The sequence below is a fragment of the Nuphar pumila genome, chromosome 8, assembly GCF_984573655.1.
Source record: "Nuphar pumila chromosome 8, dmNupPumi1.hap1.1, whole genome shotgun sequence".
NCBI classification, from domain to species: domain Eukaryota; kingdom Viridiplantae; phylum Streptophyta; class Magnoliopsida; order Nymphaeales; family Nymphaeaceae; genus Nuphar; species Nuphar pumila.
This window is the reverse complement of record NC_143256.1, coordinates 16927947-17000035: the sequence shown is the minus strand read 5'-3', so window position 1 is coordinate 17000035 and position 72089 is coordinate 16927947. Positions and strand designations below refer to the sequence as shown.

The 72089-nt window shown below is 37.7% G+C and overlaps 1 protein-coding gene across 1 annotated transcript; it reads right to left on the bottom strand.

The window, feature by feature from the left end:
• Nucleotides 1–43108: 43108 nt before the first annotated feature.
• On the bottom strand, nucleotides 43109–65137 carry LOC149829686 (actin-interacting protein 1-2-like). The gene is made up of 4 exons (XM_090015249.1): nucleotides 65102–65137; nucleotides 59870–60292; nucleotides 46534–46941; nucleotides 43109–43366 (listed from the first exon to the last, which is right to left on the bottom strand). Exons 1-4 carry the CDS (start codon nucleotides 65135–65137, stop codon nucleotides 43109–43111), a joined length of 1125 nt encoding a protein of 374 aa, XP_089871375.1.
• Nucleotides 65138–72089: the final 6952 nt, after the last annotated feature.

Here is a 72089-nt window from a genome sequence, read left to right as displayed (position 1 = left end):
GGTAAAGTCAGTCCCCAAGTCAAAGGGACTTCCTGATTTTCTCAATCAAATCATTAAGCCCAAGCCGGGGAATTCAAGTCAGAAGCCTCTGACCGCTTTGTCCAATGTTTCCATTCTTGATTTGGCCAAGAGTTCCTGCAAGCATCAGCAAGTACTGGATGATCTGCTCAGAAAGATCAAAGTTAAGCCCAGTACCACTCCTGAAGACATGGCACAAATTGTGAATTCAGCTATGACTAATGCGCCAATCACTTTCTCGGATGAGGACCTTCCAAAGCCTCATTCCTTTCACAATAATGCTCTTTACATCGTCGTTCGGGTAAGGGGAATGACAGTACCCCATGTACTAGTTGATGGAGGCAGCAGCCTCAACATATGTCCCGAAATGACCGCAAAGGCGCTAGGCATTAAGGAAGAAGAATACATTCCAGATCCTATCACCATCTATGGGTTTGACAACCATGGTCAAACAGCTAAAGGCAAGATATTCCTGGAAGTGTTTATCAATTATTCGGTACATTCCGTGCTTTTTCATGTGGTCAATGTGCCACCCACCTACAATTTGCTGCTCGGAAGGACATGGATTCATAATGCAAATGCAGTACCTTCCACCTTACATCAATGCGTAAAATGGTCAAAAGGTGGAATGATTACAACTGTGCTCGGAGAGGACCCAGAAGAAAGGCTCCCACAGCCTATGATACCTCGACCATCATTTACTGCAGATATTCCTAGCATCAGAGAGAATGAAGAAATCAGTCTCAAAGAAAGTCAGGAGATATTCCAGGCAACATCAGAATTATCCTTGCACACTGTAGCCATGACCCGATGGAAAGGTCCCAAGTTCTTCAAAGTTGGAGGTCGTGTCAGCTACGACACTGTCAAAGATCATCCATTGTTTCCACAATTCATGAAAGCAAGAAAGGGATTTGATTTACTTCTGAAGCATGGTTATCAACCCTTTAAAGGACTGGGCAAAAATGAAGATGGTCGTGTCGAGCCAATAATCCAAAAGCATCGTCCCCACAGGGCAGGATTAGGGTTTTTCGGCGGAAACTCACCAAAGAAGACTGTTTTTGTTAGAGGGGCACATTGAGAATCGTTGTTGCATTTCCTTCTATTCCTTTCAAAATAAATGTCTCCATGTCTTTTATCAATTCAAATCAATAAAATGTCAATTTTCTCTGTTTATCTGGGTGCCATCTGCCTCTTTTGTCTCTAAATTCTCATTTTACAACTCAATGTCATTTTATGCATAATTCTTTTTGAGGGTTTGTCGTATGATGGACGATTTTTCCTGAATCCCATTTCTTATCCAAAATTTCAGAAATGTCTTCCCGAGCAATCAAGAAACTCGTTATCAATCCAAAGGTTTTCCAGAAATCGGCAGCAATTCACCGAGTCAAAGCAAGCACAGGAGACAGCAAGGTTGCAAAGCAGTTAGATGATTATGCAGAATTTGACCCGTCTCTTCAGGAATTACCAGAATTCACCTCAGTTCAGAAGCAAGATGAACCATCTGCTCTAGTACAAGATCCTACTGAAGATGTCAATATCGGCTCAGAGGAATATCCCAAGATTCTCAAGATCGGTATCAGTCTAAGTCCGGAAGAGAAAGAAAGACTTACAAATTTTCTCAAGCAGCATGAAGAAGTGTTCGCATGGACATATGAAGATATGCCGGGTTTAGATCCCAAATTGGTCGAACATCGACTCGTCTTGAAGCCGGATGCTAAGCCAGTCAAGCAGAAGTTGAGAAAAATGGATCCTAGAATAGAGCAACAAGTCAAAGAAGGACTTGAAGATCTGCTCAAAGCAGGATTTATCCGACCTATTGACTATCCAGATTGGTTAGCCAATATCGTCGTTGTCCCAAAGAAAAGCGGCAAAGTCAGGATTTGTATAGACTTCAGAGATCTCAATAAGGCAACTCCGAAAGATGACTATCCACTGCCAAGCATTGATCTTTTGATTGACAGCACAGCAGGACACGCCATGTTCTCCTTCATGGATGGATATTCCGGCTACAACCAGATTAAGTTGGCCGCCCGCGACCAATCTAAAACTTCCTTTACTACGCCTTGGGGCACTTTCTGCTATACGGTTATGCCTTTTGGGCTCAAGAATGCTGGAGCAACATATCAACGGGCAATGGCTGTTATATTTCATGATCAAATGCGCAAAATCATGGATGCGTATGTTGATGATATTCTCGTGAAATCTAAAGAGGGAGAAGATCACCTCGAAGCCCTTGATCAAGTCTTTAAGAGACTCATTCTTTACAAGTTAAGGCTTAACCCGCAAAAGTGTGTCTTTGGAGTCGAATCAGGCAAACTGTTGGGTTTTCTGGTCAGTAAAAAGGGAATTGAAGTTGACCCGGCCAAAGCCAAGGCTATCATTGATATGCCACCCCCGAAAAATCTCAAAGAGTTGCGTAGCCTTCAGGGATGCATGCAATCAATCCGGCGATTTATTTCCAACTTGGCGATGAGATGTGAACCTTTTAACCACTTGCTCAGAAAAGGAGTGAAATTCGAATGGGGACCAGAATGTCAGCAATCGTTCGATAGAATCAAGAAGTATCTTCTCAATCCTCCAATCCTGAAGCCGCCAGAATTGGGAAAACCTCTTCTGTTATACATCTCAGTCAATCAAGTCGCATGTGGCGGATTCTTGGCACAATACAAAGAAGGCAGCCTGATAGAGCACGCCATTTATTATGTGAGTAAGACTTTCATAGACTATGAAAAGAAATACTCTCATATAGAGAAGACCTGCCTAGCTCTGGTATGGATGTGTCAGAAGCTAAGACACTACCTGTTGGCATCAGAAGTCAAAATCTTGTCTAAACTCAATCCTCTCAAATACATCTTGGAGCAACCTTTTCTCAGCGGACGAGTCGCAAAATGGCAAGTCTTACTGATGCAGTATGACTTAGAATATGTCTCGCAGCAATCAATCAAAGGCCAAGCAATTGCAGATCAATTGGCAGATTTTCCTCTAGTAGAAGAGGTGAAAGCCGAAGATGATTTCCCTGATGAGCACATTTGCAATATTCAGCAATTTCCAGTGTGGAATTTATTTTTCGATGGTTCTAAGAATATGGCCGGAATAGGCATCGGAATTTTATTAATCACTCCTGAGAAGGAGATGATTCCATTTTCCCTCAAGTTAGATTTTCAATGCACTCATAATATGGCTGAATATGAAGCCCTAATCCAAGGTCTAAAGATTCTACTAGACTTCAATGTCAAGAGAGTACATGCCTACGGTGACTCATTACTTGTTGTCAATCAAGTTCGAGCCGAATGGCAGGTCAAAGATCAGAAGTTGTTTCCCTATCAAAAGATTGTTTCAGCTCTTGTCAGCAAGTTCGAAGAATTTCAGTTATTCCACATCAAGAGAGATTTTAATCAAGTAGCCGATAGTCTCGCCAGTTTAGGCTCCATTATGGCATTCAAAAATGGAGAATCTTGTCGCTCTTTTGAAATTGGCAGACTTGACCAACCTGCTTTCATTCCAGCGGAACAAGTAAACCAAGCTGAGCAAAGGAAAAAGCCTTGGTATTACAACATCAAAACTTTCATAGAAACTGGCGAATTTCCTCCAGAACTCTCAAAGAAAGAGCAACGAGCAATCCAGCGTATGTCTACTCGATATTTTATTTTGGCCAATGTCCTCTATCGTCGTGGATTCAGTTCAGAGTATTCCAGATGTTTAGACGAAGATGAAGCCAAAGAAGTCGTGCGAGAAGCACACGAAGGCATTTGTGGTGGCCACGTCGGTTACCAAACCCTTGTCAAGCAAATCATCAGAGCAGGTTACTACTGGAAGACTATGCAACAAGACTGTTATCATTATGTGAAGAAGTGTGTGCAATGCCAGATACACGCACCTTCCATCCATGCTCCGGCAACTTATTTACAGTCTGTTGTCTCTCCATGGCCATTTTCTATGTGGGCCTTCGATGTCGTAGGTCCCATCACTCCTTCAGCTTCAAATGGCCATAAATATTTCCTTGCTGCAACAGAATATTTCACCAAGTGGGTAGAAGCTATCACTCTTCGCACAGTAGAAGGCCGACACGTGGTCTCTTTTATTCACAAGAACATCCTTTGCCGTTTCGGCATCCCACATGACATTGTGTCAGACAATGGCAGTCATTTCAAGAATGAAAAGATGAAAACATTCTGCTCAAAATTCAAGATCTATCACCATTTTTCCGCTCCATATTATCCTCAAGGGAATGGTCAGGCAGAGGCCACCAACAAGATTTTAATTCGTATTTTGGAGCGAACTGTGGAAACAGGCCGTGACTGGCATGAGAAAATCCATGACGCACTATGGGCCTATCGGACCACCATTCGTACACCAACGAATGCTACCCCATCAGAGCTGGTCTATGGAACAGAAGTAGTGTTGCCGCTACACGTTCAAAAGCCCGCTTTGAAATTTGCATCGCTTCTGCAATTACCCCTTGATCAATACCAGCAGCAGCGACTGGTACAGTTAGACTTACTCGACGAGAGAAGGTTAAAAGCAGCAGAGCATGCTCAATCTTATCGCCAGAGAGTAGCCAGGCAATATGCGAAGTCGGTCATCGAAAGAAGATTCAAAGTCAATGAGTTAGTGCTTCGATCCACAGCTTATCTCAAGCATCATCCTGGCGGTAAATGGTCGCCAAATTGGGAAGGCCCATATGTCGTCAAAGAAGCATTACCCCGCAACTCATATCGGCTCATCAACGCCGATGGAGTAGAATTGCCAGATCCTATTAATGCTCGACACTTGAAAAAGTTTTATACTTGAAACATTTATTCTCCTCTTGTAATCCTTCCTGTTTCCTTCAAATAATGATCCAACTTTCTTTCCCAGTTACACTGGGGCATTTTAAAATTTTGTTCTATATGCAGGCAGGATAAACAAATTCCTCATTTCATGCACATGTGCATTCATAGGCATCAATTCATATTCATTTGCATTCAACTGCATGAACAACAATCCAGTCAGTATTGGGATTTCAACAAACAGTCCCATCACAATTCCTAACGATTCAAAATCAAAAGGTCATCACCAATACTGAACCAAAAACCCAGCGCTCGGACTGGTATTATTCCAAAATCCAGTACTCAAACTGGCACATTTTCAAAATCCCAATTTTTCAGAAAACCGAGTTCCGACTCGGGTTTTATTTCAAATCATTTTCATTGGTTGATCCGGGCTCCGACTCGTGATCTCTGTATTTCATTCGAGCTTTGACTCGAATTCATTATTCTCATTTGTTTATCCAAGTTATTTCGATCATCAGAGTCTGTCAGTTGCTCAAAATTCGATGTTTTGCCCTCTAAATTCCAATTTAAATATTCAAATCAGGCAATTCTCCAATTTCGACCTCTGGGTCACCCAATTTCCAATTCTCAATTTCAATTACCAATCTCAATTTCGACCTTCGGGTCTATCAATTTCCAATTTTCGACCTTCGGGTCAATCAATTTCCAATTTTCGACCTTCGGGTCAATCAATTTCCAAATTTCGACCTTCGGGTCAATCAATTTCCAATCTTTGACCTTCATTTCCAAATTTCGACCTTCGGGTCACACAATTTCGACTTTTAGGTCACTCAATTCTCAATTTCGACCTTCAGGTCACATAATTTTGACCTTTCGGTCAACCAATTCTCAATTTCGACCTTTGTGGTCAAATCAATTCTCAATTTCGACCGTCAGGTCATCCAATTTCGACCTTCGGGTCATTCAATTTTCAACAACCAATTTTCCAATTTCCAATTTCGACCTTTGGGTCAATCAATCTCAATATCCAATTTCAATCATTTTCTCTTGCGAGAGACCCTTTTTAGGGAGAGTTCGAGGGAGCTCGTTCTTTTCGCATGCTATCCAATTCGTTCACTTAGCCCTTTTTCAGGGAGAGTTTGAAGGGACTCGCGTCTTTGTGAACCGTTTGCAAAACAATTTCCAATTTCACACGAGAAACCCTTTTTAAGGGAGAGGCTCGACGGAGACTCGCTTTTCTTGTGACCCCCCAATTTCATACTAGGCCATTTTCGTCATGAAAGACCCTCTTTGCAGGGAGAGTATGAAGGGACTCATTTCTTTCATGACCCAATTTTCAGACCTCACCATTATCGGCCCCCTTTCCATAAGAGAAGCCTAATATTAGGGAGCTTTGACGAAAGCTCAATTTCTCTTCGAAAGTTCGTTTTGCAAACACCTCCTCTTTAGGGAAGAGAGGAGTATTTTCCATTTCCCATTCAGGTAAGGGCTAAGCCTGAGTCTCTCTTTTTGGGGAAAAAGAGAGGAGAATTTTCGTCACGGATGCGTTGAGCCGGATTTCAAATACTCACTTTCACCAAGGATTTCAAGAAAATTTTGTCAATTTGTCAATCAAATTATTTGTTGATTTCAGAATCTTTATTGCACAAATCTTTATCTCAATCTACCTTCAGCATTACTTCTAAAAAAAAAGTGAAGCTTTTGCGAAAAGGGATTCAAACTTCAAATTCTTTCTATCGGCCAGCCAAAAGGATGAAGGATAAATCCTCGATATGGTCAGCAAAGAAAATTCAATGTTTTGCAAAGCCATGGATGATCGATATTGATCGCAGTCAATGGCGCATCTTTAAAGGCTATTCTTGTAAAGACGAGGCAGTTGAAATATCCTGAGTGCTAAAAAAGAGAGCATTTACCCAAGCCTTGTCTCCTCAGAATCATCTAAGCTGCAATTAAGTATCCGCAAAAGGGATCTCTCACCTGTCGTCAAGATGAAGGCGAATTAGGCGAGTAGACCCCCGGGGCCAAAGAAGATTCGAAACATCTCCAAGATGACGGAGTTTGTGACGGATCCTTCCAGGGAAGGTCCAAAGCACTGTCAAGATGAAGGCAGATGCGATGAACCTCTCGACAATCCCTAAAAGATATTTAATTTCAGCTATCATCCAAAGATCTCTAGCCAAGAAGCCAATATCGTCAAAGAAGGATCGAAACATCTCCAAGATGAAGGAGCTTGTGACGTACCTTCCCAAAAGAGAGAAAGAGAGGAAAAAGAAAGAGAGAGAAAGTAAGAACATCTCCAAAATGAAGGAGAATGTAGCCAAAACCCAAAAGAGCCCAAAAGAGTGCAGAAAGATTATCATGAGAGAAGCCCTCAGGATATCAAACTGCCAAGTCTATCAAAAATCCTTTTTAAATTTGTGAAATTCTACTATCAATACTCTTTCATCAACTGCTTTCATAATATCAAATTCTCTTTCCTGTTCATATCAAGGAAATTGATAACTTCCTTGAAGAAGGTCAATTGCAAGCAATTTGGATTTACAATCTCGATTCTACGAAGTGAACCTTGTTTGGAGGTAATACTTTGGGTAGAAAAGAAAGAATATCTTTGCAACAATGTGCAACATTTTCAAAAAATTTCGAATCAACAGCAAAATTTCCAACATTTTGACAATATTTTCTAGTCATCCTGACGTGAAGCGAGAGCTTGATGTTCGTTTTCGATGCATCCTGACACCAATTTTAATCCCTCTGAAGGACTTGATTCCTTCCCTTCTTTGAGAGCATGAACTCTCAGATTGCACACTTCCCTGTGTCCCCACTGTCCCATCATAGACAGTCCCATTTCGGTTCGAGGTCGAACCAACAATCATTTGTCGCAAAAGGTAATTTCAAAAGCTATTTAGTCTCAGCAAAGAGACGCCCAAGATCAACCCCTTTTCCAAGCTTTAGGGACCCCATTTTCCTTTCTTTTGCAAAACCCCTGTTGGATTTATTGTGCAAAATCTGAAGGTTCCATCATACCAATCCATTTTCCGCCCGATCAGGATAAGGGTATAAACCTGAGCCTCCTTCAATGAGGTATTCCATTTTTCCACCCGATCAGGATAAGGGTATAAACCTGAGCCTCATTCAAGGAGGTATTCCATTTTCTGCCCGATCAGGTTAAGGGTACAAACCTGAATCTCATTTTAATGAGATAATTTCATTCCCCCCAATCAGGTCAAGGGTCAAAACCTGAGCTTCGTTCCATGCGAGGTATTTCTGTCCCATCCAGGTTAAGGGTAAAAACCTGAACTTCGCTCTCTCAGAGCAAATCTATTTTCTCTTTATTCTCCATTTCATATCTATCATTTTCCTCGGGCTTAATTTCATCATACCCAGTCAGATCCTTCTAACTGGGGCATTTTTTTTATATATAGCCCAAATTTGGTGTGTTTTCTTTGCCACTAAGCTCGACCCTAAGCCGGCTTAGTAGCAAAGAGGGGCATCTGTAAACACCCCAAATTTTCACTCACTTTCTTGACATTGCCCTCAATCGGCACATTTCAGTTCTCCAGAAGCAATAAAGGGCAAAATGGTCATTTTCCAAGATGGAACCTTGCAGAAAGTCCTAAATTTTACTCTTGAGACTCAAAATTTCCATATTTAGGTTCAGAGACATCTTCAAATTGCAAAAATTCAAAATCTTGTTTTATGGACAAAAAGCTAAAATTTCCAAGTCCGAGCTCAGAGTGACATTTCATAGAACATGTCTTTGCATAGCATTGCGTCATTTCACTGCACAGCATGTCATTTTGAGATCCAGAACTCCTGATTTTCAAAATTGTCAATCCAGATTTGATTTTTAAACTTTTTCAAATTGAATTTTAAAACCCTGGGTTTTCAAAATTGCCAATCTTTCCCATTTTACCCCCAGGACTTTGAATTACAAATTTTTTTTTTTTTCTTTCAAGAAAAACAATCTGGATATTTGGATATTAATTTTAAAGATTTTATCTCAAAACTTTTTGCAAAAAGATTTTAAATCTCCTTACAAAAATTTTTACATTTATTTTATCTATATTTTTTGTCCTGAAAAAAACCAATTTTTCCAAATTCTTGAAAATAAATAATGTTTTATCTCGAGCGGGACCCACCCGAAGTTCCTTTTGCAAATTTTTTTTTTTTCTCAATATTTATTTATTTATATTTTAGTTAGTGGGCCCACACACATGGGGCACCCTATTTTAAAAGAAAGGATTTTATAAAACAAAATAAAGCTTTAAAGCTTTATTTTCAACAAAAAAATATTTTTTTTTTTAAGATGGCTGAGGTGGCATCTCCCATTTATTATTATCATTAAATTTTTTTTTTTTTTTTTTTATGATATCACTATTCATTTTTTAGAAACAGTTTTAAAGAAAAAAAAAAATCATAGCCAAACTTGCCTAAAATGCTTAGTTATCTAAGACTTAGGTCAATAAACCCAAAGTGATTTTAAAAAAAAAAACCTAAGATTTTGCCCAGACCCTAAAACGGCGAGTTTTCAAAGTTCAGTTACAAAAATTTCAAAAGTTTTCAAAAAAAAAAAAAAAAAAATTTAATAATTTTTGTAACGGAAGGGAGAGCTGCGTTTTTCTTGTGAGAAGGGAAAGTTTTAAAAGGGGGAACAGGGCATTCACGAAGGGGGAGGGATTTGAATCGAAGATTTTCGGTTTTGCAGGGAGCTCAAAGGGGAAAGGGGAGAAGCGTTTTCACCGGCTTCAGCCCCAGCCATTTGAGGGAGGAGAGCCATCTTCAGCAGGAGGCCCAGGTCACGTCTTCATCGACCTTCAGAAGATTTCCTTCAAGCCATCCTCAGTCGCAGCCCAGCCAAGTCTTGATCTCCTTCAGACCAGCCGCAGGGTACCTCCAGCAGCTGTCTCTGCATCGGCTTCAGCACACCAGCTGAAATTTCAAAGGGGCTGCCGCCATCCAAGGTTTTCCCCACTCACCTCAGTCCAGCAATAGAAACAACAGCCAATCCAGCAGGGGATCTACAAGTTGGGGGAAGTCATAAGGCTTTAAGCCATTTCCTTTCTGCCAAAGAGAAGAGGAGGATCTGCCAATTCTGCTCCCACTGGAATCCCTCTGCATCCATTTACAAGTTACAGATTCAGCTAACATAAGAGATCACTAGGTAATGTGATTCAACGTTGATTTGCACCTTTTGTCTATATTTTATTAAATCAGACGTTATTGTCAATTGTGAACAGGGATGACTATGCTGTGAATATGCGTGAGTTTTAGCATGAGGAATAGGTTCAAAGTAAATGTTTTGGAGAATCAAAACTAATTGGATGAGAGGTTAGTCCTTTTCATGGACTGAATCTCTCATTCCAACGTCACACATTATCAGAATATATTATCTCTGTAATGGTTATCAGTATAAATTTTTTTTTTTTTCTTTTCTTTTTTTTTCTTTTTCTTTATTTGTTGAATCTATACTTAACTCATAATTCCAGAATACGTTGCTCTGTTTGAGGATGTTCTCTGAGAATCTCTAAAATATCCAACTAATGTTGCCAATTGCCATTTTGTTCTTGCTTCAGCTACAGTCTCTCTCTCTCACATACACACACACAATCATGTACTGCTAGGTATGCTAGGTTTGCTGATAGTGTTGAGGGGGATTTCACGTCTGGTTCACCAAAAGAAAAAAAAAACAGAGGCAGCATTGTTTTGGGTGTTCCATGGACAATAACTTTTATGTAATTGGTGGTATGAATGAAGCTGGTGTTTTATTTTATTTATTTTTTTTTTTTGGTATATTTTATTAGTTAAGTTAAATGCTGAAGCTACAGCAGTGATGCCTAAGATATTGCAGATTAGTATGGTTGTTTGCAGATGACGTCAGTTTATTTAAGCATATAAAAGCTGCATCCAGGGTATCGATCATCTGCTGGTTGGTGTTTTGTATCATAAAAAAAAAAAAATGGGTTTTCCAGAATGGTTTCTTTTATTTTGTGTTCCCATTTATAAAAGTTTTGAATTTCAAAGACCAAGCAAGGGATGGGTATTCAGTCACTAATATCACCTGTGTGAATAGTCAATTAAAAGATCTGTAAGGTATCACCCATCTGGGGGCTGTGCCGAATTGAAGTGGTAGAGGGGTATAAAGTCACTGAGGAGCTAGAAGATAAGACTTATGGAAGTACCTACAAGGCATTCAATCTAGAAATCAATTGGATTTTCTGTCATAAACATGATTTTCTGCAGGAGCCCAGTCTTGATAATTGGCCTTGTTCATGTATGAATATTTTAATATTCATTCAGGCTTTACAGACCATCTTTTGCACGCTTCATTATTGATATATAGGGAAGCTCCATACCCGATCTCGTTGAGAAATGTGTTGTAATTTGAGAGATATGACTGTGTAAAATCCCTTACAGAAATTGTATATACATATATTTTCTGGTTTTACCCATTATGTGGAATTTCCATTAAAAATATATATTTTCTCATTATATGTATATATATATCTATATATATATATATATATATATGTTTAACTATATGTATATGTATATATGTATATATACATGTATATATATATATATATGTACATAGATATATACTTATATATATAGATATATATACTTCCATGTGTCCTTATTTCCATATATGAGCATTCATGTATATATTTTCTCATATAGTTACACTTCCATTGTTATATGACATTTAGCACCTATTTTAGCATTTTGATATATGTATATATCTCTTCGTTGTATATATTATATATATATGATCATTTCCTTGGTTATTTTGTACTAACTCTCATTTTGCAGGAAAATCTAGAAGATGCAGATTCCTTGGATCCATTTCAATTTTCTTTTACTTTATGTTATGCAATGTAACAATCCAATGTAAACCTTGGAATAAGAGTTACTTTTACTGCTTAGATTAGGTCGCATCTCATATAGTTTGATTTCAGTAATATCCTGATTCTATGATGCATATATCTCAAATTTTCAAAATTCACCGTGGATGAACACGAATGGCACGTGCACCAACTCTTAGAGAGTTGATGAACTCGGTGGAGTCCATATTTACGGCCCTAGTCGGAATATGGACGAGACCCAGATCCATCATCTCTCTACCAGTCATATTGAGCCTACACTCTTAGGCTATCTTGAAAATGCACCTCATATTTCCAATGTTTTCAAAATATTGTGAATTAACTCAAATAAACCCTGAATATATTCATGGCCACAGTCAGAATATATGAAGGATTTACTTTGGCTTAATCCACATTTTCCAACAAATTTTTCAGAAAGTTTTTCAAAGTGCATTCATTCATTCAAATCATCTGCATCATTCATTTTTCTCATGATTTTCTCAAAAAGATTTTCACTTCATGGAATCGATTTTCTCAAGAAACTATGATGATATTCGGAGTTGGATTTCCCAAATCAAATGCTTTCCTGTGATTTTCCTTAAAAAGTTATTTTCTTAAGATCCATTTTCAAAAGGAATTTTCATATTTCTCAAGAATCAGAAATCGATTTTCCAATATTTCAAAAGACAAGATTCTCAGGAATTCAATTTCCTAAGTTTTGAATTTCCTTCTCCAATGAATTTTTCCTACAAAATTTTCTATCATTTTCTTGAGAAAATTCTCAAAGTCCGAGTTATCCCAACAAGTGTTTTCCTTTTCAAATATTCATCTTTTCTCAAGAATTTCTACAGTTTTCCTGAGATTCTCATTTTCCTCATGATTTTCCAAGTCTTTCTAAGTCTTTTCAAAATTGTCCTGAGATTCTCATTCTTCTAAGTCTTTATAAACTTTCTCAAGATTTTCCCGAGATTCCCATTTAAACTTTCTCAAGATTCTCATTTCTTCAAGATTTTCCAACTCTTTATAAACTTTCTCGAGATTTCAAACCTTCTTCGTCTGAGTTTTCTTGAGAGATTGATTTCCATCTTTTCCTGAGAAATGCTTTCCAACTCCAAATGTTTTCTAAGCATACATCATATTTTCCAACTTGCATTTTTGCATAGCACATGCCTGAATTCTCTGTGCATTTAGGATAGAACACGATTTCGGTAATTTCGCTAAGTCAAGCATAATTTTGGTCCTTGGTTCGATTACCCCTGTTAAAGGCGGCAGGAACGGTCGAACCTCGTACCGACAGGTCGAGCCCCATCCCATGGATTTTCCCGCAATTTTCAAACGGAGGCGAGTATTTCAAAACAATTTCCAAAATCCGGTCAAGTTTGAATCGCAAAAGCATTTCTTTCTCTCTTTCGCAAGGAAGGGAAGACGGGAAAAATTTTGCGACGATAACAGACCTCTCTTCCTTCGGAATGTGAATAAATGCTCTACAGCCGAACACTCTTAAGTGTCCATAGAAAGGTTCTTTTCCTATCCAAACTTTCTCTGGAACATCTCCCTTCAAGGGAATAAAAGGAGACAAGTTGATAAGATCAATTGTTGTCCTCATTGTCTCACCCCAGAAAGATCTTGGCAATTTAGAGTGTGACAGCAAACATCTGACTCTCTTAAGAATGATGTGCTTCATCCTATCAGCAACCCCATTCTGTTGAGGTGTCATCCTTATAGTTCTTTCATGCTTGATGCCATGATTGGTGCAATACTGATTAAATGGCCCAATGTATTTGCCACCATTATCCGAGCGAACACACTTCAACTGCCTGCCAGTTTCTTATTTAGCCATGGCCTGAAAGTGCTTGAATACATCTAGAACTTGGTCTTTAGTCCTCAGTGTATAAGCCCAGACTTTCCTAGAGTGATCATCAATGAAAGTCATAAAGTACAATGCACCACCAAGTGTCTTGACCTTTAAAGGTCCACACACATCAGAATGTACAAGATTTAGAACATGAGATTTTCTAGATGCAATGCAACTATGGAAAGAAACTCTATTTTGTTTACCATGGAAGCAATGAACACAAGGTTCCAAAGATGTACCTGCTGCACCTGTCAGGAACTCTTTCTTAACTACGACTTGCAGCCCCTTCTTGCTCATATGCCCAAGCCTTCTATGCCATAATTTTGTGGACGAGCCAGTCTCCACAACATTCACAACACTCTTCCAGATCTTCGCTTACAAAGTGTAAAGGGAACGAGCCTTTGTTCCTCTGGCTATCACCAATGAGCCTTTGGTTAGCTTCCACCTTCCATCACTTTAGGTGTTGTTATAGCCCTCATCATCTAACTTTCCAGCAGAGATCAGATTCAGTCGGATGTCTGGTACATGCCTCACATTTTTCAGCAACAACTTACAGCCAACACTTGTTTCCAAGCAAATGTCGTCCATGCCAACAATCTTTGACACATCTTCATTTCCCATTTAGACATTACCGAAATCACCTTGCGAGTAGGAAGTGAAGAAATCAACCCGTGAGGTAACATGAAATGAAGCTCCAGAGTCAATCACCCAATCGGTCTCCTGATCGATCAAATTTATGCTAGTGCCATCACAGACAACCATGAGCTCTCCATCTGTGACTGTGGCACCTTATTTTTCTTCTGAGCTCTTCTCTCTGTTCTACTCCTTAAGCTTGAGCTTCCTGCACTGTCGCTTCATATGCCCCTTCTTGTGGCAATAATAATACTCGACGTCTTTCTTTGAGCTCGAGTGTGAGTGGCCTCTGGATTTGCCATGGTAGTGCAGAGCCCTGCTATTACTTCTGCTTCTCCCCCTGTTTTCAATCACAAGTGCCTTTGAGGTAGAAGGATCTAATGACTTTCTCCTGGACTCTTCATTCAGCAGACTGCTGGTAACTTGGCTCATCGTTACCATTCCATCAGGTGCGGAGTTACTGACTGTGACCACCAAGGTTTCCCAACTCTCAGGAAGGGAAATAAGAGCAACAAAGTTTGTAACTCATCATCAAAAGTGATTTTCATTGTGGCCAACTGATTTACAATGCTTTTGATCTCATTCAAATGCTCTGCAATAGAGCCGCCCTCTTTATACTTGAGGTTCACAAGCTTTCGAAATAGAAAGGCCTTATTCACTGCTGCCTTTCTATCATAAAGGCTCTCTAGTTTGGTTCAAAGACCATGTGTCAAAGTTTCTATGGATACATGATGAAAGACACTATCATCTATCCATTGTCGAATGAAACTGATCGCCTTTCGGTCTAGTTTTTTTCATTCGACATCTTTCATCTCTTCTTGTTTGCCTCTCACACCGTCTATGGGTCCATCCAAATCTTTATAACCCAAGAGGTCGTCTATTTTAGTTTTCTATGCCATCCAGTTTGTGCCATTTAAACTAATCATACGCCCAATGTTATTCTCCATGACTTCACACACAAATATACTAACCAAATCTCTGATACCATATGTTGGGGTTAAAATGGACGTACCAGGTCTCCCCACAAGTGTGAGTTGATGAAAACAATACGATGATGATAGTGGTAGAAAAATAAACCAAAACAAACTAGCTGCGAAAATAAAAATAGCACACAACGATTTATGTGGTTCCCTCTCAACTGAGGTATGTCCACGACGACCAATAGGTCAACAACTTCCACTATCTTCAAACAAAGATTACAAAGTGGCCCAAAGGCATAAGCCTTACAAACACACAAGGTGTAACGAAATGAACAAGAGGATATGCCTCACTGAGGAACAAAGAACGAATGATTTGAAGAACTAGCTTGACGAAGCTGTCTTGAAAGAAGTGTCGCAACACTTCTTGTTTTTTTTTTCCTCCGCACCCTTTCGGTGCCCTAAAAGTGTTTCTCACACTCTCTCCCTAATATTCTGCCTTTTTTGCTCTCTCCCATTGCTTTTGCTCTCTCATCCATCCCTTAAATAGAAGACAAGACTCACATTAAATGCGGAAGACTAAATATCTTGCATAACTTACGATGCGCCTTATCACAAATCGCTATCCAACGATAACCACAAATCGTCATCCGACTGAAACACATAACGCTAACCACAAATCGCTATGCAACTGAAGGCACTCACCACAAATCGTCATCGACAACTCGCTGAACCTCAAACTCTGAACAATTGAATAGTCATTTAGCTGAGAGGACTTCTACAAATCGCTATCCAGCAAATACTCCAAATCATCTTCGAAAAGATCAAGCATCGTGCTTGAAATTCTGCAGTGATACTGAATGTGCATCGAACCAATGGATCCCACAAAGGAGGGAAACCCAACATATATCTCATCAAAGGGTGTTATTCTATAATATCTGCCCAACAGGTCTCCCGCTAACTCGAGTGAGCATTCAAATATTTGTCCCACATTCGTTCGTGAAGGTACTCTTAATGGATTGAATGCCATATCAACTGGTGTCCCATTTTGCAAATAAGACATATCCAGTCTAGGCAATTTTTTTGAAATGAAACCTTTTTTCCTATGACTTCCGACTACTTTATCGCCCACTTTGATTTTACGGGAGATTTACCACTTCCACATGTGCATCTGTTTGGAATGCAACTAAAAAGTTGGAAATAATACTGAAAGAACGTTAGGAAGGTTGTTGAAGCAGTCACCTGTGTGAGATCTGGTGTAGTATTTGGTAACTACCACCTCATGTAAGTGGGATGTAAAATGTGGAATTGGACGTGTCAAATACCATCTCACTTGCATCATTTCTTACAACTCCATCCATCTCCAACAATTCTGGTGTTGGTATTCCCACTCTGGCTACTTCTGACAACTAGTTTCCAAACATCGCCTAAATCTATGAAACCCATCCATTTGGATGGGCAAAATTTCATGTTTATGCATCCGCACAAATATACGTGTGGTGTTGTAGTTTCAGTTTGGGTTACAAACTCTGTAGCGCATGTACAAGAGAGAGAGAGAGAGAGAGAGAACATTCACCATTCAACATTACCAAAATACATCCAACAGAATATTGGATGGGAGAGACAAAAGAGAAACATAAGAGCAAAACAGCCACAATCTAGATGGCGATTGTACATAGTTCAGAGTACAAGCCGATCAGCCCCTCCCCCCTACTATGTAATTTAAGAGCCAGATACACAGCAGACATGACCCGTTGTCGAAGCCTTCCGAAATGGAATTTGATGCCCCTGAAGAAGATGTCGTTTCTTTCAGTCCATATGACCCACCATGCTGAAAGCAACCAAACCCGCCACAGTAATCTCCATTTTTTTTGTGTCGTACAATCCTGGGACCAAGCAAGAGGTCCTGAATAACGGAGCACGGACGAGTTTGAACAAGTGGCGCACCCCAAGTTTGAAAAAATAAGTCTAGAATGACCTGGCAGAGCCAAAATAGGTGAGTCGTGTCCTCTACAACCTTCTCGTAAAGAACACACATGCTTGGAAATTGAATCCCCCGTTTCCTGACATTAATTTGGGTTTGAACATGATCCAAAGCCACAAGTCACGCCAAAGCTTTTGCCCTTGGAGCTGGCCCCTTACCCCACATACAATCACTGGGAAACCAGTTCATCCCGGATGGCAACATGGAATGGTAAACTTGCTTAATGGAGAACCTATCTCCACTCGCCATGGCCCAGTGAAGCCATGTCATGCCATGGACAGGCCTAAAATCTCTGCCATTGAAGGATCGAAGTGTCTTCCGCCACTCTAGCCAGAGGGACGAATGACACACTGAACTGGGCGTGGAAAGAAGGGATTCATGTAGACTACCATATTTTTGCCTAACAATCATAGCCCAAGAAGATTGAGATGTGGAAGCTTCCCAAGCCCACTTCAAGACTAAAACGATGCTCCTCTTTCTCATAGTTGGAATCTCTAAGCCACCTTGGTGCCTCGGAAGCACGATCTGTTGACAAGAAACAAGCAGGTACTTTTTGTGCGACACATTCCCAGACCAAAGGAAGTGCGAAAGCAAACGATTGATCGTCTGCTCTATTGTCGTCGGTATAATAGACATGCTCATTCGAAAATCTGGTAATCGGGCTAAAACATGGCGAATGAGCATCACTCGTCCCACAAAAGATAAATATTGAGCCTTCCAAGCCTGCAATCTTCCTTGCACCCGCTCTATGGTAGACATCCAAGTAGAAGTTCCCGCTGATTGTAGAGAGTGCAACGATGGACCCAAGAAATTGACAGGAAGTCGGATATTGGGCAGTTGAAGATCCTTGCAGCAGCCGATTGGAGAAAAGGGTCAGCATTGAGTAAGACCAGAGCGCACTTACTCTCGTTCAGGCGAAGGTCTGAAATTGCAGCAAAGACTTTAATAATGAAGTACAACCTAGACATTTGATTAACATTCGCATGTCAAAATATTAAAGTATCGTCTGCATATTGAATTGTGTGACCAACAAAACCAGGAATGCCCAAGGATTCCAAGAAGCCTGTTTCTTCTGCCCTTTTCATGAGAATAGGTAAACCATCTACCGCGATATTAAAAATGATAGGTGCTAGAGGACAACCCTGTCGTACACCTCTAGCCAACTTGAATTCTTCCCCTCTCATTCCATTGATGCAAACTGATGATACGGATTTTGTGACCAACTCCTTAACCCATGCTATAAATCGGCTGCCAAGCCCCATATTTGTTAGAGATTCAATCAGAAAATCCCATGCCATTCTGTCATAAGTCTTGTGAAAATCCAATTTTAGCATGAAGTGCGGTGATCCAGTCGACTGTAAAGAGTGAAGAAGCTCAGTTGCACAAATAAAGGATCCTTGCAAACTTCGACCTGGAATAAAAGCACCCTGGTTCGGACAAAACAAGTTAATCAATGACAGCGCGCAACCGATTAGCCAACACCTTAGATATAATGCGATACAGAGCACCCATCACCGAAATCGGCCTAAAGTTGGATATGTCTGATGCCCCTTGCCTCTTAGAAATCAGAGAGATGACTGCCACATGATATGGTTTAGGCAGCCTCGCATTACGATAGAATTCATCGAACAAGTGGAGCAGGTCAGTTTTTACAGTTGACCAAAATGCTTTAAAGAAGTCAATGTGAAAACCATTAAGGCCTGGTGCCTTCCATCCCGATAGTTCGCTAATAGCATTCAAAATCTCCACTTCAGTGAATCTAACCTGCAAAGAAACAAATTGGTTTGCCGCCAACTGCTTATAGCCCATATCGCCGATGACCCCCCTGACGCCTAAGTCGGCCAAATACAACCTGGAGAAATAAGAAGTAATAGCTAGCAGGCAATTGTGCGGACCAAACTGGCATCCATCGATCTCGATCGAGAGTATACAGTTCTTACTGTATTTATTTGATGCGTTCATATGAAAAAATTGTGTATTATCATCGCTATTAGCCAACCATGCAACTCTAGCCCTCAACTTCCATCTAAGCTCATCTCGTGCTCTCCATTCTGCAACGAGAGTAGAGAGTACGACGATATGCTCCTGCAATTGAAGCACTTGACCCTTCGGTACACCAACAAGATCGACCTGACGTTGGGCCAAATCGGAGAGCTCAGCTTCCCACTGGCCGATGAACCTAAACTTGTTCAGGTTATTAAAACTTAGCCATTCCTTAATACGTTTCCGAAGACGAAGAAGCTTAACATGGATGTGAATGGCCACCCAAGATTCCGTAGCAGGTTGAGCCCACGATTGACCTACCAACTGCTGAAAGTCTAGCACTCGAAGCCACCATTCCTCAAAGAAGAACCTACGACATGCCTTGAAGCCTGCGCCCCACGAAACAGTCATTTGTCCATGAGCGGACATGGTCCGTGGCAGCAGACAAGCAGTGACATCCGGAACTGCGTGAAATAGTTCTGGGGAGAGAAAAACGCGATCAAGTATCCACAAGCAAGGGCGAGACCTCATATTTGACCACGAGAATTGCTCCCCTACAAGAGAGAGAGAGAGAGATCTAAAATGGTTTACAATTTAAGTACTTGATTGCCAAATTATTCGAGATCTAAAATGGTTTACAATTTAAGTATTTGATTGCCAAATTATTCTAATGGCTGGTTGACATGGTGAGTTGATTCACTTTCTGGGAAGCATATTGATTTTGTCAGTTATCAAGTTTGAACTGAAAAGTTTACTTCAACGATAGGGTCGCGAGATCGAAACTCAGAGGAATTGACAGGGGCCTGCACAAGATTTGAATTGCTTATCCGGTTCGGGCGTCAGGTGTACGGGGGACATAAAAACAATGAAAATATCAGATACAATATAATTGCACCAACATTAAGCACCTGATCACCCTCCATCTTGAGGACAGCCTGTCAGTTGTGGGGCCCAGGGCCTGATGGAGGGCAGTCAAGTGCATAATGCACAAATTTTGTGCCATGTGATTGCATCCGATCAGAATCCACAAAATAGGGTGGTTGTGTCTTAATCTTTGAGGGTCTTATATCGCAGTGGGCCGAGCCCATTAAGCGACCTGGTCTTCGATACGGGTTTTCTTGTCATTAGAAAATAAAGTTTAGATTAAAATATTGTTAAATTGTAAAATAGATGCCGTCATTATCCTAAAGAATTAAACATTAAAAAATTTTAAATATTTTCTAAATAGTCACTTTTTTAGCGCACAATGGTGAAATTTGTCCTTAGCGACCTGTTCCAGCACACAGAGACAAGGTCCTACCCCAGAACTACCCAACAATTAAGCGCACACTCTATCCTACTGAGAAAGTGGAAACTCACTATGACACTTTAGTGATTGGATGTCATCCAAGAAAGTTTGCTCACAAAAAAACCAGGACCGTTTTATGGGACAATATTTGCTACCCCTCGTGGGTAAGGAACCCCTCAGTGAAAAACTGTAATATTTTTATTATTTTTTGCACATTTGACACGATCTACATGTTTAGTTTAGTAGAAAAGGACCTTTGAAACATGTTATTATAACATGCATGTGAGATTTTTTCAGGGTTAAAAACTCAACGGCCTACAATGTACCAAACTTTCAACCTTCAAAAAATAATATTTTTACATAAAAAAATATGATCTAAGTGTTCATTCTTACGAATTCGACCATGTTGAATACATTTGCTCAAACCAACCTTCTCCTGTGAGTTCCAATTAGAGGGTCAAATGCTTTCCCCATCTTATATTGCCCTTCGTAATGATGCATCTACTCATTCAGGAATCATGTCAGCCTTTTACATTAATGTTAGATCGTGGTTGTTTTTACTTTAAGCTTACGACATTGTATGTAAGGGTGTCAATAGGTCGGCTTTGGTTCGACCTAGGTGGAACCAAACTTGCATCAAATTTTTGGGTAGGATACCGGGTCTAGACCCAGGTCTAATCGAGCCTACTATAAGATAAATCATACCTAGATCCAATAAGAACTACATGAACCAGACCCAGATCATACCTTATAAAATAATAATTTTTTATCATTTTTACATTGAAAATTTATGGTCTTAATCAAAGCTTGAGTCAAGCTTGGGTCTGGTATAAAATTTCACAAACTATACTCGGGTCCATATATTAATCGGTTCTTCAAGTCGGGACATGAGTCTTAATCGGGTATTCTTTTTTGTCACCAAACCCGAACCCTATAGGGTTTGGTCGAAGTAAACCCAACCCGTTGACACCCCTAATTATATAGAGTCAAACATATTACTTTTCCCTAACAATTATGAGGGTGTGCTTGAGTGCCGAGATCTTGTAATATCGTGTATTAAATTTAGAGATATTTGAGGTTTTGGCTAAGTGCCATAAAAAAATCGATAAATCCTCGATTTTAGGTAGCGTCAATTGAGTTTGGGTTTGACCCATGGGTCATTGATAAGACCTAAATGAGCCAAACAAGATATGATAAAAGCTTTTATTTTTGACCTTTAAAATCAAGCAAAATTTGAGCAAAATTCAGGTTAAATTCAAGTTATACATCATTAGATGTACCTCAAAATGTTGAATTCAACTATATTTTATTTTTCTGAACTCAGGCTATGGTCTGCTCGAAAATCATATTTTTTAAAAAAGGGTCTGTCTCGATGGGACCGGCTCCAGATTGGATCAAACTAAATCCAATCTGTATGATCCAAGTTAATATGGATCTGAACTCAATCCAAAACCCATATTAATTAGGATCTGATCCAGTTCAAGATCCATATAAATATTGGATATGAATTTGCATCTTGGATCTGGACCCAGATTTAAAATCTAGGTCCAACGAAATTAAAGCTTTCAATTCGGTATAAAGGTTTAATTTAAGGAAATTTAAGGTTAAAAAGACTCCAAGATGGATAAGGCACTCTATGAAATTTTCTAGATATTTATTAATTATTAATTAATTCCAAATTTTAGTTATATATGGTAGTTACCAAATAGTGAGGTCTCTAAAAGAGTCCCTTTGATTGCTTTAAAAAAAAATTACTTTTCAATAGGGATGAGTTGGGGTCGCTACAGGTTTGGTATCAGAGTCGACCATAAAATATTATATTTTAATCATTTTTGTGTACCAGAATTTTCTTTTGATAATCAAGCCATGTCCAAATTTTATCAGAAAGTCATGACTTGTATTCTAGAGCAGTCTCCATCACTAGTAAGGGCTACCTGGTATTTTTTTTTACTAATATCAATTTATTTAAATTTCATATGATAGACTGTGAGAATGGCTTAATTTAATTCCTTTTTATGTGAATTAGGAATTTGATGTGAATATGCAATTATGATTGTTGAGGGGATCAATCCTAAGGGGGTAGGTTTGATAAGGGTGCAAATTTTTTAACTATTTTTCATGTTTTAGATGTATACCCGCTCCCGAGCTTTGACTTCTGGTGCTCCCGCTGATTGACAGGAGCAAAGGGACTTCATGTTGAATGCCCTGAACACCTTGACAACGATAGTGACCACATACGTCCAGGCACAGGTGGCGCAACAGATCATGTGTGTCTATCTTGCCGAGGTCACTCCAAACCCCACCGTGGTGATGTTCAAGAAGTTTCTTAGGTTGAATCTCCAACCTTCTCAGTGAAGGCCGACCCAGAGGCAGTTGAGAGTTGGGTTGAGGAGACTAAAAGGGCGTTTTGTATCCTGCCTATGCCTGAGGATAGGCAGACTAATTTTGGCATGTTCCAATTGAAGGGTGATGCCAAGAAATTGTGGGACACCCTGTGATGAGTGAAATACGACAGAGTGGAGGTAATTCCTTGAGTGACTTTCAATGAGAATTTCTTAGATGCTTAGTTCCCTGCTTATGCACGAGAACGTATGTAGCAATATTTTTTTGGGTTTGTTCAGGGAAACATGAGTTTGGTGAACTATACCACCAAATTCAGGAGTTTGGAGCGCTACTACTTGAACCTTTTTACTAATGATAAGGCAAGGGCAACGAAGTATGTTCGTGGGCTGAAAGACGGACTCCAGGTTCGTGTGATGATGAGTTGTCCTACTATATTCAGTGATGTGATCAAGTCTGCATCCATCTTGAATGAGGAGTGGAAGAGGTTCAAGGATGAATCACAGAAGAGTGGGGGGTAACCAGGGCATCACCAGTGGCGAAGCGAGGAAGAACCCACCTGTGGGTGGCAGGGTGTAAGGTAAAGAGGCAGAGGACACAACAAGGGCATCAGAAGGGTCGACCCCAACAGAGGAAGCAATAGGGGAAGACTTTGTTCATGTGTCAAAGGTGCAACAAGAGTCATCATTAGGGCTCTTATCCACTCTTTAAGGGAGTCTGCTACTAGTGCCAACAGCCCGAACATATCGTTATCTATTGTCCGAACAAGCCAACGACTCATGGAGGACAACAATAGTAGCAACATAGGCCTCAACAATAGGCGCAACAGAGGACCAACAGGAGAGTGTACGCTGCAACAACTGCCACACAGGGTAATCAAAATGACCTGCTCGAAGATATTTTCGTAGTCTTTGAACACTATGCTCGTGTGATGTTTGATTTGGGTGCTACCCATTCTTTATATCCTCCTCCTTTGCGAGTTTGCTTGATCTTGTTACATCTAGCCTCGAGAAGGCTTTTTACGTGATGTCTTCGATGGGTACATCTTCTTCTTGCGAGAAATATTTTCCTATAGTCTGAGTGATCATCGAGGGGCATGAGTTGTTTGCTGACCTGATCATACTGAACATGACTTTCTATGATGTCATTTTGGGTATAGACTGGTTGTCTAAATACAATGCTACTCTTTAGTGTTGGAGAAATGAGGTTCCGTTAGAGCGCCCTGATTTGTCTGTATTGGTGTTTTAGGCGATTTGATCAACGAGCGAGGTGAAGATTGTCTCGACATTGAAGATCTCCAAGTACCATAAGCAAGGTTGTATGGTGTTCTTGGTCAGTGTGTCTGCGACAGACAGTTAGGTGACACATTTGGAGCAGTTGGACGCGGTTCATGAGTTTTTGAACGTCTTTCCCGAGGACTTGCCAGGTTTGCTACCTCACAGGAAGATCAAGTTCTCAATCGAGCTAATGCCTGGCATGACACCAGTTTCCTGAATACCGTATCACATGGCACTTGCAGAGCTGGTTGAGTTGAAGAAGGAGCTGGTTCTGTAAGATAGATCTTTGTTTCGGGTACCATCAGTTGTGAATCAGGGCAGAGGATGTTCTAAAGACCACATTCAGGTCCAGATACGGGGACTATAAGTTTTTGGTGATGTCTTTTAGACTTACCAATGCCCCTACAACATTCATGGACCTGATGAATCGGGTCTTCAGTTTATGGTTGGATTCTTTTGTCATTATATTCACCGATGGCATTCTTATCTACTCTAAGAGCGTGGAGGAGCACTGAGAGCATCTGTGGATTGTGTTGCAGACACTGAGAGAACATCAACTTTATGTTAAGTTCTTGAAGTGTGAGTTTTGGCTCCATAGGGTGATGTTTCTCAGCCACGTGATCTCTAAGAAGGGCATTGAGGTCGATCCAGCCAAGGTGGAGGCAATGTTGTCTTGGAAGCAACCGAAGACAATTTTAGAGATCAAGAGTTTCTTGGGATTGGTGAGCTACTACTGTCAATTCATTGAGAACTTCTCTCGTATAGCGGCTCCAATGACTCGACTTTTATAGAAGAAGATAAAGTTGGTTTGGTCACCTCGATGTGAGGAGAGCTTTCAGAAGCTGAAGAGGAGGTTGACCACGGCCCCAATATTAACTTTACCTTTTGGGACAGGTAGATTCATTGTGTACAATGATGCTTCAGGGACCGGACTGGACTGTGTCTTGATGCAGCACAGAAAGGTGATCGCGTACGCTTCTCGACAACTAAAGGTGCATGAGAAGAATTACCCCACGTATGACTTGGAGTTAGCGGCAATTGTCTTTGCACTGAAGATCTTGTGTCACTACATGTATGCGAAATAGTTTGAGGTCCTCTCTGATCATAAGAGCCTCAAGTACATATTCACACAATGTGATTTTAATTTGAGGCAACACAAGTGTTTGGAGTTCCTGAAGGACTACAAGTTCTCCATCACCTACCACCCTGGTAAGGCAAATGTAGTGGCAGACACGCTTAGCAGAAGGCTTTAGTCATGATACTTAGCTTAATAGGGCATATTTGGGATATGATCAAAGAGTTTGTGAGATGACAACCATTTGCAGATGATTCTGGATGCATCCTTTATGCGGGGATGCAGGCGTAACCTAAGATTATAGACCACATTGAGGAGCTTCAGTCAATCGATCTAGAGTTTGAGAGGTTGTGCATGAGTGCCCAGAAGCATGATGCATAGTTTTGTCGTGAGGAGGATGAAACCATCATGTTCAAAGACAGATGGTGGGTTCCAAAGGCACTGCAGGAGGAGCTGATGAGTGAGGCATACCGGTCGAGGTATTTTGTTCACCCAAGTTCTACTAAGATGTTCAAGGACCTCCAACGGATGTATTGGTGGAACAAGATAAAGCAGGATGTAGCAGAGTTTGTGTCTCGGTGTCTACCTACCAGTAGGTGAAGATCAAGCATTAGAGACCTGGTGGACTTCCTCAGTCATTAAACATTCCAGAGTGAAAGTGGGATGACAACTTAATGGACTTCATCATAGGGTTGCCGTGGACCCATTGTCAACACGATGCCATCTAGGTGATAGTGAACATGTTAACGAAAAGTGCCCACTTTCTACCGATCAGGATCAGTCAAAGCTTGGAGAGTCTAGCAGACCTCTATGTGGATGAGATAGTCTGGCTTCATGGGGTGCCACATTCGATCATGTCAGATCGATACCCTCATTTTATGTCTCGTTTTTGGCACCAGTTGTAGAAGGCCCTTGGTGCCACATTGAAGTTCAACACGACTTTTCACCCACAAACTGATGGTCAGACAAAGCGCATGATACAAACACTAGAGGATATGCTTAGAGCATGCGCGTTAGATTGGGCAGGAGAGTGAGATAGGCTGTAAAGCTTGTAGAGTTTTCATACAACAATAGTTACCCTGCCAGCATTGGTATGGCCTCATACGAAGCTCTGTATGGCAGACCATGTAGATCCCCAGTGTGCTGAAATAAGGTTGGAGTGAGAGCAGTGGAGTCACCAGAGGCCATCAAGCACTACTCAGACCAGGTACGGTTGATCCGACAGAGGTTGGTCGCAGCACAAAGCAGGCAGAAGAGCTATGCCAATCAGCGGCGTAGGAAACTCAACTTTGCCATGGGTGACCACGTGTTTGTACAGATCTCGCCCACGAAGAGTATCTTCCAGTTCGGGAAGAAGGGGAAGTTGAGTCCTCAATATGTTGGACCCTTAGAGATCCTTGAGAGTGTTGGGTAGACCGCATACCGTGTGACACTTCTCCCTTAGTTTTCTTAGATTCATAATGTCTTTCACGTCTCGATCTTGAAGAAGTATGTGACTGACCCCTCACATGTGATCCACTATGAGGCGGTTGATGTACAACCTGACTTGATGACATAGGAGAAGCTGATGAAAATTGTGGATCGCTAGGAGAGGACACTGCACAGTAGGACGATTCTATTCGTGAAGGTGTGTTGGCAACATCACAGATTGGACGAGTGCACTTGGGAGCCCAAGGTCGATATGCGTGAGCACTACCCACACCTATTCAGTACGTTCTAATTTTGTGAATGAAATTCTTTTAAGAAGGTAGGGATGTAATATCGTGTGTTTTTACACAGTCAAATTCAAAGATTTTGGTTGTGTTGCAGAAAAATTGATAAATCCTCAATTTTAGGTGGTGTCAATTGAGTTTGGGTTTGGCTCAAGTCTCATTGACAAGACCTGAACGAGCTAAACAAGATATGATAAAAACTTTTATTTTTTACCTTTAAAATCAAGTAAAATTTAAGCAAAATTTGAGTTAAATTCATGTGAAAATCGGAGGCAAAATTCAAGTTATACATCATTGGATGCACCTTGAAATATTGAATTCAATGATATTTTATTTTCCTGAATTCGAACTATAGTTCGCCCAAAAATTACATTTTTTAAAAAAGTGCCCATCTCGATAGGATCGGGTTCGGGTTGGATCAGACTAGATCCGATCCGCATGATCCAAGTTAATATAGATCTAGACTCAGTCGAAGACCTATATTAATTAGGATCTGATTCAATTCAAGATCCATATGAATATTGAATATGGATTTGGATCTTGGATCCAAATTCAGATTCAAAATCTAGGTCCAACGAAATCAAAGCTTTCAATTTAGTATAAAGGTTTAATTTAAGAAAATTTAAGGTTAAAAAGACTCCTAGAGGGATAAGACACCCTCTAGATTTTTTGAATAATTATTAATTATTAATTATTAATTAATTAATTAATTATTAAAAATTAATTAATTTGAAATTTCAGTTAGATATGGTAGTTACCAAATAGTGGGGTCTCTATAAGAGCCCCTTTGGTTGCTTTAAAAAAAAAGTAAGTAATTAGAAAGAGGAAGGAGTTGGAAAAGTCAACAAAAAAAATCTAGAAAGATTAGGAAAGGAGGTTGGAGATAGAATCCCATATGGAAAATTCTATCTCCTGTCCATGTGAGGAAGCCCTAGAGGGGCGTCACCTTCTAGAGGCCCCCTCTGATATAAAACTTGAAAAAGAAAGAAAGAAGAAACAAAGAGAGAGAGAGAGAGAAACCGTGGGAGAGAAAGAAAGAGAAGAAAAAATAAGAAGAAAAGAAGAAGGAGAAGAAGGCTCTTTTTCTCTCCGATCATTCGATCTTTCTCCTGGTCTCTTTTGAGCTTCAAAAAAAGGTACAGGCTTCCTTCTTGATTCAAATGCAGAGAAATAGCACAGATGAGGTTTATGTAATGTTTTTGGTGGAATGAAAAAAGAAGAAAAAAATGAGAATATGATTTTACTAGGTATATATATATAGAGAGAGATTGATAGATAACATTACATTAGTTTTATATATATATATATATGGTTATAATATATATATATATATATATATATATATATATATTATAACCATCCATAAATTTTATTCTTTTAGCCTATGCATGCTGTTTCGATTTTCGGTGCATATAGTTAGATTTGTTCCACTGTTCACAAGGATAAATCTGTCCTACCATGTGTATGGACAAATGTGGATAGATCTTCCTATTGTAATGGTGGACAGATCTGACAAGCCTCATAAACGTGCAAATTTGGTCCGGATCTACGGATGTCAATGATTGTTTTTTTTTTTTGGCCTGTTATGCGATAGATTTTCAGCATGTTACATAACTAGATTTTTGGTCTGTTACATGATTAAGATATTGGTCTATTATATGGCTGGTTCTTGGTCTGTACATGATCAGTTCTCGACCTGTGGCATGATAAGTGTTCAGACTAGTCATATAACATACTAATATAATTGTTTAATGCATTATATAAGACTGTTCATGTTTTACATTATGTCACCAAAACCCAAATTTCGTAAATTATGGTTTTAGGATTGATTTTCAAATTTATTTCATTTTTTTTATGAACTGTGAACAACCTAGCTGACAAAAGTCGGCTGAGCAGTTTCTCTAGTACACAGGCCCATCCAAGTGTTGTTAGCTGAGCAGGGTTCAAAAAATAATACGAGACACTAATATGCCCAACCAACTGCAGTCGACTAAGTATAATTCAAACACTTATGTGACCAACCAACTACAGTTGGCTGATCATATTTTATAATCTGTCATGCCCAGCCAACTGTAGTCGGCTGAGCAGTTTCTAAGCCTGTCAAGCCCAACTGACTGTAGTCAGCTGAGCAGATCTCATGTGTTACACTCCAGCTGACTGCAGTCAGCTGGGATAGACTCAAACAAAAAAAATGATGAAATGGAGCTGATGTCAGTGGGTTTTAGCCCAATCGATTATCATCGTCTAGGACCCATATCCAACTTTGTTTGATGCTGCCATTTAGGCCAGCATCAAAACAACCTTTAAAGTTTCATCTTGAACTCTAAGTTAAGATCAGGTATGCTGCCACTATTAGATTGAATATGGCTTGTTTTGTTGCTGCCACATGAACTGTAGTAAGTCTGATTTTTTTTGGCCTATTATATAGTTGATTTTTTGCATGTACATTACCGAATTCTTGGCCTGATATATGACATATTTTCAGCCTGTCATATAGCCAATTTATGGCCTGTTACATAATAAAAATTTCAACCTATTATATAGTCAGTTTATGGCCTGTTTCATAACAAAAATTTCAGCCTGTCATATAGTTGATTTTCAGCTGGTTACATGACAAATTATCGGACTGGTTAAATACATAATCATGTGACTATTCATGTATGTCATGATAAGACTGTTCATGCTTTATAAAACGTTACATAATGTGTGCTTCTATATGACTGTTATGCACACTTTTACAGGATTGTCATGCCTTATGAATATTACTAAAAATATGTTATGTGACTGATTATGCATGCTTTTATGTGACTGTTCTTGTATCAAAAAATGTCACAAAATTTTTATATGGTTGTGTCGTAAAGAGACACCACATACGTGGAGAAATTAATATGAGACTGCATATGGTTATCGGTTGAGGCTGTGATGGTTTTGCCTAAGCCTAACCGATTGCCAATGAGGTCTTAGTGTTATGCCGTGTATGATTAACATACCTTCGGGCTCAATATGTTTTGATTGGTAACCCGAGCATACTCGAATTTGGTAAAGATGTGGTTGTTTACATATGCTCATGAACTTGAGTTTTGTGTTGGCTTAAATATGCATATAGTGAACACGTGAATTCTGAAATTACATTGTTGTTGCATCAGCATGATCATGTGTACGTCTGTATATTATGCATGAGATGAATCATGAAAATAAAAATGTATATTGAAAGCATGTGTTCATATGCATATGTAAATTGTTTATTCATGCACATTCATATTGTGTGTGAATGAATGTGCATTTGTGAACATGTTTGGATAATTATGTGATCACATGTTCACTTTGCATAAGATGCACCAGTGGTCGGATGTGATCCACTGTAGGCCATGTGGACCATGAGCAGGTGTTGCTCTAAGTTTATTCTATGCATTGCAAAAATCCATTTGAAACTATTGATTTCTGAATTAATTGCACTGTTAAATTTTGTAACGGGCCAATGTCACATGTTGTATTTTGCATGTTGATTTGTAAAATAAATCTTTTGAAAAGAATGTCTTTTGATAAAAGATAAAAAAGATAAAATAGTGTAATTAATGTTTCTTCTTGAATGTTCCTTTTACATTATGGGAATCCTAGATGGCGGTTTTGGAGAACCGTAAGGATACTAAAACTCTGTGTGCGATTGTGCTCCTAAATATGATATGGTGGTTCACCTCTCAGCCACGATTTAGGGAGTTTCTGTCACTTTGCCTGAGGGTGGTGTGCAGACATAGTTATTATTGGTATACCAAGAAAGTGATATCAGTAGATGTTGATTTTCCTGGTGTTCCGACATTAAATGTTGATTTCTAATGTTCTGATGTATGACATTGATTTTTGATATCGGTCGAGGGCCAAATCTGAAACCCATTAATAAAACACAAATTATGTGTTAAGCTATAACTAGGATATCTTGAACTTCGGGAATTATTGTGCCCATTTTTTCATATCCGCAGGTTTTAATGAAAAGTGAAACTAAAATTGTGTACATTTAATAGCGACATGCATACAAAAGAAAACTCTGACAAGAATTTAATAAGCTATTCATGCATGTGCATTGATATCATGCATATTTACTATTCTGAAATTAGTTTATGCACCTTTACCTATTTTCATTTCATGTGAGATATTGTTGTTGCATGCTAATTGTTATTAAATGCATGATTGGTTGTTTGGATTATGAGATAGTTGTAGTCATGTTCCTCTAAAAATGTTATATGAATTGATTTATACTTCTCTTGCCTATTTGTATCTTTAGAAAAAATCGTACACAGGATCTTTAATTTTGACCCTGTGCTCTTTATGTTTTTCATAGGTCCTGAAGCCCAATGATGAGGACATCTACTATATGGGGCTTATGAGGCTTCATGACTACTTTCTGATATTTTGTTTGGGACAGTGTGGCTCTATAATTAAGGACCTTTATTTGATTATGTTCTTAAACTTTAATTATTGATAAATAAAGTTAATTAGTCGATTGTTGGGTTAATGTAAGATCCCTTGTGGTTTGGATTGTGTTATATCTGTAAGGCTCCGGATCTCTGGGTAGAGTTTCCACAATTATAAAAAAAAAATCCACTTTTCAATATGGATGAGTTTGGTTTGTTACAGATCTTTGGATTGAAGTCAAATTCGACAGATGCCAAATCCTTTTTTTTAGAAAGGCAAGATGGGGTTAGGCATAACCCCACCAGTTATTGTTCAATGTACCACTAAGGTTTTTTAACCTGCAACATCCCACCACAAGGAGACGTACACTGATAGCTCTTACCAACCACGCCGAGCCCCATTGGTAACTCATGCCAAATCCTCCAATTACTAAAATGAGAGATCTCAAATCCGTGGATCTAAAATCTTCAAAACTGCCAAAAATGCAAGGCTTTTTGGCAAGGGGGTCAAGCTAAAAATCCTTTGAGGATCCCAATTTCATAAGATGTTAGAGCAGTATTTCAAAGAATGGCTAAGTGCCATGGCTATTTGACACAGGCAAACACATGACAACATTTCACGTGGGGTCTAAACTTTGTAGTTGTGGGCCCCATGCAATGCTGTCGTGTGATTGGCTAGTGTCATATAGTCATGGTTGTTAGCTGCTCCTTTAATCTCAAACTCAAAGAGACTTGTGCACACTTACATATTTTTATTAGTTTTTTTACACCTAATGGTGGGTTTGACCGATTAGATTGTGCCTTGCTGGTGACTGATTAGATCTTGGTACTAGCCCTTGTGTGTGGATGTAGAATTATTATGGACCAGCAACTCGAAAAATGATTTTGTGGATGTGCAATCATGTTAAGGGGGTGTTTGATTCACCGAAGAATCTCTTGGAGGGACACCACACTCCCTGCTGAGGTGTTGTCCCGCATTTGATTCACCTATCATGTGTGTTCTGTGCTCAATTTAATTGAGGGGATGCAAAAGTCCAAAACATTTGTCTCTCACTCAAGATTCTTATATCCAGAACATTTGTCGCTTTGCTTGTTCGACCGACAAATGTTCTACATGGCAAACACTTTTTAAGAGTGCATTGATGCCAATATGTTTTAAGAGGGGCAGAAAGGGAGATAATAAAAGTATGAAAAATTATCATAAGTATTGTACGACAAAAATGATGCATTTCACGAAAAACCTTATAATTTTCAAAAATTTGTTTGATGTCCAAAATTGCAAATATCTGTCATTAAAAAGACCATTTTAACCTTTGCATGAGTGGTTTTCTTTCAGATATGCAAATTGTCCCCCAAACATGTTCCCAAGTATTGCATCAAAGATTTATGACAGACCTTATCACTGATTTTTTACCTAAAAAATAAATGATTTAAAAAACACACACAAAAGAACAAAGAAATTAGACATAAATACCATTTCAACGATACCTAATTCGCTGAAAAATTGTGAACAAATGTTGAGATACAACCCTTACAACATTTCTAAATAGGAGATGAAAAGGCACGACTGTGGTTATCCCTATTATTCTATGCTAATGACCACCTGCAGTAGAAATCTGAAAAAACAACAAAAGGGACAAAGACAAATCGAGGCATTAACTTTCCAATACCATAAAGATCACCTTAATCTAATGAGTGGTTGGGGAGAAATATCCTTTGAAAGATAGACTGTTTGGTTATTCTAGTCTGCAGAGCATGTTTTTGTTTCAGTTTTAGAACTCAAAAACGAGAATCCTAAAGGGGTTTTTAGTTGTTACACAAAACAAGAAAGTTACATGCATGTATCTCATTTTCAACAACTATAAAAATGTAAATTTTCAACATCATATCAGAGAGATACATATCAGAGAACAAAGACTGTCATGCAAAAAATATGCAAATTTTCTTTAAAATATGTGAATTTTCTCCCAAATATATGAATTTCCTCCTAAATATGTGATTTTCTCCTACATATGTGATTTTTTTTCTAAATATGTGTCAAAGTATTGCATTTAAGATATGTGTTAGAATTTGCCATTAATTTTTTACTTAGAAAATGAAGGATTTTTGAAAAATACATAAAAAAACAAAGAAACTTGACAAAACACATTTTCAACGATTCCTAATTCGCTAAAAAACAATGAACAAGCATTGAGAAACAACCCTGACATGATTCCTAAAATAAGAGATGAATAGGTGTGATTGTGTTTATCCAGATTATTCTATATTATTTTCTGCCCACCTGCATCAAAAATCCAAAAAAATAATAAAAAGAAAAGAGACAGATTGAGGCCTTAGCTTTCCAACACCACCAAGATCACCTTAATCTGATGAAAGGTTGGAGAAAAATATCCACTAGAAGATAGATTGTTTGGTTGTTTCAGTCTGCAGAATATATTTCTGTTCTGATTTTGAAACTGAGAAAGGGGAACCCTAAAGGGCTTTTCGGTTCTGACTTAAAACAGAAAAGTTACAGTCTTGTGTTTCCGCTTTCCAACTATTATAAAAATATAGGTTTTCAACTTCGAATATGAGAAATAAAGATTTGAGAACAAAAATTATTCTGCAAAAAATATGTGAATATGCGAATTTCATCCTAAATATGTAAATTTCCTTCTAAACATATGAATTTCCTCTTATATATATGATATTTTTCTCTTAAATATACAAATTTCCTTCTAAATATATAAATTTTCTTCCAAATATAAGCATTTTTTCTCAAATATACAAATTTTTTTCCAAATATGTGAATTTTCTCTTAAATATGTGATTTCTCCTAAATATTTGAGAAGAAAATCATATATTTAAGCAAAAAATCGCATATTTGAAAGAAACCCACATATTTATGAAGAAATTCACATATTTAGGAGGAAAATCATATATTTGAGAGGACATTCACATATTTGGTAGGAAATTTGCATATTTAGGAAGAAATTCATATATTTGAGAGAAAAAATAAATATTTAGGAGAAAATTTATATATTTGGAAAAAAAATTGCATATATAAGAGAAAATTCACATATTTAAGAGAAATTTCTCATATTTAAGAAGAAATTCACATATTTAGGAGAATATTTTCATATTTGAGAGAAAAAAATACATATATAGGAGAAAATTCACATGTTTAAGAGAAATTTGCATATTCACGTATTTTCTGCAAAACCATTTTTTTTTTCATATCTGTATCTCTCTGATCTAATAATGAAAACCTATATTTTTATAGTCGTTAGAAGAAGATATAGGCCTGTAACTTTCCTGTTCTTATTAAGAACTGAAAACCCTTCTAAGGTTTATGTTTTTGAGTTTAAAAAATAGAACAAAAATATGCCCTACAAACTAGAATAATTGAACAATCTATCTTTCAAAGAATGTTTCTTCCCCACCACTAATCTGATCAAGCTGATCTTAGTGGCATTAAAAAGCGAACAGCATGATCTCTCTGCACTTTTTATTATTTTTTTAGATTTTTGGCACGTGGCTAGAAAATAGCATAGAATAATCAGGATAGGCACAATCACATTTGTTCATCTTTTATTTTAAAAATGTTATCAGGGTTGTATCCCTGCATCCGTTTATCATTTTCTAGCAAATCAAGTATCGTTGGTAATGTATTTATGCCTAGTTTGTTTGTTCTTCTTTATATTTTTTCATAATCTTTCATTTTTTGGGTAAAAAATAAGTGGTAAAGTCTGTAGCAAATCTTGGATGCAATACTTAGACACATATTTAAGAGAAAATTTAAATATTTGAGAGAAAAATCACATATTCAGGAAGAATTTTGCATATTTAAGAGGAAGATCGTGTATTTAGGAGAAAATTCGCATATTCGCATATTTACAAATTTTTGTTGAACATTCATTGTTCTCAGATATGTATCTCTCTGATTCAACGTTGAAAACATATATTTTTAAGTTGTTGGAAAGTTAAGATACATGTCAATAAGTTTTCTATTTTGAGTCAGAACTGAAAACCCCTCTAAGGTTCTCGTTGGAGTTACAAAATTGGAAACGAAACATGCTTTGTAGACTGGAACAACCAAATAGTCTAACTTTTAAAGGATGTTTCTCTCCAACCACTCATTAGATCATGGTAACCTTGGTGGCATTGGAAATATAACACCTCGATATGCCTCTATTCTTTTTATTATGTTTTTGGGTTTCTAGTATAAATGGCTAAAAAATAGTATAGAATAATTGGGATAGGAATAACCATGCTTGTTCAGCTCTTGTTTTAAGAATGTTGTCAGGGTTGTATCTCGTTCGTAGTTTTTCTGCAAATCAGGTATCGTTGAAAAGGTATTTTTGTGTAGTTTCTTTATCCTTTTATTTAGTATTATGGAATATGGTGCACACCGACAATAAGTCAGTTCGTGATCAAGACATCGAAATAAAATTCTATTGCAAAAGCAGTCAAAGTGAAATTTTATGGAATATGACAATGACTGATACTACTAGAATTTGACTTAGTAGGTCACTAAATTTGAAAAAACTGATTAACAGAGAAAACACAGAAAACAAAAATATCTTTCCAACGAATCAATAATTATAATTTTTTGATATCGGGGTGCCATGATATGGTATGAATAACCGGTCTGAATGATGCACCAGAAATACAGTCACTCGAATGACTGTACTCTTTGTTCAGATCTATTTTTGGTGACTGCAAATACAAAATCTGTCAGCGGACTGAACACTGGAAATATAGTAGAGTTCATTAGATTTTCAACAAATCTAAGTAAGCACAAAATAGACCTATATCTACGAAGATACACTCTGATTATCAGGACTGGGTCAGACAAACCAAAATGCATACACACACATCAAGCACAAATGCACAAGTTTTGATTTTCGATTTTAATTTTTTGGTGGTTAAAATTTGACCTGCACAAAAAATATACTTCCAATGGTGATTTATCAAATTTTCAACTGCCCTTTCTCTGAAACCCAACTCCGGTTAGACAATGCTCAACTCAAACACGAAAGATAATCAACCACACAAGCTTTCAAGAAAATAACTTAACAAATCTGTATTCATTCAAAAGACATGCATGTTTCAAATATGGTGCAACACAATCCAACTCTAACAATGAGATGACAGATTTAAGAAGCAATAACAACATCCACAACACAAATTTAATAGAGCAATTGGGTTTTAGCCAAACTGATGGAGACAAAAATTGGCCAGTTCAAGCCACAAACATGTTTCTTCAATCCTAGTGGTCACAAGATAAGAAGTGTAATCTAAAATTGCCACCAAGGAACACATGCAACATTATGGGTCACGAACAGTAGCAGAGATGCACTTAAAACAACAATGGTGGATGCCCTTCATGTCCATCACGATACCATGAGGATGGAAGGCATCCTACTCGGTTCCTCCAAGCTCGAATACTCCAAGTTTGGCTCAAAACACAAAAATTGCCATTCTTTCTCCAAGTTTCTTCTCAAAACTTTTGCAAAATTCTTCAAATTGTTGTACATATATTGTATTTGAATCGTTATACCAGATAATGTCCTTAAGTGATTTACACAATGACATCTATGTCGGAGACAACGATTTACCTTTGCTACAAATAACAGTCCAACTTATTGACATGTTTAGTAAAATTAATTTTTATTTCAACCCAGAGAGATTTACATAATTTGTCTGTTATATGTTCAAACCACAAACTCATCATTTATAAAGGAAATGTCACTTCGTCTATTCTTTACTGACGAAGCAAAGCGAAGCGACACCCTCCTAAACTTGTGCGACCTGTCATTCATTTATAAAGGAAACATCGTTTCACATACCGCTCATTTTAAAAAAGCGCACACAAATAAATTGCATTGCACATTAATTAAAAAACATCATTTCATTTGCCTTTTGCAAAAATGAATTATAATTGATTGCAAGTCAATCAATATCAAGCAACAATATGCCTTTGTTTGTCTTTCTCAATGAAATCGATTTGTATTTATGAAGTTACCTCGATTTGTATCGCTGAAGTTACCTCAATTTATACTTTACTAAGTCTAAACATTGTGTCGATTTGTTTGTTGTTTTTCTTTTCTGCCTTTTATGAATCAGTCATTTTGTAAATCGCGATAGGACATATCATTCATATAGACAAAGCTCGTAAAGGCAAATCGTAATAGGATATTCAAATGGATTTGGTGGGATGAGATGTATTTGATTGTCAGATGGGTTTAGGTAGGGGAGTGATTGGATTGGGTTGGATGTGAGACCTATTTAGCTCTCATCAAATTTAAACCCAATCTAAACTATTATATATAGAGAGAGATACAAATTTACATATATATATTTTAATTAAATTTATTTGGGTCTCAAATGAACCCAAAAGTTATTATATTTAAGTATGATCCATTTGGAATTTAGATAGATCAAAAACTTATTATATTTTAGTAAAATTCACAGTACACTAAAATGATTCATTTAGATCATAAGTGAATCCAATTCTTTTTTTCTTAAGTAGGAGTTATTTGGACCTCGAATTGAATTCAGATTTAAACAAATTCATTTTACCTTCATGAGAACCATTTAGGTCTCAGGTAGATCCAAAAGCCTTATTTACTTACTGGAATCCAATTGGATCTCCAAATGGGTCTAAATGTTAATATACATAATGAGATCAAATTGAGTCTTTAAGTAGATTCGATATCTTATTTTCTTAGTAGGATCCAATTTGGTCTCTAAATGGATCTAAAATACTTTTACATTAGATTAGATTTATTTGGGTCTTAAACGGATCCAAATCTCTTATAGGTCCAGTCCAAACCCTGATCTGAGTCTAAACTATTTCCATATCTATGATGGTCATGTATTGTATCTAAGCCAAACCATTGATTATGATGTATTATAACTAAATACTCATATTTTTTGTAAATGAATGTGGTTGTAAATCACATCGATTTGTAGTTATGAAGTTACCGCGACAATGATATGTCTTTGTGAATGAAATCAATTTATATTTATAAAGTTACATTGATTTGTATCATTGAAGTTAACTCGATTTGTTCTTTACTAAGTCTAAACATCGTCTCAATTTGTTTATTGTTTTTCTTTTTTTACCTTTTATGAATCAGTCATTGTGTAGATCGCGATATGACGTGTCATTCACTTAGACAAAGCTCGTAAAGGCAAACCCAATCTAAACTATTATATATATATATATATATACACATTTACATATATATTTTTTAATTAAATTTATTTGGGTATCAAATAAACCCAAATTTTTTTATTTAAGATGATCCATTTGAAATATAGATAGATCCAAAACTTAAACCCTAAACTCCAAACCCCAAACCCCAAACCCCAAACCCCAAACCCCAAACCCTAAAGCCTAAACTACAAACCCTAAAACCTAAAACCCTAAACCCTAAAACACTAAACACCAAACCCTAAACCCTAGACCCTAAACCCTAAACCTTAAATTCTAAAACCCTAAACCCTTAAAACACAAAAACCTAAACCCTAATCGTGATAGGGCATATCATTCTTATAGACAAAGCTCGTAAACACAAATCACGATAGGACAAATCATTTTTGCTTTATGTTCATGGGTGTACAGATCGTGATAGAACACTTCTTCTATAAAAAACAAATCGCGATCTCTTATAGAACTGATTGCAAGCCAATCGGTATCAAGCAAATCGCGATAACATGTAGCCTTTATACGTACAAATCCTTTCAGCCTTTTATCATTTTTTGTGTAAATCACGATAGGAAGAAAGGTCGTAAAAGTAAATCATAATTTCTGTAGTACACAACGCTAAATGCTTCTTCAATTTTTTTTTATGAAGGCCGAACATTACAACAATTTATTCAGTAGCACTTGTGTGTTGAACTTATTAAAAAAAGAATTATATATTTATAGAATGTCACATTACAAAAAAGAATTATAGAATTACAACAAAGAATTATAGAATTACAATAAATAATTATCGGGATACAAAAATCACATAATGTTTATTCAGTAGCACTTGACGACTCAGATGGACTATGATATACAAATCGTCTCTTTCTTTTCCTTGGTGGACTCTCTTTTCTCGGTGGCCTCTTGGTTTCCTCGATCTTATTCAAACCATTGGTAATCATCTCTACCAGTGTACCATATTGTGATCGCATTTATCTCTCCAAATTTTGCACCTACTTCCGTAACTCCTTATTCTCTCTCTCCAACATCTCTAACCTTGTGACAGAGACTACCTTCTTTTTTGTGAGTTGTGTTTGCTCCTCACCGTGTACTACAACTGAGGGAATCGTTCTTGTAGGCAGAGGGACACGATGAACATTTTTTCTATGCTGGGAGATGACATGTTGGGGGACGGGAGGGATGCATGGGTTCCCAATATTTTCACGTTGCTTCTTCTCAATCTCCAGATTTTGATGCATGGGTTCCTAATATTTTTTAAAATAGTTGAGGTCATATTGTCGTTCTTTATAATCATATGCTATGTTACAAACACCTCATCTGTTCCAGCTATCCAATTGTTTCCTAAAGCGTTCGTGCTGATTCTCGTTCCTGACCCCACCACTATTCATCTTCCTTCTCACTTCCACAAGCTGCTTTGGGGTAGACTGTCCCAAGCCAGCTTACAGGAGAACTTGACTACCATGCTGCAACTTGGCTTCAGATTTGCTAAATAGCCAAATATTGCAGCCAGACAGTCTCGCAGCCTCAGCAATAACCTCTTGGTCCTCGTCCTCCCCATCTTCATACAGTCTCCACACAACCTGTACATTGGAGATTATGGTTTAGGTATAGGCATAATTATTCATGCTAATGAATGCTAAATATTAAAATGATTTATAATAACGAGTGCTAAATATATTACAACGATTGTTGCTAATGAATGTTTTGTATTAAAATGATTTACACTAATGAATGCTACATATTACAACAATTTACAATAATGAATGCTAAAACGATACCGCTTTGTACTAACGAAGACAAAATCATTCAACGATCATTACTTAAGAATGCTAAAGATTATAACGATTTACACTAATAAAAGTTAAATGCTAAAGCGATACCGATTTATACTAAGGAATACAAAATCCTGCAACGATCATTACTTAATAATGTTAAACATTAGAACGATTTATACTAATGAATGTTAAATGCTAATACGATAATGATTTGTACTAACGAAGACAAAATCCTACAGCAATGATTACTTAAAAATGCTAAACATTTCAAAGATTTACACTAATAAAAGTTAAATGCTAAAGCAATAACGATTTGTACTAAGGAATACAAAATCTTATAAGCAATCATTACTTTAGAATGTTAAACATTAGAACGATTTATACTAATGAATGCTAAATGCTAATGCGATAATGATTTGTACTAACGAAGACAAATTCTTGCAGCGATGATTACTTAAGAATGCTAAACATTTCAACAATTTATACTAATGAATGATAAATGCTGAAACGATTATAAACGATTTTAAACCATTTACCTCATTTAATTGCAGACCATCTAAAATGAACTTAGCATTATCCTCCTTGACATTTATTGTAGCCTATCGGTCGATCTTGGAAAAACCATAAATCGCAGGGCCACACTGAGGACAAAAGGCGACAATATGCTCTCATGCTCAGGCCTACAAAAATAATATATTAGTAAGACTATAACCTTCAACGACATTAGTCTATAACTACTAAATATGTAATAAATAATTACCTTAACAAATGGCTAAAACCCTTCGACGGTTTTTGTACCCTTACTCACACGGTAAAGTTGACTGCATAAGAATGCAAGAATAGTAGCACCCCATGCATAGTTGTCTACTTCATCGAAGTCTTTCAAGAACTGCAGCCACAGGTAACTTAACCTCGAACCAAACAAATCCGAAAATAGAGTAAGTCCAAAAAAATAAAGAAGGAAGCTGCGCAACTCTTGGTCAGCTCTTTCAGATGCACATGTAGCAGACCGGCCTTCCCATTTATTACGAAAAGAAGAAACTTTCATTAATGTGAAATTGCTTTCACCAAAAATACATTGACCCCAATCCTCCATCGACATTCCTAGAAGGGTCGTGCACTTGTCCCTTGCATTATAGTTTGAATCTCATGCTAGGACAACAATTCTATGTCACTTAAGACCCGTAATTTGTGGCACATCTTCTAGGGTCATGGTGATCTCAAAAGAATCAAACTGGAATGTGTTCATCTTATGATTTCACTTATTGACCGGGTGGGTCATAGTGTTCCAACACGAGAAAGCCACTGAAGTGCATATTTCATAATTGATCATTCTGATATTCACTCAGATGTCCATATTACGACAGAACTGCAGGCCACTGACACCGCCCTTTGAGCTTTTCACGTGGCGCTCTACTTATCTTCTGACCTCTGTGTAGCACAAAATAACATATTATTTGTATCAAATCAAAATTACTCTCATTTGTACTTTTACCTGTCGCTATACACAGTAATTCCTATATATAATAATCGTTGCACACTCGCTATCACTGTAATCATATACACAATAATCAATATCAAAGTAATCGCTATACGTACTAATCGCTATACATAGGTCACAATAATCACTATACATAGTAATCGCTATCACAGTAATCACTGTACATAATAATACCTATCACAATAAATCATTACGTAATCGCTATATGTTACATATAAACAGATTCAGATATCCTTCAAATTTGGATATTTATCAGATTTGATAGCAAAATCAGAATCGAATTATACTCGAATAGTTTTAGCTTATCAAATGCAACTGAACAATCAAATTTGGTCGGATATAGGATCAAAAATATGATTCACTGAGTGGCAGTTGTGCCAGAGAATGATGTTAAGGCACTTTATGCATTTGAGAAAGGAGGTGAGACGGCCTTTGTATTTGCATTGAAAACTGGATTTAGCAACTACCACCTCATAAAATGGTAGATGCCAAATCCAGAAATGGACTGCTGCCACTTTGTCAAATGCATAAACTCCCTCCAACTACCAGTTCCCATATGGAGACTTATTTCACATTCTTAAGATCGAAATATCATCAAGAGGGCATTTATTGCATCCCCACCCAAGGGAAGCCGCTTCTTGAAGGGACGCATGAGAAAAAGTTCTTTCCCATGGGGGGAAGGTGTGAACCAGTGTTGTCGATATTGGCCTGAATGTCGATGCACCAGAAAATACTGACCTGAATTGGCTATTTTTTAATAAAATGTAAAAAATAGATTAAAATTAATTTTTTATATTATTTTAATGGCTTTAACATGTGTCACGTTCTGATTGACACAATATTTTTTAATTATTTTTTGGCCAATTCAGAATAATTCACTTGAGAATGGATATTGGAGGATTCACCTGAATCATTGGGCCAAACGATACAAGTCCGATTCCGATACAGACAACAGTGGTGTGAACCCATTTTGACAAGAAAGATGCTTGTTTGTCTTTATTATGTAAACACCACCACATGTTTTCCATGGAGATGTTTGTTTCACCTCCCTTAGTAAAAGTTCTCTTTCCTACAAAAGAGTGTCTCTTTCATCCCCCCCCCGAAAAGAAAGCAATATCCATGCTTGAACAAAGAAGAGAGTGCGAATAGGCCAAGGGATTAAGCATTCTATTATTTCATCACAATTCCAGCAATGAACATTGCATACACAAATATGATCATGGAAAATATTTAGGTGTATGCATGGCTGATCAGACCGACAAAAGGAGAAGGAAAAAAAAAACACCCAATATAACCCAAAAAAGGCAAAAAACTCACATCAGCAAAATCATATCAAAACACGAGCCATTCTGCTATGTTCTTCTAGTCTTCAATCAAAGACAAACTGGAAAGGGTTTTCCTACAAACAAAACAGAGAATTCTTTTGACGAAGACTGCACAGAGCAAGAAATGTAAGGCCACACAACTTGCTTCCAAAACCAAATCAACCATCAATTGCAGTTACGATCCCGTTACTGCTGCACTAATCTCCACACACGAATGCATGCATCTTCACCAGAGCTTACAACAGTGCAATCATCATTGAAAACTAATCCATAAACACCTCCCAAGTGAGCACCCTTTATGGTTATACGACTTGAAGCTGGCTTATCAAATTCATATATAATTATGCTTGTGTCTAGAGATCCCGTAGCAACCATTGTGCTATCAGGAGACCAAGCCACACAATTTATACGAGCAGTATGGTACAACATGTTCTTAAGCTTAACCTGCAGAAGATAGTCAACTGGTTAGTGAGACAAATGTTCAGGAAGTTAAAAATCAAACCTTGGTAATTAACATTACATTTCTAAAAAGGATTAATGCGGAAGGGAAAGGAAGAAAGAGAGATGGACTATGCAAATGGGAACCAAAAAGTTAGAAGTATGAACAACTTAAATATAGTGACAAAATCTATCAAAAATAAAGAAAAAAAAAACATGGATGAAGCATGACAGCCTTCCACTACTTTAATGTGTGTAAAAAGAATTTAGGAAACAAAAAGAAAATTAAAAAACCATATAGGATTTACATTGTGCCTGATAAATTGAACCATGGCATTTTGCTATGTCACATGGGTGCGGGTGCGGGTGCGGGTGCGACACGGGTGCGGCGCAATTTCAAAAATTTTGGACACGGGGACTCGGCTATATATATATATAATTCTAGTAAACAATTAAAATTAAGTAGCCAAAACTATGACCTTAATTTTTTCGAAAGTTTCAATTTGGCATTTCCATTTCTTTATGGTAGTTCTTAAGCTAGCTTTTCTAATACTTGTGAAACTAGTATTTTTTTAAACTGGAAAAGCATTTATTTAGCTATCTCAAATGGTTGGGTTACCTTTTATCGTGTTTTATATATATTTTTACATAAGTTGTGACTTGTGAAACAGTCACACAGACTGTGCACACAGTCTGTGCAATGCAGTCTGTGACTGTGCAGACTGTGCACAGTCACACAGACTGTGCACAGTCACACAGACTGTGTGCAATGACTGTGCAGTTGCAGTTGCACAGTCTGTGACTGTGCAACTGCATGCATTGCACAGTCTGGTTATATATTAAAAAAAAAGATATATAAAAATTGTTTTTTTTTGTTTTTTGTCTTAAAAATGGACATTTTTGGACTCGGTCAAAGTTGACCGAGTCCAAAATGTGGACGGACGCGGCCTGGACTCGTTGACCGAGTCCGACTCGGCGTTGACCGAGTCCGGGCCGAGTCCGAAGCCGCACCCATGTCGGGGCGTGTCGACTCGGGTGCGGCACCTCCCTAGCCGAGTCCGTGTGACATAGGCATTTTGTAGTCTAGGAAAACAAGGGTAATTATAATACCGCACACAAGGCCATAAATGCTTAAGAATTTTCAAGGTTTTTGGATCTAGAATGCCATTGACATACAATAGAATGAATGTCTACTACATTTTTCATAACAGGGATATTGCGCCGAATCAATTCATTCTAGGTCTTGATTGCTTTGTCACCTTCTCATGAAAATCCAGAACATGCAATTAATAGCAAAGTACACCATTATTATCAAAACTGGTATTTGTCTTTTGCACCACAATTTGCTTTGTAATCCCATTGTTGCTTAAAGCTAAACTTATGGTCCCCAATAGTAATATTCCTGCTTATTGCTGATCTCCAATCTTTACTGGGCTCCTCCTTTTCCCAGTTCCTTCAACTTGCTTCATGTCAAATTTTTTGTGTTCTGTAATTTCAGACAGCTTGTAACATGCCCATTCTATCCCTGACAATGCTCATCTTTCTGTTTAATTAACTCTTAAGGACAAGATGTAAGGATACGTGGCATTTCTTCAATATGTGTTTTTATTTTTGCTTTACGTAACATGCATTAGTATTGTATCATTGTCATCAATGGCTCGGGTAATTGATTTGTAGTACCAGTTGGAGTCACACTATCTCAACCGGGCCATATTCAGGCAAACCTAGCTTGACTAATAAAAAAGAATTAACTCAATCCTAGTGAGGATTAATCTATTATGAGAGATCATCCCATGTGATTAATGAGTTGGGACATCAACCTGTTGTAGTTGGAATATTCATTTTCTCTTTCCTATTTCATTGAGTCAAATTGAAATGACAAAAATTGACACAGAATTAGAGCAGCCATGACGAAGTGATCTATTAATCTCATCTTCATGCTTTTTCCTCTAATCTTCTAACCTCTTTCTTCTCTATGGATTTAATATTTTTCAGAAGATTTCTTTGTTTTGAATGTTAAATTTTAAAACACTTACTGGAATCATAGGCAGATCTGACTGTTAGCTTTGAACAAATCTGGAATCTAACTTGTTTTTTGGTCCCATGGGCTTGGGTGAAGGGGATAAATGGATTGGTACGTGGAAATGGTAGCTCTATCTCAGCTGGTGGTGTGGTTGGCTGGAACCAAATAATCAAATCTTCAAGGGAGTACGACCTTGCAAAGGGGGGTGATTGAATTGGTAATTAAGTTTATGGTTCAAATCAAGCTTGCAAAGGGGTCAAGCTGAGGTTCCAGACTGACTTATGGTCCAGGGATGTAACTCTTGCTGAAAGATATCCACCATTTTTTCACATAAACAGAGATAACAGCATACTTGTAAGTGAATGTTGGAAAGGAAGAGCTAGTTAGTTCACTGAATTCAGAAGGAATTTCAAGGAGCAAGAGGTAGAAGATTGGTTTTGGTTATGGCTATTGGATTTTTAGGCCCATGGAAAATTTCTGACAGCGAGAATTCCTTATATGGAAATGTGACAGATGTGTTATGTTCTCTATAGCTTCATTTAGCCATGCTTTTGGCTGTAAAGATGTAGACCACTTTCCAAATGACACCGTCCAGGGTTTCCATCCCTCTCCTACAGCCAAGATATTTGTGCGGCTCTTAGCACTTGATAAGGTTAATAACTAGTGCAAATTGAAAGACAAAAGTTTCCAGCTTGCAAGTACTTGCTACTTCTGTTTCGATGAGAACGAAACAATTGAGCATTTGTTTTGGTTTTATCCAGCATTTCAGTGGTTGTTCAAACAAGCTTTGGATTGTGCCAATAAAATGGCCAGATGGGGATTTAGCTTGGATTGGTCGGAATAGAACTGGTGATTAAGAATCTTAATTTGATCTATTCTGTAAGCTTGTTGAAAGATTTCTTATCCCCTGGCTTAAATTATTTATCTTAGACAAAAAAAAAAGGATTTACATGGTTTGCAAAGTGTTATAATGTGCATCTCCCTCGCATACTGTCTGTAGACTCTGTACATACACCAATTCTTGTTTTCTTTTTGTTATGTGTGTGTGCTTGTGTTCAAGGATTGATACACACACACACACAGACACACACACACACACACATATATATATATATATATAGATAGAGAGAGAGAGAGAGAGAGATGGTACCTCTCGAGTGACATGGTCCCATACAACAGCTTCTTGATTGAGATCACCAGAAATAAACATAGAGGCATCTGGGGAGAAACGAATGACGTTAATAGCACCACGATGCTTCTCAAGGACTGACTCTTCAGTGAGAGTGTCCCCATTGACAGAATAGACGTGGAGTTTCCCATCTTGGCCACCAACAATGGCCTCACTTCCATCAGGTGAAATTGCAGATGCCGTCACAGCAAACCCAAGATTCAGAGTTGACAACACTTTGGATCCACGAAGCATGATTACTCCTGAATCAGTTGAAAGCAATGCCAGCTCGGGCTTATCAAGTGCAATATTTAAGTCCTTTGGTTGTGCACCAATATCAATTTGTTCTTCATCACCACACTGATCAGCATGCAGCGGAATTCTCCTTACCTGTAAAATTTTGGGAAAAGGATCATCTCTTGTAGCAAAAGCAAGTTGAACATATTGTACATAGCTACAGTTGTTGTACAGTCAGCAAAATATAAGCCCCACAGCAGGATATCATCAATTGGAATTTGGCAGCTAGATTAAGAAATTGTTCCTTATTAAAGGAATATGCTATTCATCAGACTTGGTGAGCAATACTACCGTGTATTGAACTTTTATAATTGGCTGGAAAGCTTTCCAGACAAGAATATATGGACTATCCCTGATATTTACTATCCGAACATCAAAGAAGAGGACCAAATATTTGGAGAACACCTGATAAAATCATCAAATTGGACTAGGACAATATAACTTAAAAACGAGGAGAAAATCTCCAACCGAATTGCCTTTGGAAATCTTTCACATGTTATTGCCATTAGACATACTAGCGAGCACAGACATGCTCCCAGTCTATGTCACAGGGACTTACCAAAGAGGCCTCTGCAGCCACGTCGACGCGACGCGGGTGTGGCACCCAATTCGGTCAACCCGCACCCAAGGTTATCATTGTCCAAAATGGACTTGGTTAACTTTGTCCATTAAAAAAAGGGACAGGGCTCGATAATGGGTAAGGGTACCTCGAGCACCCCCCTCCCCCCCCAATTAAAAAAATAAAGGGGTACCTCGAGAAGGGGTAAAGAGGGATGGGGCTTGAGAATGGGGTACCACGAGAAAGGGTAAAGGGGTGGTGTTAAAATATATATATATATATATATATATATATATATATATATATATATATATATATATATACCCTCCCGCACCCCCACACCCAAGTTCTTTTAAAGTGCCGCATCGCCGCCCCCGCATCTGCACCCGTACCTATGTGACATAGCTCCCAGTTTATCCAATACATATATGCACATGTATGAATACAAATTGTAGTTAGTTGCCTGTTTATAGAGAGCGTGAGAGAGGTTGACTATACCATGCACGTGCGAAAATCAAATTCCACTTGTACAACTTACATAATGAATAACAAATAGTGTCAACTGTCACATACAAATCAATTCCTTATGCTGTGAACATTGGATCAAGAGAATTTCTGCTCATGACATTTTATATGTCAAAATTACAACTGGCACGGTAACAATGTCAGAACAAAACAATATCCATAGTGCTATGATTAGGCCAATGAAGCACTGCTCGTCATATTATATCATTACATGGCAAGGTGTACCTTTCAAAAGGTATATGTGTAATTAGGTTAACCTAAAGTTAGACATAACATACAAGAGAGTTGACTGCAACATCACCCACCATATGAGGCACTTTACAGCCCTGTGGTACCTCCTGTTATCTCTTCTCTATTCTTCGTCTTCACCACATGAACATAAAGTTGAATTACTTGCTTAAAAGATGTAGTACTGCTCATTTCAAGCATGGGCGTGAACAAATCTCAATTCATTTTTTATTTCTTCTCAAGAAGTATTGAAAATGATATTACTTGCATATTTTGGTCAAACTATTTCAATGGAATATTATATAGAATTTCAAAGGCTATTTAAGTTTCTAATTCAAGAATTTGACATCAAGAAATTGGTCTCATTTACGTACCTCTTAGAGATTGAAGTTACAAGAACAACAAAGAGTATATTTATCTTTTAGAGAGAATATGTTGGAAGATACTGTTATTAGTCAGTTTGGAGCCTTGTGAATTAACTAACATATCTGTTATCCGATTAGCCTGATTAATCAATTCATGTACAATGAAATGATACTGAGATGGGCCATGAATATTCAAAAAATTGAAGGCTACTCATCAAAAAGGAATCTTCTATGCCAATTCCTTTGAAGTACAAAATAGTTGACCTGCATGTATGTGCATAAAAGAACCGCCTCTGGTTTTATTTTCTTTGAGAGTGAATTCCGTACCATTGAATAGAAAAGAGACAAATGATCATAAGCTTAAATGTTGAAGCCAAATTATAAAGCCATGTCTTTTGGGCCATTTGAAAAGAATTCATATAAAAGCAATATTACAAAAGGCAGAGATTCAGGTGAAACTTCTAGGAAGCTTTATGGTGATAAATAATATCTATGAAAAGAAGCAACCATATATTGGTGACTTGCCACTTTAATAAGAAAGAGTTGCATTCAAGATGTTTAGCACTTCAAATTTTCTGAACAGAATTGCAAATTCTCCAAGAGAGTTCAAGGCTTGACTTCATAAATCAATTCGATAGATATCTTTGCAACACCTCAAGATGGAGCATTGTTGCCTATCTCAATTAGGGGTGGCAATCGGGTCGGGTTGGCAGGTCGACCCGGCGGGTTGGCTGGTCAGCATACCTCAACCCGACCCGTTTATTAAACGGGTCGGCTGTGGCAAACACGAACCCGACCCGTTTATTAAACGGGTAACCCGACACGACCCGCCAACCCGTTTATAAACGGGTTGGGTCGGGTAAACGGATTGGCAGGTTAGCAGGTTGACCCGCCCGCCTAACCCGTTTATTAAACGGGTCAGCTGGGTTGGCATACCCCTAACACGAACCCAACCCGTTTAATAAACGGGTTAGGCGTAAAAAGATACTGTCATTTAGTATAAAGTTTGGATCTCAGGATCCAGACCCAATTCCTTTCATTTTAAACACATGCTCATTAATGTTTCATTAATGATATGCTATAATTTTATCATAACATGTAATGGGTATTTTCGTACCCTAGCTATTGTATCTGTGTGTATTTAATCAGAGAAGCAAAAATGAATACCCTGATTAGGGATTTTTGCTGCAGCCTCGTTCTCTCTCCCCATGCTGTGTTGTTGCTTGTAGATGAAGAAAGGAACCCATGATTTCTATCATGGTATCAGAGCAGCAGGTTCAATATTGAAGATCGGTTCCTTCTATGACTGATTTGTCTCCTTCTAAGGTACCTGTTTTCTCAATTTTTCTATCGATTTCTCTTCTATTTAAATCTGCAGTCCTGACTGAAATCTCTTCTTCGTACTCTCCTTTTTCTTTTTGCTCTTTTGAAATACATCATTAATCTGCTTATTGTCTTCTTCAAGTACCTCCTTTTGATTCCCCTTTTTTATTTAAGCCAACGTGTTTCTCTTATTTCCAAAATCCAAAACTGAAATTTGGTCACGTTGGCATATTTCCTCCTTCTTTCATTCCCTGTTGTTCTTCTGTCATATCTACTACTTCTTTCACATCGCTGCACGTGATCTTACCCATCCATAAGCAAAATAATCAAGCAAGATCAATTTTTTTGATCTATGTGTGATTACAAGAGTTGAAAAGGATCACTCCAAACTCATTTGCATATTGACGTCAGATCAGATTGTGATCTGCACGCCCAGATCTATCTTGATTAAAATAATTTCATCTTCGAATTCATTTTCATCTCTGTTTTGCCTGTTTTCTCATTATTCTAAAAGGAAAACACATTATTTTCAAAATAACGTACCTATTACTGATTGAATTTTATTCAGAACAGATTCTTTACTGTGGAGTCCTGTTTTTTTGCCTCGTGTTCATCAGTTAAAAAAAAAAACTAGTCTGGTCTTTAGACTTCTCTGATATTAAAATTTATGTTCTGAATTATACTAGAATTCAATTGTGGTTGGGTCTTTGTCGTAAGGCCATTTCTTATTTTTTATTCCTTCTCTTGGTTGGATCTTATTCCTTCTTGTTTTTGGCTTCAAAAGAATATGGACTCATTCCCTCATTCTCAGTCTGGTCTTTCCTCAAACTTTCTCAGCCAACTCGTGTCTGAGAAACTGAACAATTCCAATTTCCTAACTTGGAAGCAACAAATCATACCATTCATAAGAAGTCAGGACCTTTCTGGACATCTGGATGGTTCTGTTCCTGTTCCTCCAGAATTCATACCACAAGAAGAAAAGAATGGTGAGAAAGATCTTTCTATTACCTATGTTAGAAATCCTGAGTATGTATCCTGGATGAAGTGAGATCAGGCGTTGGTTGCCTATATCACTTCTACATTGTCACAAGAAGTGCTTGTGGCAATTCCAGATGACTGCTCTGTTAAAATGTAAAACTGTGCAAATGTTTCATATTTACTGACAAAAATGATAAACTTTCTCCTCGTGTGATTCCCTGTGCCTTTTTAGGATATGCTGAAAACCAGAAAGGTTATAGATGTTTTGACTTCAAAAATAATAAACTATATGTGTCTAGAAATGTTTCCTTTCTTGAAAAGGAGAGCTTCTTTGATTTTAGAAAATTAAAAGACGTCACTGAGTACTCCTTTTTGCTAGATCTAATATCAACATCTGATGAATATGACCTTGATTGTAACTTTGATGATGATCAAAGAATTATTGATCTTAATGTTGAAAATGAAGAAGTTCATAGAGATACTAGTATTCAATATTCCAGGCGACAAGAGTCTAATCCTCCATGTGCACTTGAAAAATATTCTAACATTCCAACTAGACAATCATCCCGAATCTCGAGGCCTCCAGGAAAGTTTATATCAGTGGCGGAGCCAGGGGTGGGCATGGGTGGGCGGCCGCCCACCCTAAAATTTGAAACCGAGTCGACTCATGACTCGGAAAACCGAGTCGAATCGGGACTCGTGAAACCGAGTCGACCGAGACCCGGGCTCTCGATGAGTCTAGAGCCTGCAAAAAGAGGCGAGGGGTAAAACCCTAGCCAGTTTTCTAAAGCTCTGCCCCTCCGTTCCAGCGTTCCCCTTCAGTCACAGGCAAGACGGCAACCCCATTCGCCGGCAACCCTTGTGCTCTGCAGTGCCGCCGGCCTCCCTTCGGTGAACCCGCGGTGGCGGTGCCCCCCTCCGAGCTTCTCCCTCTCGGCTGCAATCTCCGGCGATGCGAGGCACCGGTGTCGCAGTCAGTCGGACCTTTGCCAATCTCCGGCAACCATCGCTAGCAGTTTGAGGAAGACCCTCTTATCTCCTAAATTTGAGGGTGGGTTTTGTTCATGTTCAGTGGCTCTGGTGATACAGTATCCAGTTATCCATTCTACAGGAGCAATACAGGCCAATCCTTCAATTTGGTTCTTGATCCTTTCTTTTTGGGGCGCAACTGAACGTGGGTCTAGTTTCTTTCCTCCTTTTTGGGCGCAACCTCATTGGAAGAGTCAATCTTGCTATCCTTTCTTGGTCATCGTGCGTGCATAGGACTCTCTATTTGTGCCTGCTGCTAAAACAAGGTATGGATGTCTATCAATGTAACGAAGGCAATGGATAGCGTATCTTTATCTACCAGATAGTTGGTGAGTGAATTGCTTGTTCTCGATTGTCTAGGATTCTTGTAGTGAGTAACTGTGGCCATTGACAGATTTTAATAATTGGGCGTCTGTATTTTTTGTCTAACAGGCATTTTTATACTCTTTTTGCTTGAATTCTGCATATGGTGCATGTTGGTCATCATCGGTGTCATAAAAAATGTATTCATTTTTTAGCTTAAAGCTTTTTCGGGGTTCTACGGCCAATCTTGGTGGTCAGAGGCGGAGCTGGAGGGGGCGGGGGCAGGAATGGGCTGTAGCCCAGTCCTGCCTCTCGAAACAGTTAAATTTTTTTTTTTTTAAAAGCCTAGTCCTAGCCCAGCTCAGCCCTGACTGCAGCAAATAGTTTGATTTGTCCATATAAAATAGATTTTTATTAATAATTGTAGCCATTTTTTATTTTATCTCAAATTTTTTTTTCGGGGGCGCTGCCCCCGAGCCCCCGACTATCACGCCATTTTTTTTTTGCTACACCCCTGTTTGCCCATCCCCCACGTCAATCCTAGCTACGCCACTGGTTTGTATCATACGAGTCTTTCTCACCCATATATAGGGCAATTATTGCATTAATTCACTCATATGAAGAACCATCCACATATTTTCAAGCAAAAAATGATATCAAATGGATAGAAGCCATGAAAGCTGAATTAGATGCACTTGAAAAGGCTTCTACATGGAATATTCAAGATCTTCCTTCAGGGAAGAAAACTATAGGATATCGATGGGTTTATAAAATTAAAACCAAGAGTGATGGTACTCTTGCAAGATATAAAGCCCGTTTAGTAGCCAAAGGTTATGCCCAAGAATATGGGATTGATTATGAAGAAACCTTTGCTCCGATGGCTCGTATGACTATTGTCCGAACCTTAATTGCCTTAGCTTCTATCAAAAAATGGTCTATTTTTCAAATGGATGTCAAAAATGTTTTTTTAAATGGAAAGCTAGTTGAAGAAGTATACATGGAACCCCCTCCTGGTCTAAGTATTCCTAAGGGTAAAGTCCTTCGCTTAGAAAAAACTCTTTACGGACTTAAACAAGCACCAAAAGCTTGGTATGATAGGTTTAGTCGTGTTATGATTGATATTGGTTTTCAATTCTGTTTAACTGACACTGCTTTGTTTATTAAGAATTCTGATGCAGGGATCATTGTGCTTCTTCTCTATGTGGATGATATGATCATCACCGGAAGCGATAAACAGAGAGTTGAAACAATCAAAACACTTCTTAAATCTCATTTTGAAATGACTGATTTGGGCTTGTTGAGATACTTTTTAGGCATTGAAGTTGCTTATTCTCCTAGAGGATATTTATTATCTTAGACTAAATTTGCTTTTGATATTGTTTTCAGGTCTGGTATTACTGATGATAAGAAAGTTGACACTCCAGAAGTTGTTAATGTTAAAATGAAGATTGATGATGGAGAACTTCTTGCAGACCCTACTCCTTATAGACAGCTTGTCGGGGCACTTTCCTATCTATCCATTACCAGACCAGATATAGCACATGTTGTTCATACAGCAAGTCAATTTCAACATGCTCCTACTTCTGTTCATATGGGAGCAGTCATGCGTATTATCATATACATCAAGTCCTCTCTTTCACAAGGACTTTTCTAATCTTCCTCCTCTTCTCTTGATTTAATTGCATATACTGATGCTGATTGGGGAGGTGATCCCAATAACAGACACTCAACCACTGGCTTTTGTGTCTTTTTAGGGGAATCATTGATCTCGTGGAGGTGTAAAAAGCAGCAGAAGGTATCTCTCTCATCCACCGAAGCTGAATACAAAGCCATGGCAACCACGACCATGGAAGTAGTTTGGCTCCGATGACTGCTTGCTGACATGGGAGCTGAAGCAACAAAGGCTTCACAAATGTGTTGTGACAACAAAAGTGCGATCTACATTGCCAGTAACATAACATTCCACGAACGCACCAAACACATCGAAATGGATTGTCACTACGTCAGAGAGGAATATCTACACGGGATAATTGATCTGCCATATGTCACTTCAGAATATCAGTTAGCAGACTTCTTTACAAAGCCTCTCGCTGCTCCCCGATTTCACTTTCTCTTAGACAAACTTTCGCTCATTGTACCGTAAGTTTGAGGGGGAGTGTTAAAATGTAAAACTGTACACATATGTATATATAATAATATTATATTATTATTATATATATATATAAATACATTTTTCATTTCTTTCTTTTCTGTATTTTTTTTCCTTTATTTTTATTTTTTGTCTTTATGTCATCTAGTTTAGTTTGAACTAGAATGACTGTTGCTAGTCAAGTCCTGTCCAGACTTGACTAGCAATAGAGTTGTTGGACTGACACATTCCAACAGCTCTTAATAGAGCTGTTGGACTGACACATTCCAACAGCTCTAAATAGAGCTGTTGGACTGTGTCCAACAGCTCTATTGAGTCCTCTTTCAGCTGTGTATATAAAGGGGTGCAGCCCATCTTGTATTTCATTCCAATGCTTCTTAAGCAATTGGTTTTTCATATCAATAAATAATACATTTTTGTTTTTATTTTGTTTCCGGTTATACCCTTTTTAAGGGTTATGCTTTAGTGTCATTCTTGACACTTGCCCTTGTTAATCTAAGCTCGTGTTTCGAAGATCCCCATTTCATTTCATGCTCAACAATGCAATTATGGCATCGACTGGTTCAGACATATTCTCAAGTTTCTCAGGCCAGAGTATTATTTTTAAAGAAAGAGTTTCAAATGCTAAGAAAGGACTCCATGACTATTATGGAGTATTTGAACAAAATGAAGACTATTACAGATCAATTGGCCATTGTGGGATGCCCTGTTAGTGACAAAGATATGGTGCGACAAACTTTGAGTAGGCTGGGGTCGGACTATCATATGATGGTTACTTCCTTATTGTGTTTGCCAGATTTACCTACATTTGAAGATCTTCGTGTCAAGCTTTTACAGTATGAGATGACGTTGAAAGGATTTTCTGAAGATACTCATGCTCATGTTGGAGCACACAATGTTCTTGCCACAGGAGTTGCCTATGGGCGAGGACGTGGTAGGTATGATTTTCGAGACAAATGGGGTCAAGAAAGAAATGGACAAGGAAGTCGTGGAATACTACCTACACCCAATGTTCCTCCCAATGGGCAAAGGCAAAGGACAATACCTACCTACTTTCTCTGCAACAAAAAGGGACACATAAAGGCAAATTGCTGGTTTAACCCGCAAAATAGAGGAAAGCAATTGGAGACAAGAAAGGGAACAGATACATTGAAAAATAGTGGAGAAGTCAAAGAGTTACTATTATTTGCCTTGGCTGAATTGAATATCAAACAGAATAATCAAGGTACTTGGTATGTTGATTCGGGTGCAGCCACTCATGTCACTGGTGATGCTGGTAAGCTCCTAAATCTTGTTTCTTATGTTGGTAGAAATAGTATAGTCACTGGAGATGGGTCTCACCACCATATTTCGCACATTGAAAATTTTGTAATCCCCATGTCCAACTATTCTCTTGCACTTTCAAATGTCATTCATGCTCCTAATATCAAGAAAAATATTGTTTCTGTCTCGAAACTTGTAGATGGCATTAATACTTCAGTTGAGTTTACTCCTTTTTCTGTTTGTGTTAAGGACCTTCAAACGAGAGAAACATTCACTGAAGGAAAACGTCAAGGAAATATGTACGTGTTCCAAGAGAATCCTTCCTCTCGTGTTCAACCTGTTGATTCCATCTTGAAGCTCACATCATCATCTTCAGTTTCTACTGAGAGTGTTTTTAATCTTTCTGAATGTATTGAGTCGAATCTTTGGCATGGTCGTCTGGGTCATTGTAGTAGTCGCTTTATTGATAAGCTTGTTTCAAGTAGTCTTATTCCCAAGTCAAGTCTAGACTTAAGTGTCGATAACAAAAAGTGTTCTAGTTGTCTTCAGTGTAAGAGTCATGTTCTTCCTTTTCATTCCATTAATAAAAGAGCTTCAAGACCATTTGAAATTATATGTTCTGATGTTTGGGGCCCGGCTCCAGTTCCTTCCATGTATGGCACTAGATATTATCTCATATTTGTTGACAGTTATTCTCGATATACATGGATCTTCTTTATGAAAAGTAAATCTAAAACCTTCAAGTTATTTCAGAATTTTCATTCTTTTGTTCAAAACCAATTCTCTCAGAATATTATTTGTTTCCAATGTGATGGAGGGGGCGAATTCTCTTCAAATGACTTCATAAATTTCCTCCAAACAAATGGAATAAGTAGATATGTGTCTTGCCCTCACACACCTCAACAGAATGGGATTACTCAACGGAAGCATTGTCATATTGTCAAGAGTGCAATGAGCATGATGCATGATAGTAACCTTCCAGTTACCTTCTGGGCAGAGGCTTTTCACACAACTGTCTATGTCATAAATTGATTGCCTATGAACATCTTAGAGAACAAATCACCCTATTTCTCTTTGCATGGTGTGCATCCAAATTATCACGATTTGCGTGTATTCGGGTGTATGTTATGTTCATGTTGACAGTTCAATGCGGCACAAGTTTCAGGATAAGGCCTTAAAGTGCAGATTTGTGGGGTATGCTGATGATTATAAAGGCTACAAATGCTATGATCCCGTGAGCAAGCGCATAAAAATATCCAGAAATGTTGTGTTTGACGAATCAAATTTTGGTCATAATGCTAGCACTCCTCCTGAAATTGAAGTTTATCACCCTTGGTTGAACTCAGATCTCTTTTCTAGTATTGATAATGTATGTTCTTCTTAATGTAATCAAAGAGACTAGGGAAACGTATCTACTGTTGCGCAAAGAACTCAAGAAAGTGTAACGTCTGAATCACTATTGGCCCCCGAAAGGTATAAAGGCATTGGTTACTCTCGACATGAGAAGGAGATACCTCCCAGCTTTAATCAGGAGCATAATTCTCCTTATGTTTCCACTCAATCACTTGCTCACAGAAGGTCTACCCGACCTCGGCATCCTATTGATAGGTGGGTCAGTTATGAGAACTTCACGATGGATTTTCAACTTTTCTTAACCTCTTTGGGCAAGGAAGATCAACCGACAACATTTTATCAAGCAATAAATTCTAAGAGATGAATTGAAGCTATGAACAACGAAATGGCGGCTCTTCATGAGTCTGGCACTTGGGATATTGTTCCCAGACCACATAATCGGAATGTGGTTGGGTCAAAATGGGTCTATAAGATAAAGTATAAGCTAGATGGTGCTATCGAGCGATATAAGGCAAGGCTGGTTGCCAAAGGATTCACACAGGAGCAAGGACAAGACTATGATGAGACCTTTATTCTAGTTGTGAAAATGGGAACTATCCGCATCATAGTATCATTGGCTGTTGAGCACCAGTGGACTCTCAACCAATTGGATGTGAAGAATGCGTTTCTACATGGAACTCCGAAGGAAGAAGTATACATGGAGCAGCCTACTGGGTATGCAAAAGGGAACTCTAAAGAATACGTGTGCAGGTTAAAGATAGCTATATATGGTCTAAAGCAGGCATCTCGATCTTGGTTTGACAGTTTCGCTCTTGAAGTAGAAAAATATGAGTTTAGTCGGTCTCTTCTTGACCATTCTCTTTTCATATTTAAATGCAAAGATATAATTACCCTGTTATTGATATATGTTGATGACATTATCATTACAGGTAACTCTAATGAACATATTGAACAGGTTAAAGAACTTTTGAATCATAAATTCAAGATGAAGGATCTTGGTAAACTGTGATACTTTCTTGGAGTAGAAGTTGACAGGACTCCTTAAGGCATGACGCTTACTCAGCATAAGTATACCATTGATGTTCTTAGCAAGGCAGGTATGACAGATTGTAAGCCCCTCAGCACACCCAATGTACTTCATCAGAAACTCAGTTGCTAAGATGGAGATTTGTACGAGGATCCTACAGGATATCGCAGGATAGTAGGAATGCTTCAATATCTTACCTTCACTCGGCCTGACATTGTCTATTCTGTCAATCAGGTATCTCAGTTCATGCATGAACCACATATTGGGCATATGAAAACCGTTAAATGCATTCTTCGATATTTGAAGGGTACTATTGGAGATGGTCTTCTGTACAGAAAGAGTATGCCTGGTCATCACATGCATGAACTCCTTACTTACACAGATGTAGATTGGGCAGGAGATCCAGATGAACGTAGGTCTGTCTCAGGATACTGCGTTTTCATTGGGCTAAATCTTGTCTCCTGGAGCAGTAGAAAACAAAAAGCCATAGCCAGGTCGAGCACAGAAGATGAATATAGATCAATGTCAGCTACTACAGCCGAAGTAACATGGATCAGACACCTGTTGACAGAAGAGAATCGATTTCTAAAAGTATTCTCTTATGTGACAATCAAAGTGCTATCAACATGTCATTCAATCCTATCTACCACAGTCATGCCAAACATATTGAAATTGATCAACATTTTGTAAGACAAAAGGTTGAAGAGAAGGAAATTGAACCAGAATACGTGCGGACTGCTGATCAAGTTGTTGACTTGTTTACAAAAGGACTTATCAAGGACAGATTTTGGATGTTCATGGTCCAAAACCATGTACAACTGGAGGGGGGGTGAAAAGATACTATCATTTAGTATAAGGTCTGGAACTCAGAATCCAGACCCAATTCCTTTCATTTTAAACACATGCTCATTAATGTTTCATTAATGGCATGCTGTAATTTTATCATAACATGTAATGGGTATTTTCATACCCTAGCTATTGTATTTGTGTGTATTTAATCAGAGAATAAAAAATGAATACCCTGATTAGGGATTTTTGCTGCAGCCACGTTCTCTCTCCCCATGTTGTGCTGTTGCTTGTAGATGAAGAAAGGAACCCATGATTTCTATCAAGGCGGGTCGACCCGTTTATTAAACGGGTTAGTTTAAGCCCAACCTGAACCCGCCTAAAAGGCGGGTTGGCGGGTCGGGTTGGGAGGTCGTGTCAGGTTTTGCCACCCCTAATCTCAATATTTGTCATATTTTATGACAAAATCTTTGCAGTTTGTAGTTCTACTTTTAAAGGCAGTGACATTTTTTATTGATAAAAATATAATTTACAATCAAGCTCCTTTACCACCAGAGAAAATTATTAACACTATCACAGTTCACTATACATGGAGTTCACAAAACTATACTAGTCATCAATAACTTCACTTTTCATATTCTTTATATATTTTATATTTTTCACTCCATTGTTCTCTAAAATGCCAAAATTACTTCTGTAATATCACATAAGGGCATTTTGTGAAGCACATTCTTGTACCATTTCTATATTGAGGGATCTAACATTTCTCCATCAACGCAAGATTTCATTTTCTTGTTATTCAATTGCAATGAACATCTAGTCAGTCTTTTCCCTCAAGACATGTTTTATTTAGAACACAAGATCTTGTTGGCTTACTATGCCTGACTCAACATTGAGTAGTAATTTTAGCTAGTGTGTAAATTGCCTACCCCATCAAGGTGCAAGATTGAATTGAAATATATTCATTTCAGTGATCATATTGGATAATAGAAAGACACATCATCATGTTCTCCAGCCTAGTTGCAATCATAAGTCATCAAGAAAATCAGCTTCAAAAAGATGGTGCAAGCACACAAACCACAAGATATAAAAATAAAGGCAACTACTACATGTACATGAAGAAATGGTGCTACCTTGTTATCAAAGGCAAATGTGGTGAGCTCTCCTTCCACCACTGCAAAACATTTAATTTGAGAGTTCTCCCTTCTCTGTAACCTTCCTGCACATCCAACTCCTTGCATCCATCGGACAATCACCCCATCATAACTGCTAGATAGAATAATATTCTGGCTGCCTTCAGAGGTGACTGCCAAACCAGTGACGCTCTTCATGTGCCCAGAAAATGATACTGGCATCTTTTCTAGGTCATTGGCTGAATATATACTAATAGTGCCACCAAGGAAAACAGTGACAAGATGATTATTCTGCCACAGGCAACCAACTAGCATTCCATCCAGTCCAGAATCAGATGAAGTAAGTGTCTTCTTCACCTTACCGTTTCCATTTTCATCAATCTCCCACACTTTTGCAGTTTTATCTGCAGACACTGTTAGCACCTGAAACAGCAAGATAAGCTTTCGCAGTAAGATATGAGAGTTGGCTACTAGAGAAATAAATATATAAAACAAAGAATGAATAGGTATCTTTCTGTTGAGTCACACCAAAAGAAAAAATCATAATCAGCAAGTGCATTCTCTTTGAAGACCTAAAAATAAGAAAAAACAATGTATCAAATATTGCATTAACACTTTCCTTTAATCCACCTGTAAAATTGCAACAGGCAATTCAGTCAAAACCAGAAATCCAGCAGTAGCCGATGTGATTCGAAGCTAACAAGGAAAATGAAGGGCTTTTCACCATCTCTATTTCTCATAGTGACATAATCACTTCAACAGATTAAGTTTGCAAACTAAAGGCTATTAAGATACAGCATACAATGCAAACTACTTGTCTTAGATGTTCAAATGATATAACCCAAATATTGTTAAGATATATATATATACATATATATATACTTGTATATATATTATATACTTTAAAGTTAAGTCAACTGTGGTTGACTTAGACTAGTTGTTGGACTGCTGGTCCAACGGCTAGAAATCTAGCCATTGGACTAGGTCCAACAGCTAGTCAAACTAATGTGGACTCCCTTTTTCTCTCCTTTAATCTCTTTTCTTCCTCCATTTCTCTATAAATATGGGTGCCTTTGTAAGGTAAGAGAGTGATGGGTAGTTTTAAGCTTCTTGTGTGTTTTTGAGTGTATTGTAATGATGATTAAAATGTATTTTTCTTTGTATTTTTAATGTTCTTTATTAATGAAGTTATTCATTCACATTCTATTGTGTTTTATTTTAGTTATTATGTTTTTATCCAAATGCATTGTGTTTTTATTCTTGGAGTTCATTATAGAGTGCATTGAGGTCCATGCCATTTTGTGACATGGTATCAGAGCAAGGCATCATGGTCTTGAAAAAGATTCGTATTAATGAATAGCATGGATTCAAGGATTTTGCATTCCGGTATGTATCTTTAGCTTTTCTATCTTCATATGTATGGTAGGAGTTTTGAAAGGGTTATATTAAAAATGAATGTCTTCTTTTGAAATTAGAATATGTAGAAATTGTTAGAAGTCAAGCACCTTCGACCAGATCTTCATCCACAGCAGAAGAGAAAGGGATTTGCAAGAAGGAGAGGCGGCAATGACTGACACGATTCTCAATGAGAGGTTGTGCCCTATATTCAATGTTATATATATGATACAAGTTGGATTGGGTCTGTCAACCCAGACCCGATAATACCAACCATGTAAATACAATACAAAAGAATCATTTTGGGTCTAGAACTAGACCTGTACACTACATTCTCAATACCCTCCTTCAAGTTGTGCATGGTTTTGCAACATGGACAACTTGTTCTTCAAGAACCAAAAATGCATATTGGTACGGCCCTTAGTGAACAAATCTGCCACTTGGTCAGCCGTAGGAACATAAGTAGGTGCAACTTCTCTATCTTCAATCTTTTGCCGAATGAAGTATTGATCAATCTCTATATGCTTTGTGCGACTATGGTGAATAGGATTAAAAGCAATTTGTATGACACCTTGATTATCGCGCAAGAGAGTGGTGGGTAGCATAGATTCTCCAACTTTAGTCAAAAGATGTCTCAGCCATGTGGCCTTTATTGTAGCAGCCACCATAGATCGATACTCAGCTTCAATACTAGATCGTGCAAATGCATGTTGTTTCTTGTTACTCTACGCCATCAAGTTCCCATCAAGAAAAGCACAATATCCAGAAACCGACTGCCTGTCATCTGGAACTCCAGCCCAATCTGCATTTGTGTATACATCCAGTCGATGTTGCTCCCATTTAGTCTTGGATTGATGATAAACTAGACCATCTCCAAGAGTTCCTTTTAAATGTCAAAGGATTCTCTTGACAACATTCATATGCTTTGTTCGTGGGTCATGCATGAATTGTGAAACTTGATTCACTGCATACACAATGTCTGGTCTAGTGAAGGTGAGATATTGGAACATACCCACAAGACTCCGATATTTCTTGGAATCTTCATATGCTTCCCCATCCCGGGATCCGAGTTTATGATTAAGGACACTAGGGGTGGATAGAGGTTTATAATCCTTCATGCCTGCCTTATCCAACAAATCCAAAGTATATTTGTGTTGGGTTAGTGAAGTGTTTCATCCTGTCGATCCACCTCAACCCCTAAGAAATAACGCAAAACCCCCAAATCTTTCATCTTAAACTGTCGACTCAATAAGATCTTGGTAGCTTCTATGTGTTCATCGGAGTTCCCAGTAATAATAATATCATCCACATATATAAGAATTAAGGTGCGTACCTGACAATCTCGAAAAATAAAAAGCGAATGATCAAGATGAGATCGAACCCATGTCTCTGAACTTCAATAGAGAAACTATCAAACCATGAGCGGGAGGCCTGCTTTAGCCCATAGATGGCTCTTCGTAGCTTGCAAACATGCGTGTTGGGGCTATGTTTGGTATAACTAGAGGGTTGCTCCATATACACCTCTTCCTTGAGAGTGCCATGCAAAAAATACATTTTTGACATCAAGTTGACTTAGAGTCCATCCATACTGAACTGACAAGGACAGAACTAATCGAATAGTTTCCATCTTGATCACAGAACTAAATGTTTCGGCATAATCTTGCCCGTATTCTTGAGTGAACCCTTTCGCTACTAGCCTCACCTTATAGCGTTCAATGGATTCATCGAGTTTATACTTGATTTTATAGACCTATTTAGATCCTACAACATTCTTGTTCGATGGTCTAGGAACAATCTCCCAAGTCCCACACTCATGTAAAGCTTTCATTTCCTCATTCATGACCTCAACCCATTTGATTGACATAGATGCTTGTGAGAAACTGATAGGTTCATCATGCTTTTCAATCTGGGAGATGAACAGTTGTAAGTCTATAGAGAAGTTGTCATAACTTACCCATCTTTCAATAGGATGGTGAATCCTCTCAAGCCTCCTGGGTTGCACAATAGGTCGTTGAACTTTGTCTTTGTTTCACTGCACATAGGTAATCCCTTAAAACTTTGTAACATCTGAAATGACAGGCATAGTAATATCTTGTGTGTTTGTCGACATTTCCTTTTCTGGGTGTACAACTGTACTATTTTGTTCTGCAGATAGTGTATGACATGAGGGTGCGACATGCATCACCATTTGATCAAGCACCTCAGCAACAAGCCATGGCTGATAACTTTTAGCATCCTTACAGTGTCCCTCTGTACTTCCTGAATCATCAGTATGAGTCTCGTCAAACACGACATTCCATGAAACTCTGATGCGACTGGTAGTGGAGTCATAGCAGTGATATCCTCTATATTGATCAACATATCCAACAAACCTACACCTGCATGCCTTTTTCTGAAACTTATCACGTTAAGAACTGTCAATATGAACATAGCATATGCAGCCAAACACTCGCAACTCATTATAGTCAGGATGAACCCCAAATAGTGTAAATAGCGTAAAATAAGGGGATTGATCTGCTAACAATTTCATTGGCAGTCGATTTATGACATAGACAGCTGAATGAAAAACTTTCATCCACAAGTTTAAAGGAATGTGAGTGTTATGCAACATACTCAGCGCACTCTCTACAATGTGCCAGTATTTTCTTTCAGCCGCACCATTTTGTTGTGGTGTGTGTGGACAAGATATTCGACGACCTATTCCACTATCTTAGAGAAATTCAGTAAATTCCTTTGATAAGTACTCTCATCCACCGTCACAATGAAAATATTGAATTTTAGTTGAAAATTGATTACAAACTAAAGCACAGAATGAGCAAAAAAGCTTGAAAACTTCAGATTTATATTTGATAAAATAAATACAGGTGTATCTAGAGTAACTATCAATGAAAGTAATGTAATAATGATTGCCCAATAAAGAAGACTGCGGGGCATGTCTCCAGACATCAGAATAGACAATTTCAAAAAGCACAAAATCTCTTTGATTTATTGAATGAAATGGAAGAACATGACTTTTACATAATTGACAACGGAAACAAAGAAGAAAATCAGCCTCGACATTCAAACTAGACTGCGGAACAAGTCCACTAGACACAAGCTTCTCAATAAATGAATGATTACAATGACTAAGACGACGATGCCAAATCTCTGGCTTATTACATTGAGATAGACTAAAACAAACTTTGAATGACACTGGACGAACTGGTTGTGAATTTATTGATGCATCATGAACTAGAAGAGACTCCTTGAAGACATACATGTTTCCCTGTCGTTCTCCTTCAACGAGTGTCTTCTTCGTGAGAAGATCCTTGACACATACAGAAAGAGTAAATTCGACAAAAGAATTAGTATCATCGACAAGTTTAGAAACAGAAACAATGTTTTTAACAATACTAGGAGAATGGTAAACATCAGATAAAGGTAATGAGGAATTGGGGAGTAGAAGGAAAATATTTCCAACATGAGAGATAGGATGAAGAACACCATCTCCGGTTTTAATAAATCTTACCAATATCACATGTCACATGTGCAGCAGCCCGGAGTTAATGTACCAAGTCTCCTACTCAGTTTGCTTGAAGCTCAATTCTGAAAGAGCGAAAATCAAAAGATTCTTCACATTTTTCTTTTCATCTCCTTTACGGTCGTCTCCTGCTTGTCCCCTAGTAGAAGGCCCAGCACCATTAAACTTGCCTTTGTTTTGCGGATTATGCCAGCAATTTGCTTTAATGTGCTCCATTTTATTACACTGAAAACATGTCAGGATGTTTATAGGGTTCCCTGGATACAAGTTAGGTGACATGTAGGGTATGGGAAAAAGCCCACGGCCTCCTTGATTACCTCTTCTATGTCCACGCCCGCCTCAAAAGCCCCCATGTCCTCGCCCTAATACTACTCATGTGACAAGTACCTCATGGTTGTTGGAATTCAGGGTCATCTTCTCGCCCCTAATGGTAACTTCATATTGTAGTAGCTTAGTCCGTAGATCTTCAAAACTGGGCAATGAAGGGAGGCATAGAAGAGAGGTGACTAACATGTGGTAGTCAGAACCCAGACCATTCAGTGCCTGTTGAACCTTTTCTTTGTTAAGAATTACGCAACCCACCATGGCTAGTTGATATGTAATACTCTTGATTTTGTTCATGTATTATGTCACTGATAAACTCTATTTCTTCAAAAGCTGAAATTCTCTCTTTAAATGCAAAATCCTAGCTTATGAAATCTGTGAATAAGTCTGCGCCAATATTTGCCACAACTCTCTGGCTGAACATTCATCTAGGATGGCCACTAATATCTCATGGGAAAGCATAGAGGTAATGTAAGCCACAACTGCCTGATCTTTTCTTCTTCATGTTACAAATTTTGAATTATGAATCAATTTGTTGGAAACCTCCCCTTTATCATCTCGCTCTTCTTGCAGGATGAATTCTAGTGGTGCATGGATCGTTCCATCAAGATATCCAGAGAGATCCAGACTCTTAATAAAAGGAAAACTTTGTCGCTTCCAGGTCAAGTAGTTATATGAGTTGTCCAAGGAAACTGGAAGGGAGAATCCATGTGAAAGGACAACAAAAGAACACTCTGACCAGAAGTTTGATTTACCAGCAATGTAAATCTGTTTTTTTTTCTTTTTGCTACGAAAATAATATTGCAGGGAAACAAATAATCAGTAGAACACGACAAATTAATGATCTGAATTTTTTTTTTGTATGGACCGAAACTTTGATTTGGTTTTGGAGAATAAGATTTGACTTGAAAGACAAAAGAGAGATCTAAGTTTAAATGGAAACACAAATCTGATCTGATACGATCAGATTTGATTTAACGCTGCTGAAGGGAAGAATCAATATGCCATGGCCAGATCTAATTTAGTCTGGCTTGGAACGAAAACACTAGATCTGGAACGATCCGATCCAGCATCAAAGAGGAAAAAAAATAATCAAGATTTAAGAAAACAGATCTGGTTTGACGTGACCAGACTGTTTGACGTGAACAGATTCAGTTTTAAGAGATCGAAAACTTAGAGAGGAAGAAAGATGTTTAAAAATTTTAAGAAAGAGATTTTTAACCCAATATGATAAGATCAATTTTCAGGACAGAAGGAGAATAGAATCTGATCTGATAAGATCAGATCTTGGATCAAAGAAAGGAAGAAGAGAACTCGACCTAGTATTTACTTCTCAGCCTGCTCTGATACCATGTTAGAAGTCACGCACCTTCGACCAGATCTCCATCCACAGCAGAAGAGAAAGGGATTTGCAAGAAGGAGAGGCAGCAATGACTGGCATGATTCTCAATGAGAGGTTGTGCCCTATATTCAATGTAATATATATGATACAAGTTGGATCGGGTCTGTCAACCCAGACCCGATAACACCAACCATGTAAATACAATACAAAAGAATCATTTTGGGTCTAGAACCAGACCCGTACCCTACATTCTCAATAGAAATTATTGTCTTTTAATATATTTTTTAGATTATGGATATGTATATTGAAAAAATTATATTTTGCAAAAATAGGTGGTTTCTTAAAATCTTATGTGTTTCATGTTTTGCAAAATATTAATTTTTTACATTTTTTTTTTGTGTCTCTTAATGTATGTATTTACATAGATTATCTTTGGGATTTTTAATATATAGTGATGTTTCTTTGGTGATTCTAACTATGTGACCATGCATGATTTTAATTATGTAGCCTTTGTGATTATTATTGGATGGCATAAGCATGATTTGTCATCATGAACTCGAATGCATATTTTAATTTCTCTATTATGCATTATATTTTTTAGTGGGTTCTTGTGTATGCTTCTTGAGCATTTTATGAATAAAACTTATATTTTTTAAAAGACTCTTGTATGATTGTTGCTTAGCCCTTAGTAGTTTTATGTGCTTTTTGGTAGCTTAGTGACTTGATTGTTTGTGCACTTTTGTAACCCTTAGTGGTTTCTTTCTTGTGCATTGATACTTCATTGCATGTTTCTTAAAGATTTTATATTTGTTACATTGTGATAAAATTCTTTGTATGATATATATGAGTTCATGGTTGTTGATAGTTATATAGCTCTTTGTGAATCTCTATATGTTTGTCATCAATTGTCTAATAGTAGACTAATGATTTAGATCTAGCTTCTTAGAAGCTTTTCTTTAATAAAATCATATACTTTTGTCTTTTTATTGAGATTTATTGGATCTTTTGTATATGATGTGCCTTAGTGCACTTGTTTCTTGATTGGTGGATTCATGATTCCATTATCTTTTGAAAGATACTCTAACATCATAATTTCATCACATCTATGTAGATTATTTATATTGGGCATGATTCTTGTCCATTATTTGCTTGTCAAAGTTTGTAAAATTTGTCATGAGACATCTTGTGTTGGAAGTGATTGCATCAATTGACATATTGTTGTGCATATGATTGAACTATATTCATTCTAAGTCTTCATCTACCTTTATTGGATTTGATTTAAAACTTTGTTTTTTCAAATCGGTACTTTTATATATGAACTCACTTATTTGAAAAACAATTTCTGTGAGTATTTTTTGCCTTCTTTTGGCATTGTTTTTTGTCCATCATAGATTTTTCTAGGATGCGCCATTTATTTTTGGCCTTGTTGTTGGGTCAGAGTTAGCCGTTGAGGTGAGTTATGTGTGCACCTCATGTCATCTTACTAGTCTAGATTCCCAAAGGTTATGAGTGATGTGTTGTCACTTGTCTTGGGTTTGATTGGTATCTGCATCCATGTTGCTTTTGTTGAACAAGAGATGCTTGTTGGGGTGAGTTGTGTGCACCTTGGTTTTCTTATCAATATAGATTGTCGCCTTATAGTTTGGCTCTAATTGACGGTTGTTTGATCTCTAGTTCTATGAGTGTGTTATATCACTCATTTGTTTATTTGGACAATGTTATTATGAATACTTATAATTATGTTTATCTGTGATGGTTATCTATTTTGAAAATATGGTGTTTGAAAGATTGTTAAAATTGATACATTTATCCTTCTTGATGACATTAGTTTGTTTTTATTACAAGCTCTCTTACTTCGTGTCTTCTCCTATTATGTCTCTTATTTAAAAGATATTTTTGTGGTGAGTTATATGCACCCATTGGTTATTCACATTTTGTGTGTTTGTATTATACTCTTATTTTAGTAGCTGATGCACTTGAATATTGAGGTTTGTCTCTTATTTAAGTGTCATTTTACGTAGACAAGAAAGATTTGTTTGCAATGAGTTAGGTGCACCCATTGGTTATTCATACTTTTTGTGTGTTTGTATTATGCTCTTTTTCTAGTAGCTGAAACATTGAGGTTTGTCTCTTATTTAAGTGTTATTTTATATAGATGAGATGTTCACACTTTTTGTGTGTTTGTTAAGCTCATAAGTAGCATTGTCATTGATCTCTTGTTCTAGCAGCTATTACACTTGAATTTTGAGGTTTGAAGGTCAAGCGAGGTAAATTGCTTATGGTGGTCGAACTATTGTGAAGGTTTGCAAAATATCATTTCTTGATATTTGTGGGATTTTCAAATCTCTCCACAAAATTTCTAAAAAAAATTCACTCATTTACCCTTGTCTGGGAAATGGTTATTGAAAATTCTTCATGCATTTTGCATTGAATATGTTTTAATTGCATGCTTAAAGATATTTTAAATGTGTTCCATGATTAGTTATCTTGGGTGATTTACATCATGATATGCCTTGGTTGCATAGGATGCAATATTTTGAGTGTATTTATAGATATTGTTTCTATTGTTGAGATTTAAATTGTTATTAATATTTGTCATTATTACAAAATATCTCTTGTTATGATTTGTACGTGGGATTTTGAACTTCCCCATTATTTCTGTTGTACATTTAATATGGCTACTTGTTTTGAAAAACCCTGCTTTATGAATATTTTTTGTGTGGGTTAAACTCTTTTGTGAGTTATTTATTCATGGTATTGATGTTGTTTGAGAATTCATATTTCATGCATTAATGTGCTTATCGAGATAGATGTGTGTATTGACTTTCAATAATGCATGTTTTCATGAATGTTTAAAGTGATGAATGATTTATACGTTTATCTTTGAGATATTTTATGCATGCATCTCTTCTTTTGATAATATGCAATTGTGTTCTCTTATAAATCAAGAACTATGATTTCGTAAAATTATCTATTGAGGTGAGACTCTCAATGAATATTGTGTATAAAAATTTAATGACTTTCAAAATTGATGTTGAAAAATTTTCTTACTATTAAAAGATTTTGAAAATTATTAAAATGTCTTATTAAATATGTATTGTATTTTTGGCGTGTTTGGTCATTTATATATATATATAGAGAGAGAGAAAGAGAGAGACAGAGAGATGGGTGTGTACGAAATGAAATATGCGAATGAAATGTGCTAAATGGGTTTTTCTGCTCTTTTGGTGTGGGTTTTTTTTTTGCAGTTCTGACCCCATAAATGTGTTGGGCATGGTCAATTTACGAGGAATCCACACTTGGATCATGTGTTTTCGATGAAAAAAATGATATTTGGAGCCTAAAAATTAACAAAGATTTTGGAATGGTGATTTTTTAAACGTTATAAAAACCCGCTCATGTGTCAGAATCGAACACTTAAAGAGTTGAACCCTATAAAATCAAGTACATAGATCACATTTGTACGATTAGAATTTAAAAATAAAACAAAAAAACCCTGAAAAACTCATTTAGCATGTTTCATCTAGCATATTTTATTTAGCACGTACCCATTACTCTCTCTCTCTCTCTCTCTCTATATATATATATATATATATATATAGTTATTTTTAGTTGGATTGCTCCTTTTGCACTCTTTAAAATATTGGCATTATTGATGATTCTAGAGACCTTTCGAGCATATCAAGGAAGATCTAGAAGCTCCTTCAAGAATTTGTATTATAGAAGAACATGTCGATATCTTGTGTAATGGGATTCCTTTTGTAATTGCAAACTTATAGTGAGTCAATGTAAGTTTGAGCGGGGGCGTTAACATATATCATGGTTGCCAGTCGAGGAAGCAGGAGCAGGAAGCGTGGCACTTTCAAAATTTTAGGAAGCGAGAAACGTGAGACTACTTAAAAGCGAATCAAGAATCATCTTGGAAGCGACCTAGGAAGCGAACCGGAAGCGACCTACGAAGTGAGGGGGAAGCGAAAAAATAAAAATAAAAAAAAATGAAAAAAGGGAGGAAGCGCAGGAGAAGCGCGGGGTAAGCAACGGGAAAGCACGCTTCTAAAAAAAAATGGTGCTTCCCAACGCGTTTCGGAAGCACAACATTTCGTGCTTCCACTAGGCTAGGTGGTTTCGGTAACTCTGATATATATACTTTAAAGTTAAGTCAACTTTGGTTGACTTGGACTAGTTGTTTGACTTATGGTCCAATGGTTAGTGTGGTCTCCCTTTTTCTCTCCTTTAATCTCTCTCTTCTTCCTTCTTTTCTCTATAAATATGGGTGGGTGGGTGCCTTTGTAAGGTGAGGGAGTGATGAGTAGTTTTAGGCAGAGTTACTGGAAGCACCTAGCCTAGTGGGGAAGCATGTTTCGGAAGCGTAAAACGTCGCGCTTCCAAAACGCACTGAGAAGCGCCAATTTTTTTGAAAAGCGCATTTCCCATTTATGGGAAGCACGTTTCTCTTTTATGGGAAACATGCTTCCCATTTATAGGAAACACACTTCCCATTTATGGGAAGCACGCTTCTCCTTCGCTTTCCCTGCATTTCCTCCCTTTTTTTGTATTTTTATTTTTATTTTATTTTTCGCTTCCCCCTCGCTTCCTAGGTCGCTTCCAGATTCACTTCTGGTTCGCTTTCGAGACGATTCTTGATTCGCTTTTAGGTCGTCCCATGCTTCCCGCTTCCTAAAATTTTGAAAGTGCCACGCTTCCCGCTTCCACTTCACATATCGCTTCCCGCTTCCTCGACTAGCAACCATGGTTTTAGGCTTCTTGTGTGTTTTTTAGTGTATTGTAATGAGGATTAAAATGTATTTTTTTTGTATTTTTAGTGTTCTTTATTAATGAAGTTATTTACTCACATTCTATTGTGTTTCATTTTAGTTCTTATGTTTTTGTTCAAATGCATTATGTTTTGACCCTCGGAGTCCATTATGGAGGGTATTGGGATCCGTGCCATTTTGTGACAAATATAACCTCAACCAGGTTTATCCAACTGCACAGAAAATATGAAAGAATTTTCTATCAATACCAAAGTAAAGCAGACTAAAGCACACAATGAAACTTTGGATTAACACTTCCACTCACACCTGTAATACAGACAAGTACAGCCCCATCAGAACCAGTATGGTGCTGGAGACCATTAGAATATAGGTAAACCAGATTGTATAAAACTTTCATTCAACAGATAAATGAATGTGCTTCTTCGATCAACCAAAAAACAAAAAAGTAGAAGAAAAACTCTCCATTAGTCAGGCATTTGATTATATGATTAACATTTAAATTTAATTGTGTTCCAATTAAAATGTTCATATTATCAATCTAAGAATCTGAAAAAGGAAAAAGTAGATATCATTCAATGTAGATATTTGCATCCTAAGTCCACCACTGGAAGTATAATTATTAATCAATAAAGAAAATAGCATAGGAATATCATAAATACCTCTTTACTGTCAGGACTCCAACTAACAGCATAGATGCTACCATTGTGACCTTCAGCAGATAGCTCCCCAATCTTTTCTCCTGTCCTCCCATCATATATTATACCTTTCTTATCTGAACTTACACTTATAAACTTGCTTCCATCAGGAGAAAACCTTACACAATTGACAAAGTTGGAATGTTCCCTGCACTTCAAACAATAATGT

Excerpts from the sequence above, each read along its gene's own strand:
- LOC149829686 (XM_090015249.1), bottom strand. The coding sequence starts at position 65,137 with ATGGGGGCTTTTGAGGCGGGCGTGGACATAGAAGAG. Across the intron at positions 60,293-65,101 it reads CGGGCGTGGACATAGAAGAG|GTGCTAACAGTGTCTGCAGA; the intron begins GTAATCAAGGAG and ends TTGCTGTTTCAG. Across the intron at positions 43,367-46,533 it reads GGGACCATGTCACTCGAGAG|GTTAAGCTTAAGAACATGTT; the intron begins GTACCATCTCTC and ends TATCTTCTGCAG.